Source organism: Staurois parvus, unplaced genomic scaffold, assembly GCF_062004578.1.
Source record: "Staurois parvus isolate SC_StPar_1 unplaced genomic scaffold, SC_StPar_1.0 ptg001565l, whole genome shotgun sequence".
Taxonomy (NCBI): domain Eukaryota; kingdom Metazoa; phylum Chordata; class Amphibia; order Anura; family Ranidae; genus Staurois; species Staurois parvus.
Genome location: NW_028319361.1, coordinates 1 through 72,089, shown reverse-complemented (window position 1 = coordinate 72,089; position 72,089 = coordinate 1). Strand labels below are relative to the sequence as shown.

The 72,089-nt window shown below is 41.7% G+C and overlaps 2 protein-coding genes across 2 annotated transcripts; both read right to left on the bottom strand.

The window, feature by feature from the left end:
* Positions 1-41,294: 41,294 nt before the first annotated feature.
* LOC149435279 (serine/threonine-protein kinase SBK1-like) lies at positions 41,295-43,205 on the bottom strand. Its single transcript, XM_089662829.1, has 3 exons — positions 43,031-43,205; positions 42,263-42,465; positions 41,295-41,876 (listed from the first exon to the last, which is right to left on the bottom strand). Exons 1-3 carry the CDS (start codon positions 43,203-43,205, stop codon positions 41,295-41,297), a joined length of 960 nt encoding a protein of 319 aa, XP_089518955.1.
* Positions 43,206-57,022: 13,817 nt separating this feature from the next.
* Positions 57,023-63,836, bottom strand: LOC149435278 (uncharacterized). The gene is made up of 2 exons (XM_089662828.1): positions 62,480-63,836; positions 57,023-57,040 (listed from the first exon to the last, which is right to left on the bottom strand). The coding sequence occupies exons 1-2, from the start codon at positions 63,824-63,826 to the stop codon at positions 57,023-57,025; spliced, it is 1,365 nt and encodes a 454-aa protein (XP_089518954.1). The 5' UTR covers positions 63,827-63,836.
* Positions 63,837-72,089: the final 8,253 nt, after the last annotated feature.

Below are 72,089 nucleotides of genomic sequence, written 5' to 3'. Positions count from 1 at the left end.
GCAGCTGACCTTGGCTATCCCTGTGACCATTCTTCTGTTCCTTGCTCTGTTCTGGCATCTGGTTAGAGTGCCTACCTGGCTGTTATCTGTATCAGCTCTGCTCACCAGTGCGTTCTTGTCTCACGTCTGCTGTAAACTGACAAGCCTCACACCTGGAACCAGCACCTATGTGGAGTTAGGTTAGAAAAGATCTAATATGTTCTTAATTTCCTTACTGTGAGTGGGGAGTCCCGTAACGCTCAAATACTATAAACTGGTGAGATTGATTTTAGGTATGTGACTCAGCTGTGAAGCAATGTTAAGGACAATAGTTCTAGATCTTGCACCATCAATGGTGACTGATATGTCTACTCTATATGATGGATAAGACAGGCGTATTTGATTACATGTTCCCATGTTGGTGTCTAGTGACTAATTGTGATTTTTTAGTTTGTTTGAAAGAGTGCACTATAAAGCGATGTGTTCCTCAGATAGTGAGTGTGTTGGAATATATGCACAGCAATGGGATGGTCCACCGTGACACCAAGCTGGACAATATTCTGCTAATGGACTTTGAATGTAATATGATCCTGTCAGGAGGAGCTTGTCATCTCATGTGTGCCATCATGCAAGATTTCCCAGGAACAGTTACTGCCAAGTGTAACTAGTACTTTTCTCTGTTTCCTTTAGACATCTTTTATATAGTTTCACTTTAAAAAAAGATGTTAAAAATGTGTATTAAAAGCTGTAAGTAGCAGGGAGGTTTTCTATGTCATACAAATACAATGTACATTCAGCCTGCCTATACATGGTTTGAATCTTGGCCGGTCCCTGCTGAACTGGCCAAGATTCAAACCATGTTTGTCTTTAGCCTCAGCATTGTGTACAGGAAGCATTTACAAGAAAGCTGCTTAAAAAGGAAGGTTAACGCTTTGTAAGTTGTAAGTAGTGTGATGATTATGGATCTTAATGGGTCACTGCTGTTGATTTAATCAAGCTTTCAGCACACTTCAATGGGCTTTTAGTAAGATTCTGCATCGGGTTTATGTTGCTAATTATCTGACAGGTCAGTTAGTGGCTGTGAAGTTGTTTAGCAAGGAAAAGGTTCCAATGCACAATTTCCTGGTTGAATATGGGATGTCCATCAGCCTCAGTAGCCACCCAAACATCAGGACTCATGAAGTTGCCTTTGATATAAGCAGAGAATGTTTGTCCAGGAGGTGGCAACAGCTGGAACTCTGCACTCTAATAAAGCAGAATGTAAATTGTATGAAAAGAATAATCTAAGCATTAATCTGTCCTTATAAGTATTTGCGAATCTTGCACAATGGCAGCTCTCACAAATTCTATATAAACAGGTTTAATCATACTTTTGAGCAAATATTCTATGTCTCAGGATGGTACGATTTATTGGATTACATTTTCCATGTTGCTATCCATACTTTGCCATGTTGGCATCTTGTGACTAATTGTCCTTTTTTATAGGTTGTTGAAATGAAGATACTGTAAAGTGATGCATTCCTCATAGCGAGTACATTGGAATACATGCACAGCAAAAGGGATGATCCGTGTCGAGCTGGACATTATTCTGCTAATGGACTTTGAATGTAATCAAAGAGGCATATTTTGGACTGGCACGGCTCCAAGGTACGGAAACACCATCTGTGTCCTGGTTCATACCATACACAGCTCTAGAATAATGTAGCAACTGTTCTTATTTCAGGCATCTACACCCAAGCATGGATGTATGGACCTTTGGTGTCATTTACACAGATATGACTGGGTCATTCCCTTGGAAAGGAGCAGAGGGCTGTGACCCAATGTATAGGGACTTTGCTTGGTGGCAACTCAAAGGACTTGACATTAGCACCAGAAAAGTGGAGGAAGTTCTCTTGAAGCCAGGCAAATGTTCTGGGACCTTTTGGCCCTCAATGCCTTCTGAAAGGTGCAGAGCCATGGACATTCTAATATATCTTCATCTGCCATGGAAAGCAGAATTGCTTTCAGAAAACCTTACAAGTACTGTTATACAGTACATATGGTGTCTAGTGACTAATTGTCCAGTTCTTTTTTATAGGTTGGTTTAAATGAAGATCTAGTGAAGTGATGTGTTCCTCAAATAATTTATGTCTCATGATGGTATGATTGATTTTACTACATTTTTCCATGTTCCAGTCCATATTTTGCCATGTTGGCATCTTGTGACTAATTTTGTCCTGTTTTTTTATGTTGTTTTAAATGAAGTTGCTGTGAAGTGATGTGTTCCTCAGATAGCGAGTGCGTTGGAATACATGCACAGCAATGGGATGATCAGTGTCATCAAGCTGGACAATATTCTGCTAATGGACTAGTTGAATATGGGATGTCTGTCAGCCTCAGCGGCCATCCGAACATCAGGACCTCTGAAGTTGCCTTTCATAGAAGCAGAGAATATGCACTTGTCCAGGAGGTGGCAACAGTTGGAACTCTGTACTCCAATAAAGCCAAATGCAAGTTTGAACAGAATAATTATCGTTAAGTTAAGAAGAGACTTCATTTTTAGTTTCTTTAAAGTCTTTAAGGATCTTGTACCAACAGCAGCTCTCATGTTTGTATATGAACAGGTTTCCTTTAAGCATCTTTGAGTGTAGTGAGCTAATATTCTATTAGCCTGTATGATGGACAAGATGGGCATTTATATGATTACATTTTTCCATGTCGGTGTCTAGTGACTAATTTTGTCCTGGTTTCTTTTTTATAGGTTGGTTTAAATGAAGATGTTTTAAAGTGATGTGTTCCTCAGATAGAGAGTGCGTTGGAATACATGCACAGCAGAGGGATGGTCCACCGTGACATCAAGCCGGACAATATTCTAATAATGGACATTGAATGTAATATGGTCAAAGTGGCAGACTTTGGACTGGCAAGGCTCCAGGGTACCGAAGCTCCATCTATGGCCTGGTTCATACCTTACACAGCTCCAGAACTGTGCAGCCTGAAAAGAGAAAAATTGATTCTACACCCAAGCATTGATGTGTGGGCCTTTGGTGTCATGATTTACACAGCCATGACTGAATCAGTCCCTTGAAAAGGAGCAGAGGGCCATGACCCAATGTATAGGGACTTTGCTTGGTGGCAAGTTAAAGGATCTGACTTCAGCACCAGAAAAGTGGAGGAAGTTCTAAGGCAAATGTTCTGGGACCTTTTGGCCCTCAATGCCTCTGAGAGGTGCTCAGCCATGTATATTCTAAAATATCTTCATTTGCCATGGAAAGCAGAAATGCTTTCAGAATACCTTACAAGACCTACTGTAATACATATGGCATATAGAGAAAGTGATGTCCATTCCAGAGCTACCGCTAGTGCTTCCGCATGTCTTATACCTGACCATGAGACAACCTCACTGACTATTGGAGCTGAGGTAGAAATTGGATAGGTCCTTTCAACCACCTAATAATCAAGAGACCAACTTGTTGAATCCACTCTGGGGAACTGTACAAGCCTCCTGTCCTAGTTGAACACTTAAATCTTAGAACATCTTTAAGATGGCTCTGGAAGTGATGCTTCAGGAATAAATAGTGGGGGCAAATCTTTATAAGTAGCGATGAGGATAACATTTGGTCCTAGCAATCTGTGCCTTGATACAATCCTGTCGGAGGTCTACAGACAATTCCTTGGTTTGTGCTCTGACATTCACTGTGGGACCTTCTATAGACAGGTTTATGCCTTTCCTAATTGAAAGGATTAAGTGGAATATAGCTGAATCCATTTTGTATACACTAATACAAGATGCTAGTTTAATATATATATATATATATATATATATATATATATATATATATATATATATGAGATATGTGCACACTAACAAAACTGTCTATGTCAGCTTCATGTAGAAATGAGTGTTTTTGCAAACCCTTACAAAAAAGCAGATAAGGTTTACTCTCACTTCTGAAAAGTTTTAACCACAAATTGGGTGTTAGGTCAGATTAAAGCCATGGTCTGGGCTTTAGAGGAGATATGGTATGATAGATAAAGCAGAAGAGTGAAAATGCAAACCTCATACAAATAATTGTTGAGTTAAGGTAAAACAATGTACATGTATCTGATTGGATGGTCTGAGGGTGTGTTTGCCTAAAGACTACAGTATAATAACCCTGATGTTATGCCAATAAAACTGAAGTGTTTGCAATCGCAACTGAGGTGATTTGAGTGCATTCACTTTCCGAGATCTCGTAGCTGTGTCCAGGTGTGACCGTTGGTATCTTGAGGGGGCCCCCAAGGAACAGGAAAAAGACCACCTACCTACTTTCACTAATCATGTCCAATCAACTGAATTTCCCACAGGTGGACTCCCAATCAAGTTGTGGAAACATAAAGGATGATCAGTGGGAACAGGATGTACCATGGCTCAATTTTGAGCGTCATGGCAAAGGCTGTAAATACTTTTTTTTAATCTTTGCAATTTAATAAAAAAAAGTACATAAGTCATTAAATTGAGGAAAATGTAATTTAATCCATTTTGGAAGAAGGCTAACGTAAAATGTGGCAAAAAGTTAAGCTCTGAATACTTTCTGGATGCACTGTATACACACATTTTCTAATAACTTCATATTTTTCTCTGGTCTTCAGTGCATTGAAGTTTAAAATTTTACATATTCCATATATTTACAAGAGTAATGGATATATGGGGTTGCTCTCCAGTTGGAGGTTCTACCACTCAATGCATTGTCTAAACAACTTTTTTACAGTCTAGTTATTTTTTATATTGCCTCCTTGATCCTCTAGATATGCTTCTATCTATACTTGGATGATAGAGCAGTGAGTCAGTTATGCAGACGCCGCTCACACAGCTGGGTCACCCCACACAAATACACTTCTGTTACCCTTCCTCCATACCCCTGAGGGTGTTGGTGATAATGAAATGTGCAAGGATGAGCAGTAAGAGGTTAAAGAGGGTATACTTGTTTGTGAGCCAGCGTAGATTGGGCAGGTTCAGCACCTCTGCACTTGCTGTTACATAGTACAACATTGTATGCAACTTGGGTGGTTTTCCAACATTCCCATGCAACATAAGTCAATCTGTAAATCAACTTTTATGAAGCAGGAGAGGGTCACACAGATCAAAATTCTGCTGGTCCCTCCTGAATCAGTCAACTTTCCATTACTCAATGTCCAGCAGGTGGGCCCCTTTGGAGAAAATCACACATGTGCGGGTGTGATGAAGGTCAGCCACCCTTAGTGCTTGTCTGAATAGGAATCAATTCCAGATATCAGCTTCAAATCCTTTGTGCAGATAAGCACTATCCTGGCACCAGATTGCCCTCAGCCTATTGTCATGCCATTCATGAAACAGTGCCACCCATAATGAATAGATTACCCTGCTTGGCAGCTTACAGCCAAATCAAACCATTTCCAACTATTCCGAGAACATGAACAGATAAGGAGACCATACACACCCACAAACTAAATATATTTCTAATTACAAGATATACATCTATTAATGGAGATATCACATAACCTCATGGTCTCAGTGAGACTAGGACACACAATTGTTTATAGGTCATCTCCTTTAATATTTGGGGCTTTTGGTAGTGTATTCCGACACGATGACTTTGAAGCCATGTATACACAAATGGTTTTCCCTTAGTTTGTGAATATAGAACTGGCAATAGATGAAGCAATTTTCTCCCTGTAACAATCATTTGATTTCCTTCCTGTGGATCCATTGAGTTCTCCCAGCAGGGGGGTGCTGTCCCCAGGAGCAGTTATTTCTAGAAGCTATAACCACCAGCAATAATAAAGTGTAAAATTAGACAGATTGGTTGTACCCAAGTTGAATGAATGATCGATCAACTTTGGTACATTCAACCTGCCTATACATGGTTTGAATCTTGGACAGTCCCTGCTGAACTGGCCAAGATTCAAACCATCTATGAACAGCTTTAGCCTCAGCATTGTGTACAGGAAGCATTTACAAAGCATTAACCTTCCTTTAAGCAGCATTCTTGTAAGTTCTTAAAGCACCCCCCTGCTTCCAGTTTTGGTGTGATGATTATGGGTCTTATTGGGTCATTGCCGTTGATTCAATCAAGCTTTCAGTACAATGCAATGGGCTTTTAGTAAGATTCTGCATCTGGTTTATGTTGCTAATTATCTTCTGACAGGTCAGTTAGTGGCTGTGAAGTTGTTTAGCAAGGAAAAGGTTCCAATGCACAACTTCCTGGTTTGAATATGGGATGTCAATCAGCCTCAGCGGCCACCCAAACATAATCAGGACTCATGAAGTTGCCTTTCATATAAGCAGAGAATATGTTTGTCCAGGAGGCCAAGCCAAATGTAAATTGTATGAAAAGAATTAATCTTCAAGAATTAAATCTGTCCTTAAAGTATTTGAGGATCTTGCACCATCAATGGTGGCTCTCACAATTGTATACAAACAGGTTTCCTTTAATCCTTTTGAGTGTATTGAGCAAATATTCTATGTCTCAGGATGGTACGATGGATTTATTGGATTACATTTTCCCTGTTCCTATCCATACTTTGCTGTGTTGGCATCTAGTGACTAATTTTGTCTTTTTAATAGGTTGTTGAAATGAAGATACTGTGAAGTGATGCATTCCTCCGATAGCGAGTGCATTGGAATACATGCACAGCAAAGGGATGATCCGCGTCGAGCTGGACATTATTCTGCTAATGGACTTTGAATGTAATATGATCAAAGAGGCAGATTTTGGACTGGCAAGGCTCCAAGGTACGGAAGCACCATCTATGTCCTGGTTCATACTGTACACAGCTCTAGAATAATGTATCCTGAAACAAGGAGAACAGTTGCATCTGCACCAAAGTAATCGATGCATGGGCCTTTGGTGTCATTTACACAGCTATGACTAGGTCATTCCCTTGGAAAGGAGCAGAGGGCTGTGACCCAATGTATAGGGAATTTGCTGGGTGGCAAGTCAAAGGATCTGACATTCGCACCAGAAAAGTGGAAGAAGTCTCTTGAAGTCAAGCAAGTGTTCTGGGACCTGGGGTCTCTGAAAGGTGTTCATCCAGGGACATTCTAATATCTTCATCTGCCTTGGAAAGCAGAATTGCTTTCAGAAGACCTTACAAGTACATATGGCATCTGGTTTGAGTGCCTACCTGGCTGTCATCTGTATCAGCTCTGCTCACCAGTGAGTTCTTGTCTCAATTTGCTGAAATCGGACAAGCCTCACACCTGGAACCAGCAGCCTATGTGGAGTGCCCCTTTAACTTCGGCTGGATCTTTAAACAGTTTGTCCAGGAAGTGGCACCAGCTGGAATTCTACTCCCTAATAAAGCCCAATGTAAGTTTGTAAGAAAGAAAAAAAAAAAAAAAAAGTTATGAAAGATTTAATGTCTGTGCTTAATCACTTCCCATCTGGCCCATGTACATAAATGGCCAGACGGGACAAGTGCAGGAGCAGGTTGCCATTCATAAATGGTGCCTGCATTCTCAGGTTCTGTGCTCCCTGGGCTCGCTGTACGGAACCTCTGTGTGAGGTCCCAGTCATGTGATCACATGAATAGTAGTAAGCAAGATATCACTTCTGACATCATTGCTTACTAGTGAAATCTGTGAATGATCACAGAGGTCACATGGTACAGGGCTATCAACAGCCTTGTACCATGTGAAGTTGTGACCAATCACAGCTCTCAGTATTTCTCAAATGGTTGCAAGAATGTAGCCACGGATGAATAGCTTTTTTTGCAGTAAAAATCACCCGTTAGTACAGTGTCACTATGGTTACACTGTACTGCTAGGGTGACTGTTAAAAAGGTATATGAAAATTTTAAAAAATTACAAAATTTCTGGTTATAAACTAATTTGGGAAGTATTTTTGAGCTTTAAGAGCTCCCCACTCATTACAGTAAGTTGGTGAGATGGTTTGATTTATAGGCATGTAACTTTCTCAGCCGTGAAGCAATGTTATGGACAATAGTCCTAGATCTTGCACCATCAATGGTGACTAATATGTTTATATGATGGATAAGAGGCTTCTTATTTGATGACATGTTTCCATGTCGGTGTCTATTTTGCCATATTGACGCATAGTGACCAATTGGTCAGATTTCTTTTTTTCAGTTTAAAATGTAGATACTGTGAAGCGATGAATTCCTCAGATAGTGAGTGCGTTGGAATATATGAACAGCAAAAGGGATGGTCCACCGTGACAGCAAACTGGACAAAACTCTGCTAATGAATGTTGAATGTAATATGATCAAAGTGGCAGATTTTGGACTGGCATGCATCAATGTAGCTGCAGCACCACCCATGTCCTGGTTCATACCGCTCCAGAACTGTAGCCTGAAACAAGAACAATTGCTTCTACACACAAACACTGATGCGTGGGCCTTTGGTGTCGTGATTTGCACAGCTATAACTGGAACATTCCCTTGGAAAGGAGAAGAGGGCCAAGACCCAATGTATAGGGACTCTGCTTGGTGGCAAGTCAAAGGATTTGACCTTAGCACCAGAAAAGTGGAGGAAGTTTGCTTGAAGCCAGCAAATGTTCTGGGACCTTTTGGCCCTCAATGCCTCTGAAAGGTTCTCAGCCATGGACATTCAAATATATCTTCATCTGCCATGGAAAGCAGAAATGCTTTCAGAAAACCTTACAAAAACGGAGTACTGGTATACAAATGGCATACAGAGCAAGTGACGTCCATTTTGGAGCTGCCGCATGTCTTCTACCTGACCAAGAGACAACCTCACTGACTGCTGGAGCTGAGGTAGAGATTGTATAAGTCATTCGACTGCCTAATAATCAAGAGATCAGCTTGTTGAATGCACTCTGGGGAACTGTACAAGCCTCCTGTCCTAGTTGAAAGAATGAATATTTAAAACCTAGAACACTTTTTTTGCTTATCTACAGTTTTGATAATTATGGATCAGCGTATCAAGTTTAAGATGGACCTGGAAGTGATATGCTTCAAAAATAAAAAAAGTGGCTAAATCTTCATATTGTAGGTAGAGTTGAGGCAAACTTGGTTCTAGCATAGGTTCACACTGAACCTTAGCAGTTTGGCTGTTCATAGAAGATGTGAACTTTAAGGATGTTTGGTTAGAATTCCCCCCACCAAATGTCCCCCAATGCATTGCTCAGGCTATCATTGGCCAAAGTCATACTTGACCTCTAGTTAGGTGCAAGACATTGGCCAGTGTTGGCCACTGTAAAACTTGTGCCCACACACTAAGTCTGCTTTCACAGCACCCATTTGTCACTGTGGGTGGATTTAGTGTGGGTGAAGGACGGATGACATTTGTTAAGGGAAAGTCTGGTTAGTGACTTGTGCTATAAACAGTCTTCATGTTAAATTATGTTATAAACAGTCAAATTCCACTAAGACCCGAAACCGGTCAAACATGTCCGCTGATCATCACCACCACCTGATTGTCAAACATCTGATGACCAGAGCCAGGATGCCTTGCATCTGTTTTATATATTTATGTCACATCTGTAATAAATGGAGAACACTCCAGCATACACTTGTCATTTTGTCTGATCTCCTATACTGCAGGATGTCTTCCAATTAGGCCTCACTGGCTGACTAGGGAAAATCCACAAAACTCCTCTATTCTTACTTCTAATCCTCCATTCTCCTCTCTCCATACTCAATTCTCCCACCTATATTCTTACTCCTTCTCAAGTCTCCTCCTCCAGTCTCAGTCCTCCTCCAGTCTCTAGTCAGGAGTGGAGGTCCTTTTCCTCTAAATATCACTCTGTACCTCCAAAAATCTCAGGTCCCAAATAAGCCACTACTAATGTTGAGCGCATGGAGTCATTCCTCTCATTTTGCTACCACTCCAGACTTCTTCACCCATCATGGGTGAAGCCCGTAATTATATAAATCATTTCACGCTTTTATAATTTCGTGAATATTTCATAATTAAATTTTTCTAATTCCAAATTGCCAGCAGGTCTCTGGAAGAGGCAGGTTTGTTATGGAAAAGGGAAAAAAAATAAAAAATTATGCAGAATCTGACATCCAAGATTCAATAGAATTGCTTACCTGTAGACAAACAGGGTGACTTTGAAGCCATGTGTACACAAATTGTTTACCCATAGTTTGTTACAAGGAGAAAGTTGCCAGCTTTATATTCACAATCATTTGATTTCCTTCCTGTGGAGCCATTGAGCTCCCCCAGCGGGGGTCAGGGGGTGCCGTCCCCAGGAGCACAGTTATTTCTAGAAGCTATAACCACCAGCAATAATCAAATGTAAAATTAGACAGGTTGGTTGTACCCAAGTTGAATGATTGATCAACTTGGGTACATTCAGCCTGCCTATACATGGTTTGAATCTTGGCTGGTCCCTGCTGAACTGGTCAAGAATCAAACCATCTATGAACAGCTTTAGCCTCAGCATTGTGTACAGGAAGCATTTACAAAGCATTAACCTTTCTTTAAGCAGCATTCTTGTAAGTTCTTATAGCACCCCCCCGCTTCCAGTTCAGTTTTGGTGTGATGATTATGGATCTTAATGGGTTACTGCTGTTGATTTAATCAAGCTTTCAGCACACTTCAATGGGCTTTTAGTAAGATTCTGCATTGGGTTTATGTTGCTAATTATCTTCTGACAGGTCAGTTAGTGGCTGTAAAGTTGTTTAGCAAGGAAAAGGTTCCAATGCACAACTTCCTGGTTGAATATGGGATGTCCATCAGCCTCAGAGGCCATCCAAACAATCAGGACTCATGAAGTTGCCTTTCATATAAGCAGAGAATGTTTGTCCAGGAGGTGGCAACAGCTGGAACTCTGAACTCTAATAAAGAGAAATGTAAATTGTATGAAAATAATCTTTAAGAATTAATCTGTTCTTAGTGTCCTTAAAGTATTTGAGAATCTTGCACCATCAATGGCGGCTCTCACAATTGTATATAAACAGGTTTCCTTTAATCATCCTTTTGAGTGTATTGAGCAAATATTTTATGTCTCAGGATGGTACGATGGATTTATTGGATTACATTTTCCCTGTTCCTATCCATACTTTGCCATGTTGGCATCTTGACTAATTTTGTTCTTTTTATATAGGCTCTTTAAACCACCTCCCACCCACCATATAGTCCAATGACGGGTGCAAGGTGGTTCTCTCATTCTGAGAAGACGTCGTATGACGTCCTCCCATTCTCGCCACGCATGCGCGGCGATGCGCTGTGTCCCTCGGACACAGCGGATCACCAATCACGGAAAGAGCCGAAGATGTTGGCTCGGTCATGTGAGCAGCTGTGTCCAATCACAGCTGATCACATGTAAACACGGAAATGACAGTTAGCATTTTTCTCCTTTCGAGCTGTCATGCTGACAGCTTGTCAGGGCAGGGCTGTGGAATGGACAGGTAGGCCTAGTGGCAGGGTAACGCACTGGCTGACGACAACCACCACCAACAGACCGAAGTCCCTCAGGGCACGGAGTCTAAGTCCCAGGCTGCCCTTCACCAGGGCCCCTGATGGTGGGGATGGACTTGACGCAGCCAGGAACCAGGTCGCGGCCCCCGAGACACCCCGGATGCGGTAATGGCCGCCGCCAATGGCGTGTAGCTGGTGAGAATGACAATAGCGTAGTCAGGCAAGCCGGGTCGACAACAACGGGACAAAAAACGGTACAGAACAGTAGACAGAATCACAGGTCACGGGCCGGGTTCAGCAACGGAAAGTCAGATCGAAGGAAAACACAGAGAATGGTCTTAATCACAAGCAGAGTCAGATACCAGAAGAGTCACGAGCGTATACACAGAGCTGTAGGAAGACAAAGACACAAGACACAAGTGCAAAGAGCATGTGCGGGTCACAGGCTTATTTCATCAGCCACACCCCTCTGGGGGAAGGAAGGCATAAAAAGATTCTCACCATGCACAGCAGAATCCAAGATGGACGCCAGCACATGGAGTAACAAAACCTCAGGGAAAAGGTAGGACCTCGACACAGCTTGAGAGGAGAGCCGGTAATCTGCTTTCTGTGGAGGGGACATGTACACTGATCATCAGGGCAATGATGATCAGTGTAGCCCCAGCAGTGCCACGTGCCAGTGCTCATCAGTGCATATCAATGCCACCTATCAGTGCCCATCTGAGCTGCCTTTCAGTGTCATCCATCAATGCCAATCAGTGCCACCTATCAGTGCCAATCACTGCAGCCTCATTAGCACACATCAGTGAAGGAGAAAAATCACTTTACAAAATGTTATAACCACTAAGAAAAACGTTTTTCTTCAAAATTCAGTGGTTTTTGGTTTAAGAAAAAATAAAAAACCCAGGAGGTGATTAAATACCACCAAAAGAAAGCTTAGTCACAAAAAAATGATAAAAATTTCATATGGTACAGTGTTGCATGACCGCACAATTGTCATTCAAAGTGTGACAGCGCTGAAAGCTGGAAATTGGCTTGGGCAGGAAAGGGGTACAAGTGCCCAGTAGGCTAGTGGTTAAATGAAGATACTGTGAAGCGATGCATTCCTCAGATAGTGAGTACATTGGAATACATGCACAGCAAAGGGATGATCCGTGTCGAGCTGGACATTATTCTGCTAATGGACTTTGAATGTAATATGATCAAAGAGGCAGATTTTGGACTGGCAAGGCTCCAAGGTACGGAAGCACCATCTATGTCCTGGATCATATTGTACACAGCTCTAGAATAATGTAGCAACTGTTCTTGTTTCAGGCATCTACACCCAAGCATCAATGCATGGGCCTTTGGTGTCATTTACACAGCTATGACATTCCCTTGGAAAGGAGCAGAGGGCTGTGACCCAATGTATAGGGACTTTGCTTGGTGGCAAGTCAAAGGGCTTGACGTTAGCACCAGAAAAGTGGAAGTTCTCTAAAAGCCAGGCAAATGTTCTGGGACCTTTTGGCCCTCTGCCTCTGAAAGGTGCAGAGCCATGGACATTCTAATATATCTTCATCTGCCATGGAAAGCAAAATTGGTTTCAGAAAACCTTACAAGTACTGTTATACAGTACATATGGTGTCTAGTGACTAATTGTCCTGTTTACTTTTCATAGGTTGGTTGAAATCGAGATCTAGTGAAGCGATGTGTTCCTCAAATATTCTATGTCTCATGATGGTATGATTGATTACTACATTTTTCCATGTTCCTGTCCATATTTTGTCATGTTGGCATCTTGTGACTAATTTTGTCCTGTTTTTTTACATGGTGCTTTAAATGAAGTTGCTGTGAAGCGATGTGTTCCTCAGATAGTGAGTGCATTGGAATACATGCACAGCAAAGGGATGATCCACCGTGTCAAGCTGGACAATATTCTGCTAATGGACTAGTTGAATATGGGATGCCTGTCAGCCTCAGTAGCCACCCAAACATAATCAGGACTCATGAAGTTGCCTTTCATATAAGCAAAGAATAGGTTTGTCTAGGAGGCCAAGCCAAATGTAAATTGTATGAAAAGAATAAAATCTGTCCTTAAAGTATTTGAGGATCTTGCACCATCAATGGCGGCTCACAATTGTATACAAACAGGTTTCCTTTAATCATCCTTTTGAGCAAATATTCTATGTCTCAGGATGGTATGATGGATTTATTGGATTACATTTTCCATGTTGCTATCCATACTTTGTCATGTTGGCATCTTGACTAATTGTCTTTTTTTAATAGGTTGTTTAAATGAAGATACTGTGAAGCGATGCATTCCTCAGATAGCGAGTACATTGGAATACATGCACAGCAAAGGGATGATCCGTGTCGAGCTGGACATTATTCTGCTAATGGACTTTGAATGTAATATGATCAAAGAGGCAGATTTTGGACTGGCAAGGCTCCAAGGTACGGAAGCATCAACTGTGTCCTGGTTCATACCGTACACAGCTCTAGAATAATGTAGCCTGAAACAAGGAAAACAGTTGCATCTACACCAAGTATTTAATGCATGGACCTTTGGTGTCATTTACACAGCTATGACTAGGTCATTCCCTTGGAAAGGAGTAGAGGGCTGTGACCCAATGTATAGGGACTTTTCTGGTGCTAATGTGAGATCCATTGACTTGCCACCAAGCAAAGTGGAAGAAGTCTTGAAGCTAAATAAATGTTCTGGGACCTGGGGTCTCTGAAAGGTGTTCATCCAGGGACATTAATATATCTTCATCTGCCTTGGAAAGCAGAAGACCTTAAAAGTACTGTTATACAGAACATATGGCATATAGAGCAAGTGATGTCCATTCCACAGCTACTGCCAGTGCTTCTGCATGTCTTATACCTGACCATGAGACAATCTGACTATTGGAGCCGAGGTAGAAATTGAATATGTCCTTTCAACCACCTAATCAAGAGACCAACTTGTTGAATCCACTCTGGGGAACTGTACAAGCATCCTGTCCTACCTGAACACTTAAAATTCTAGAACACTGTTGAACTTTTGCTTACATGGTTTACAGTCCTTATAATTATGGATCAGTGTATCATAATATGAAGATGGCCCTGGAAGTGATAGGCTTCAGGAATAGCAGACAAAACTTCATGAAGGAGATGAGGATAACATTTGGTCCTAGCATAGGTTCAAACTGAACATTTACAGTTTGGCTGTTCATAGAAAATTTGAACTTTGTTTGGCTAGAATCCCCTGACCAAATGTCCCACAATGCATTGGTTGGGCCATCATTGGCCAAGGTCATACTTGAACTCTAGTTAGGAGAGCAAGACATTTGCCAATGTTTGTCACTAAAGTTAGCACCCCCACACTAAGACTGCTTTCACAGCACCCATTTGTCAGTGTGGGTGGATTTAGTGCAGTGTTTCTCAACTCCAGTCCTCATGGACCCCCAACAGGTCATGTTTTCAGGATTTCCCTCAGATGAAACAGCTGTGGTAATTACTAAGGCAGTGAAACTGATCAAATCACCTGTGCAAAATAATGGAAATCCTGAAAACATGACCTGTTGGGGGTCCATGAGGACTGGAGTTGAGAAACATTGATTTAGTGTGAGTGACATTTGTTGAAGGGAAAGACCGGTTAGTGTCATGTGCTTCCAGTATTGTGCTATAAACTGCATTCATTGCTATATGTATTACTATATTGTGTGCTGTATATATTTTTCTATTGATACTTTTGCAGTGAATGGTCATCTATGGCTAGGAAGAGCTGAGTTTAAGCCCCCTTAACCTGATTGGTTTGGGGTGTTTAGCATTATGTCAATAGTAGGTAGTTTTTTTTATCCTTTACACCAAGCCAAAAAGGTTTTAATTTGGTTTAATGATTTGGGTAGGAGTTACATTTTTATTTCCACTTTCTTGTAGTTTTTAGCTTGATGGTTATGGTCATATATAATTGTAAGGGACCAGCAGTGTTGGGGAGGAGTCAAACTACCCTGGAATATGTTCAAGCAGGGTTTGGGGGAACTACAAGAAAAAAACCTGTGCTGAATCAAAATGGCCATTTTCTGGGAAAAAAAAGAAAGAAAAACCCACCAGCAATGGGGGGGGGGGGCAGTTCACTGTGCTAAGGACAATCACAGTCAAAACTATTTGATCAAGGACTTACCATACACATTCAGGGAAAATGGTATTTTTTTTATATGAAGCAAAAGGGTCCCCCAAAATATTATCCTCTTTCATAATCTTCATCCTCACTCCCATCCTATACCTGGATATATTTTTGCATGCCATTAAAATTACAAATGGTTTTATGTAATGATTTATAAGCTAGTTGCTGAAGCTAACCTCTGCTCTTATTTAAGATCTGAGAGTCACAACCCGGGTTTTGGGAACTACAAAGACCAGATGGTGAACTTAAACCCCATTGAAATCAATGGTAGCCAACTCAAAATGGCCATTTTCTGGGTTAATAGGTAAACGGTTATAAAAACAGCATGGGGGGGAGAGGGGGCACTGTCCTCATAGGACACACCTCCAAATGTCCCCCAAAACAGTATCCTCTTCCTCTATTTCCATTCTCAGCACTCCATTTTCCTTTCTTCTATATCTGAATATATTTTTGCATGTCTTTAATATAATTACTAATGATTTTATTTACTGAAGACTTTATAAGCCAGTTCCTTAACCCCTTGACGCCGACGTAACACAAATATGCGGCCTCACGGACCTGGGCTTTTTTCCGTGGGGCCGCATATTTGCGTACCTGTCTTTGTGTTGGGAGCGCGCCCCTCAGCGCGCTCCCAGCACCGAGACCGCGGTGTCACTGAGAGCACCGGGTCCCGTTCTAACGATCAGGACCCGGGACTCCCGGGTCACATGATCGCCTCTGATTGGCTATCACAGTGATCAGTCACTGTGCAGCCTGGCCCCCTTGTTTTTTTTCTCTCTATGAATGGAGAAGAGAGATACATTGTATCTCTCAAACTCCTGTCAGAGAAAAGAAAAAAAAAAAAAGTTTGTTAAAAAATAAATAAATAAATATTAAAAAAAATAAAAGAAAAAGTAAAAAAAATACCTAGATCAAGGTTTGATCTAGTTCAGTGCCAGGGTTAGTGTTTAGGTCAGGGTTTAAAAAAAAATTGGTATCAGTGTCAGTTAGTGTTAATGTGTTTTAGGTGTAAAAAAAAAAAAAAAAAAAAACACCACAAAAACAAAATGCGCACTATGGTTTCTGGGCTGTACTACGGGTACAAACAAATAACATACACATATATGGTATCACTGCGATCGTCAAGAGCTGGAGAATTTATTTTGGGTTTCTCTTTGGTGGTAGGTTATGGTCATAACAAGAAACACATAGCTAAATAAAAAAAAAGGATTTTTTTTTACTATTTTTGGCCAGTTTTCCTTTAATAAAAAAAAAAAAAAAAAAAAAAAGAAATCAGGAGATATCCATTACCATTTACCACCAAATGAAAGCCCAATTTGTCCTGAAAAAATCAAGGTATAATCCACCTGGATGTGCAGAGTAGTTGTGATGATATGTACGGTTTTGCTATCACATGTCAACGGTGCAGAATTGTGCTTAGGCCTTTAGATTTGGTTTACCCTTTAGGTGTGAAGGGGTTAAGCCAACCTCTGCTCTTACTTTCTTATTTTGAAGATACATTTGAGAGTCACAACCCAGGACCACAAACAGTGCCAAGTCTCAGGACATTACATCATGAATGTAGAAATGAAAAATTCCACTAAGACCCACAAGCTGTCAAACATTTCCACTGATAGTCACCACCACCCTATCAAAAGGGTCACAGACTACTGATTGATGACCAAAGACTGGATGCCTTGCATCTTCTGTTTTTATATACACGTCACATCTGTAATAAATGGAGACCATTCCAGCATACACTTGATGTTTTGTCAGATCTCCTATACTGTGGTATGTGTTTTCCAATTAGGCCTCATTAGCTGACTAGGGGAAATCCACAAAACTCCAATTCTATCCTCACTCCTAAACCTCAATTCTCATGTCTCAGTCCTCTTCCATTCTTAGTCCTCCAATCTCACTTTAGTCAGGAGTGGAGGTCCTTTTCCACTAAACATCACTCTGTACCTCCAACAATCTTGGGTCCCGAATAAGCCACTAACGGTGAGAGCACCGAGTCATTCATTACTAATCCAGACACCTTAACTTGCCACATTTTGATATTACAGTTCTATTTGAAAATGGATTATTCTTCCCCCCCCCCCCCCCAGCATTCTAAAAATACCCCATAATGACAAAAATGTGAAAGAAGTTTGTTTGAAATCTTGGCAAATTTAAAAAATGTACACAAGTATTCACAACCTTTGCGCAATACTTTGTTGAAGCACCTTTAGCACCAATTACAGCCTCAAGCCATTTTGAGTATGATGCTACAAGCTTATCACATTTTTTGGGCAATGTCTCCCATTCTTTCATGCAGTACCTCAAGCTTCATCAGGTTGCATGGGAATGTCAGGGCAGACATTTTTGGATCTCTCCAGAGATGTTCAATCGGGTTCAAGTCTTGGCTCTGGCTGGGCCACTCCAGGACATTCACAGAATTAGCATGTAGCCACTGCTTTGTTGTTATGTGGGCTGTGTGCGTAGGTTGTCCTGTTGAAAGATAAACTGTCACCCCAGTTTAAAGGTCCAGAGTGCTCTGGAACAGGTTATCAAGGATGTCTCTGTACATTACTGAATTCATCTTTCAGTTGATCCTGACTAGCCTCCCAGTTCCTGCCACTGAAAAACATCCCCACAGCATGATGCTGCCAACACCATGCTTCTCTGTAGGGATGGTATTGGCCAGGTGGCAGGTGATGTCTGGTTTCCTCCAGACATGACGCTTGGCATTCAGGCCAGAGTTCAATCTTTGTTTCATTTCAGACCAGAGTTGTTTCTCATGGCCCGAGTCCCTCAGGTGCCTTTTGGCAAACACCAAGTGGGCTGCCATTTACCTTCCGTCTGGCCACTCTACCATAAAGGCCTGATTGGTGGAGTGCTGCAGAGGGTTCTTCTGGAAGGTTCTGTTTTCTCGAGAAACACTGAAGCTCTTTCAGAGGGACCGCCAGGTGCTTTGTTACCTCCCTGGCTAAGGCCCTTTGATCGCTCATTTTGGCTGGGCAGCCAGCTCCAGGAAGCTTCCTGGAGGTTCCAAACTTCTTCCATTTACAGATGGAGGCCACTGTGCTCGTTGGGACCTTCAATGCTGCAGAAATGTTTCTGTACCCTTCCCCAGATCTGTGCCTTGATACAATCCTGTTTCAGAGATCTACGGACAATTCCTTGGATTTTATGGCTTGGTTTGAGCTCTGACATGCACTGTTAACGGTGGGACCTTCTATAGACAGGTTTATGCCTTTCCTAATCATGTCCAATCAACTGATTTCCCCACAGGTGGACTCCCAATCAAGTTGTGGAAACATCTCAAGGATGATCAGTGGGAACAGAATGCACCACAGCTGAGTTGGTAACACACCATCTTATCTAAAAGATAAGAAACAAGCTCTAAGAGACATTAAGAGCATCACACTCGGCAATCCTACATATCTTGTAACAGCGGATGTAGAAGCTTTATATAGCAACATTAAACATACTGATGGCCACGCAGCTGTTGAGTTCTATCTAGACACTGCTGATGACATCCCTTTAATACAAAAGCACTTTATCCTGGAGTTACTTGATTTTTCTATGAGTCACAACTACTTCTGGTTCAACAATAAGTACTATCTGCAAAGGACCGGAGTTGCTATGGGTGCGAAGTTCACACCCAGCCTTGCCAACTTATTTATGGCAAGATGGGAGGAAGACCTGATTTATTCTCGCGATTGGCCCAAACTAATTTTTTACCGCAGATACATAGATGACATCCTGCTTTTATGGGAGGGGGGACAAGTTTACATTAATGAATTTTTTTACCACTTTAAATTATAATGAATTAAATATCAAGTTATCTTTTCAGTATGATTATTTTACTATCAATTTTTTAGATCTTACACTTTAACACCGGTAACACCATCTCTACAAAGACTTATTTTAAACCAACGGATAGGAACAGTTTCATTCCCAAAGACAGCTGCCATTTGCCAAGATGGCTAGCTAATATACCTAGAGGACAAATTTTTATGTATACACAGGAACTGTACTAATCGTGAAGATTTTATCATACAATCCAACATTCTCAAAAATAGGTTTATAGAGAAAAGGATACAATGCCACTTCATTAGAGAGTGAAATTAACAAAATCATCAATATGGATAGGAATGACCTTTTAACCATCAAACCAAAAGGTCCAAGTTGAAAGAGTTTGTCCTTTCATCACCAACTTTAATACAAAGATATTGCCAAAATTATCAGGAAGAATTGGACCATCCTCAAAAATGACCCAGTGTTAGGCAACACGTTACCGGATTTACCAGAAATCACCTACCGTAGAGCACCAACACTCAGGAACAAACTGGCACCTAATATAATTAACCCTCCCAAACAACCTAGCTTTTTCTTTAACCGCAGTGGTTTCTACCCCTGTAACAGATGCATGTTGTGCGTTTATAACGGCATACACAAGAGTACTGTAAAATCATTCAGATCGAATACCACAGGTAAAACTTTCCACATCGAAAATACCATCACATGTAACACTACACATGTGGTCTACCTCTTTGAGTGTTCCTGCGGGAAGCAATACGTTGGGAGAACAACCCAAAGGCTGAGAGACAGGTTGCGTGAACACTTGAAGAACATCACAAAGGGGTTTAGGGAACACTCTGTATCCATGCATTTCAGACAACATCATCACAGAAACCCACATTGTCTGAAATTTACAGGAATAGATGTTATCAAAAAACAATGGTGAGGTACATATAGTAAAAGAGCTGTATCTAAGCTAGAAACAAAGTGGATTTACTTATTACAAACGCTGTCACCATCTGGCCTGAATATCGATCTTGATATTAACTGCTTCATTGATACCAGTTAACAACATCACACAATCCCATACCCCCTAATAGAGTACGCCCTTTCTTCTGATTTTTATGGTCATCATTATCCCTTTCACCCCTCGTAGGAGTGGTTTTTTTAGTTTATATTCTTATCATGTATATTATATTCTTATTATTCATCTATGTCACTATCTAATACATATTGGGCTCTAATGGCCCTTTTGTTGGTTTTTTTAAGCATTATGATATAGATTATTATCTTCTTACCTTTTTTATATATGTTTCACCATTATGGAATACGATTATCATAATTTTTATGTTTTTATCATACTTGTTTTTTGAATTGTTTTTAACTTATTAATCCAGCCATCACGAGGTATTTTATTTTTAATGTTGTCATTATCAGATCTCTTCGCTAAACCTTATTTATTGTGTCAGAGGTTTTGCTTTACATATGAATTATGGCTTTATAAGGAGAGATCCTTTTCCTATACCATCTATTCCACATTTGGTCACTAGGTGGGGATGTTGCTGCGGCCCTCATTAGATCTCTACATAGCAATTTAGATTGCAGTATAATATTAAAGATCATACTTTTAGCATTAGAGGCTCTATTGCACCACCCAGAAGTAATTGCTATATGTCCACATGCCCGGACAAACTTTTGACACTCAGGAATATTTTCTCTGCTTCAAGTGTGTATCCTGTATCACTGTGCTGTTCTAAGCCTTAGAAAAATGGCCGCCGGAGGTCTCTGGGCATGCGCAACTGCTATTTGTCCTCTAGACAATATAGCCAAAAACATGGCAGCCACTCGCGCTAGTGCGCATGCGCGGGAAGCCCGCAATGCCGCAGATTCATAGAATGAACTCATTTGGTCTGTTACTATTTAAGGATGCTCTTGGGACAGGGTTCTCTCCCTTTGAAAATGTGTTATTACACGAAACGCGTTAGGGAGATACCCTCTCATCGAATATTAACTACATTACCTGCCAACTACCTCAGATGTAAGTGCTGGCTCTGCTTATTTACATGTACCTTGATGTTATTCTCATATTACCATTAAACATACTACACTATTGGAGTGCTTTTCTCTGGGCTCATTTATCTGGCACTGAGAGTCCTCATCCTGAAGGATCCTTCCCTGGTTCCCACCTGCTTGTATGATCCCCCTGATGGTTGGAAATTGTACTGCTGGACACGGTTGACCTGAGATGTGGAATCCTGCATTGGAGAGATGACAGCTGGTGAATTACCTCCACCTGATGATCACATCTGCATGCTGAGTTCCCATCCCCAGAGTACCGAGGAGTAGGTCTTATATACTCCAACGCACATTAATCTGTGCTATCTGGTTAGTGCATAGTATGCTCATTGTTTCCAGCCACAGCAGTCACAAATGTTATCCGCTGTTCTGTGTCACCACAGTCACATTATTCCGCATGAACTATATCCTACAAGTTTGTTATTATGGGACACTAATTGGTGCATAGTATGCTTTTTGCTTCTAGCCACAGCAGTCACAAATATCAACCTTTATTTTTGGTGTACCTATAGTCCAATCACCGTGCATGAACTATATCCAATAAGCTTTGTTGCTGGTATTTAGTACCAGTCACAAAAAGTTTTATTATTGCTCACTGTATCACAACAGTCACATTAATTCATATGTATTATACCTAATAAGTTTGAATACTCTGTGATACCATCTGCATATTGTAAATATTATCAGAGAGCGCCGCATTTTGTACTTTTATTCTTGGCATCTCTTGGAGGATTTGAGGTTGTTTCCTCTCCTATACTGGCTGCTCCCGTCTGTATCTTGCTCATTGTCACCCAGCGCTCATATTTTTATTGTTTACATCATGTTGTCAAATTGTTGAGGAAAATGAATTTAATCCATTTTGGAATAAGGCTGTAACATAACAAAATGTGGCAAAAGTTAAGAGCTGCGAATACTTTCTGGATGCTCTGTATATACACATTTTTCTAATAATTTCATGAACATTTCATACGTTTTTTCTGGTCTTCAGAGCATTGAAATTTAAATGTTTTACATATTTCATATATTTACAAGAGTAATGGATATATGGAGTTCCCCAGTTGAGGAGGTTCTACCACTCAATGCTTTGTATAAACAACTTATACAGTCTAGTTATTTATATTGCCTCCGTGGTCCTCTAGATATGCTTCTATCTATACTTGGATGATAGAGCAGTGAGTCAGTTATGCAGACGTCGCTCATACAGCTGGGCCAACACACATAAATACACTTATGTTCCCCTTCCTCCATACCCCTGAGGATGTTGGTGATAATGAAATGTCCAAGGATGAGCAATTAAAGAGGGTATACTGGCTTGTGAGCCAGAGTAGATTGGGCAGGTTCAGCACCTCTGCACTTGCTGTTACATAGAACAACATTGCATGCAACTTGGGTGGTTTTCCAACATTCCCATTCAACAGAAGTCAATCTGTAAATCAACTTCTATGAAGCAGGAGAGGTTACATATCAAAATTCAGCTGGTCCCTGCCGAATCAGTCAAATTTCCATTACTATGTCCAGCAAGTGGGCCCCTTTGGAGAAAATCACACATGTGTGGGTGTGATAAAGGTCAGCCACCCTTAGTGCTTGTCTGAATAGGAATCAATTCCAGATATCAGCTTCAAATCCATTGTTCAGATAAACACTATCCTGGCACCAGATTGCCCTCAGCCTATTGTCATGCCATTCAAGAAACAGTACCACCCATAATGAATAGAATACCCTGCTTGGCAGTTTACAGCCAAATCAAACCATTTCCAACTATTCTCAGAACATGAAAAGATAACAGATATAATCCAGTAGATTGGTCAAAGTCAGAAAACAAGCAGACAGTGGCAAAGCCAGGATATGTACACAGATACCCAGCAACCACCCAGGAGCTCAAAGAAATGTGACATTGCTCAAGCAAAGCCAACTGCACTGAGCACATGTGTATATATAGGGAAGTAAACTGGGAGTGACCCAGGAAGTAATAGAAGGGAAAAGGATATAAATCCACAGTAGAGCAGGCGGCGCCCATAGGGAAAGAGACACCAGCAACACATGTGAATGAAATTACAGATCTAGCAGAATCACTGCAGCCAGGAGGTATCAATAGAATTGCTTACCTGTAGACAAACAGGACGACTTTGAAGCCATGTGTACGCAAATTGTTTACCCTTAGTTTGTGAATATAAAGCTAGCAAAAGGTGTTTATCCAGGGACATTCTAATATCTTCATCTGCCATAGAAAGATGAATTGCTTTCAGAAAACCTTACAAGTACGGTTATACAGAACATATGGCATATAGAGCAAGTGATGTCCATTCCACAGCTACAGCCAGTGCTTCTGCATGTCTTATACCGGACCATGAGACAACCTGACTATTGGAGCTGAGGTAGAAATTGCATATGTCCTTTCAACCACCTAATCATCAAGAGACCAACTTGTTGAATCCACTCTGGGGAACTGTACAAGCCTCCTGTCCTAGCTGAACACTTACATCTTAGAACACTGTTGATCTTTTGCTTACATGGTTTACAGTCTTTAGAATTATAGATCAGTGTATCATAATATGAAGATGGCCCTGGAAGGGATAGGCTTCAGGAATTAATAGTGTTGGCAAATCTTTATGAAAAGTAGAGATGAGGATAACATTTAGTCCTAGCATAGGTTCAAACTGAACATTTGCAGTTTGGCTGTTCATAGAAAACGTGAACTTTGTTTGGCGAGAATCCCCTGACCAAATGTCCCACAATGCATTGCTTGGGCCATCGTTTGCCAAGGTCATACTTGACCTCTAGTTAGGAGCAAGACATTGGCCAATGTTGGTCACTGTAAAGTTTGCACCCCACACAAAGGCTGCTTTCACAGCACCCATTTGCCAGTGTGGGTGGATTTAGTGTGAGTGACATTTGTTGAAGGGAAAGACCGGTTAGTGTCATGTGCTTCCAGTATTGTGCTATAAACCGTATTCATTGCTATATGTATTACTATATTGTGTGCTGTATATATTTTTCTATTGATACTTTTGCAGTGAATGGTCATCTATGGCTAGGAAGAGCTGAGTTTAAGTCCCCTTAACCCGATTGGTTTGGGGTGTTTAGCATTATGTCAATACTAGTTAGTTTTTTTAATCCTTTACACAAAGCCAAAAAAAAGGTGTTAGTTTGGTTTAATGTTTTGGGTAGGAGTTTTTTTTTTATTCTCACTTTCTTGTAGTTTTTAGCTTGATTGTTATGGTCATTTATTATATATTTTAAGGGAGCAACAGCATTAGGGATGAGTCAAACTACCCTGGAATATGTTCTAGCAGGGTTTGGGGAACTACAAAGAAAACCAGATGGTGAACTTGAACCCCACTGAAATCAATGGTAGCTGAATCAAAATAGCCATTTTCTGGGTTAATAGGTAAAGGATTATAAAAGAACAGCATGGGGGGAGGGGGGGGCTCACTGTCCTAAAAAGGACAATTCACACGGTCAAAACTATTTGATCAAGGACTATTTTTCATACACATTTAGAGAAAATGTTTTTAAATAAACCGAAAATGGCATTTGTTTTTATAGAAAACAAAAGACCCCTCCAAAAAGGTGCCCCAAAATATTATCCTCTTCCATAATCTTCATCCTCACTCCTCCCATACCTTGATATGTTTTTGTATGTCATTAAAATAACTAATGATTTTATGTACTGAAGACTTTAAGAGCTGAGATTAACTTGGGGACAACTTATAGTTTTATTGTTAATATGCATTTGAGAGTCACAACTGAGGACCACAAACATCAGTGCCAAGTCTCAAGACATTACATCATGAACGTGGAAATACAAAATTCCACTAAAACCCAAAAGCTGTCAAACATGACCACTGATAGTCACCACCACCTGATTGTCACCAGCATCTTAACATTGTCACTGACTGCTGACCAAAGACTGGATGCCTTGCATCTTCTGTTTTTATATACACGTCACATCTGTAATAAATGGAAACCATTCTAGCATACACTTGGTGTTTTGTCCGATCTCCTATATTGCAGTATGTCTTCCAATTAGGACTCACAGGCTGACTAGAGGAAATCCACAAAACTCCACTTCTATTCTTACTCCTAAACCACAATTCACCTTAACTTTTGCCACATTTTGCTATGTTACAGCTTTATTCCAAAATTGATTATTCTTTTCCCCCCCTCAATCTACAAATACCCCATAATGACAATGTCAAAGAAGTTAATTTTAAAATCTTTGCAATGTATTAATTAAAAATACATAGGTATTCCCAGTCTGTGCGCAATACTTTGTTGAAGCCCCTTTAGCACCAATTACAGCCTCAAGTCATTTGGAGTAAGATGCTACAAGCTTAGCACAACATTTTTGGCCAGTTTCTCCCATTCTTCTTTGCAGTACCTCAAGCTTCTTCAGGTTGGATGGGAATGTCAGGGGAGCCATTTTCAGATCTCTCCAGAGATGTTCAGTTGGGTTCAAGTCTTGCCTCTGGCTGGGTCTCTCCTGGATATTCACAGAATTGGCATGTATCCACTCTGTGGGCTGTGTGCTTAGGGTTGTTCTGTTGAAAGATAAACTGTTGCCCCAGTCTAAGGTCCAAAGCGCTCTGGAACAGGTTATGAGGGATGTCTCTGTACATTGCATTCACCTTTCCTTCGATCCTGACTAGCCTCCCAGTTCCTGCCACTGAAAAACGTCCCCACAGCATGTTGCTGCCACCACCATGCTTCACTGTAGGGATGGTATTGGCCAGGTGGTGAGTGGTGAGTGGTGCCTGGTTTCCTCAAGACATGACGCTTGGCATTTAGGCAAAAGAGTTCAATCTTTGTTTCATTTCAGACAGGAGAGTTGTTTCTCATGGCCCAAGTCCCTCAGGTGCCTTTTGGCAAACACCAGATGGACTGCCATTTACCTTCTGTCTGGCCACTCTACCATAAAGGCCTGATTGGTAGAGTGTTGCAGAGAGGGTTCTTCTGGAATGTTCTCTCCACAGAGAAACACTGAAGCTCTTTTTAGAGGGACCATCGGGTGCTTGGTTACCTCCCTGGCTTAGGCCCTTCTTCGATACCTCATTTTGGCCAGGCGGCCAGCTCTAGGAAGATTCCTGATGGTTCCAAATTTCTTCCATTTAATGATGGAGGCAACTATGCTCATTGGGACCTTCAATGCTGCAGAAAGGTTTCTGTACCCTTCCCCAGATCTGTGGATTGATACAATCCTGTCTTGGAGATCTACAGAATTCCTTGGACTTCATGGCTTGGTTTGTGGTCTGACATGCACTGTTAACTGTAGGACCTTCTATAGACATGTTTGTCTTTCCTAATCATGTCCAATCAACTGAATTTCCCACAGGTGGACTCCCAATCAAGTTGTGGAAACATCTCAAGGAAGATCAGTGGGAACAGGATGCACCACAGCTCAATTATGAGTGTCATGGCAAAGGCTGTAAATACTTATGTACATGGGGTTTTTTTATTTAATAAACTTCAAAGACTTCAAAACAAACCTTTCACATTGTCATTAAAAATTATCAAGGCAAAATGAATTGAATCAAATTTAGAATAAGGCTGTAACAAAAACGTGGAAAAAGTTAAACGCTGGGAATACTTTCTGGATGCTCTGTGTATATACACATTTTTCTAATAATTTCATAATTTTTTCTGGTCTAAATGTTTTACATATTTCATGTATTTACAAGACTAATGGAAATATGGAGTTGTTCTAGAGTTGGAGGTTCTACCACTTAATGCATTGTCTTAACTTTTACAGTCTAGTTATTTTGTTTATATTGCCTCCGTGGTCCTCTAGATATGAATCTATCTGCACTTGGATGATAGATCAGTGAATCAGTTATGCAGATGCTGCTCATACAGCTGGGTAAACCCACACAAAGACATTTATGTTACCCTTCCTCCATACCCCTGAAGATGTTGATAATGAAATGTGCAAGGATGAGCAATTGAAGAGGGTATACTGGATTGTGAGCCAGAGTAGATTGGGCAGGTTCAGCACCTCTGCACTTGCTGTCTCATAGTACCACGTTGCATGGAACTTGAATGGGAATTTTGGAAAACCACCCAACAGAAGTAAATCATTAAATAAACTTCTATGAAGCAGGAGGGGGTCACACAGATCAAAATTCAGCTGGTCTCTGCTGAATCAGTCAAATTTCCATTAATATGTCCAGCCAGTGGGCCCCTTTGGAGAAAATCACACATGTGCGGGTGTGATGAAGGTCAGCCACCCTTAGTGTTTGTCTGAATAGGAATCAATTCCAGATTTCAGCTTCAAATCCATTGTTCAGATAAACACTATCCTGGCACCAGATTGCCCTCAGCCTATTGTCATGCCATTCAAGAACCAGTACCACCCATAATGAATAGAATACCCTGCTTGGCAGCATACAGCCAAATCAAACCATTTCCAACTATTCTCAGAACATGAACAGATAAGGAGACATTACACACCCACAAACTAAATAAAATATATATTTCTAATTACAGGATAATTTACATCTGTTAATGGAGAGATCACATAACCTCATGGTCTCGGTGAGACTAGGACACACAATGGTTTATATGTCATCTCCTTTAATATTTGGGGCTTTTGGTAATGTATTCTGAAGAGACCCTTTAGGCACCTAATGATCTGCACAGTCCAGATTTGTGGATCTCAGTATCTGAAGTCCACATACATACATAAAAACAAACATGGATCCTAATTACAGTCCACTAATAAGTTCCGAAACACTGATCGGATCATGCTGCACCAACTTCTGGATCAACCTTCCATGGCAAATTTTAATTTGCTACAGCTGATTCAGTAAAGTCTCTTGGATCAGCTTTCTTCAATTACAGGTTTGGTCATTGTCTGGGGAAAAGGAGTTGGTAGGATTAAATGTCCCCGATAACATAGGAGAAGCACTGAACATATCTTCCCTTCTTATTTATATTTGTATAATGGAGCATGGTGGTCGCTACTACAGGGGTTCTGGGCTCCTATAGACCCCCCCCCCCCCCCAAGTATTGAGTATAGAATGTTTGGTGATGGAAAAGTAAGCTATCTTAATGGGATTCTAGGATATTGTGACGGAACAGCTATGCTGCAGAGATCCATGTCTTCCCCTTTCATCTCCTCCACTGTCCCCAGGTCAGACCTTTGGCAATTGCCAAGCTTTGGATATTTAGGTTTTCAATCCATTTTGGCTGATCTAGGGCAATCAATAGATTGAAGCAAAGTCTGACATATGTAAAGTATGATGTGAGGGGTTTAGGCACAGATTATAACATTGGGGGATATACTAAAGCAGGAGCACAATCTGGTGCAGCTCTGCATAGTAACCAATCAGCTTCCAGGTTTTATTGTCAAAGCTTCACTGAACAAGTTGGAGTAAGAAGCTGATTGGTTACTATGCACAGCTGCACCAGATTTAGGAAATCTTTCCCCTTGTTTTTTTTGTAAATTGTGACACTTTTTTGGGGAGAGCTATTTTTTTCCAAACGGCATTAACAAATTGCAGCTATCCTGTGACTTCAGTAATTGTGATCAACATGTAAACTGAACCACTTATACAACTTTAAAAGTCAGGCACAAAAATATTTAAGAGTAGGTGAGAAGAAAAAAATAATAAAATTAATACTTTAGAATGGACTTAGTCCTCACTGCAATAAATACAACATAGAGGCTTTTCCTTAGGGGCTCGTTTAGACAACTAAGTGCTGCTCCTCTGAAAGTCAATCCACACTCAGCTCACTTTTCAGAGGGATTTGATAGTGAGAAGACAATATGTGGCCTCCTCACTGCTTGTATAAATCCTCTAAATGCCACATCAGCTTGTCACAGTTGGGTACAACCAGCATGTCAGATTTGTACATGTGACTATGGCCAGCAGCTATACACTATGGCTCTGTGGGAAGGATTCCTCCAACACTGAACAATTCACTTTCCTGCACCCCATGGTTTCAGGGTCAGGTTTCCACCCTCAGCACAACAGAATACACAGACCCCATCCATATGGGCCTACCTGTTCCACCATTCTAGAGCTCATGCCAAAGTCTCCATCTCCTGCATTGGCCAATCAGAATTTCCCATCAATTAATAAATCCATTTTCTCCCCTCATTATACCAGACCTCCAGTCCTTACTTTCAGAGATCTTGTGTGAACCAAAAGGGAGTTGGGGGATCAACTGTCATATTGCAATTAATTCAAGAAATGACAAGTTGGGAAGTTAACAAAGATTCCATTAGTGAAGACAGAGCAAGAATCCATCTGTACCTTCTGTCAAGCATCAGTGGTAGTGAGCCCTTGTAGATCAGACTCAGGGTTCCCCAGGGTGTGGAATCTAAGCCCCAGCCTACTTCTTCACCAGGGCCCCTGATGGTGGGGATGGACTTGCAGCAAGCTGGAACCAGGTCACAGCCCCCCAGGTACACCCAGCTGAGGATGCAGAGACCACTCACATGAGTAGAGTACAACAACAGGAAATCCAGTAGATTGGCCAAAGTCAGAAAACAAGCAGACAAAGCCAGGATCTGTACACAGATGACCACCTACAGCCCCAGCAGCTCAAAGAACTATCCCATTGCTCCAGTAAAGCTACCTGCACTGAGCACATGTGTATATATAGGGAAGTAAACTGGGAGTGACCCAGGAAGTAATAGAAGGGAAAAGGATATAAATCCACAGTAGAGCAGGCGGCGCCCATAGGGAAAGAGACACCAGCAACACATGTGAATGAAATTACAAATCTAGCAGAACCTCTCCAGCCAGGAGGTAAGAAACAGAACTCTGCAGGCTGGACCAGGACACCTCCATTTTCTGAGGTTATGTAGTTAAAACATAATTTTCCTTTAAAATACTAGGATTGTATCTGCCCTTAGGACTTATATTTAGCTTGTGTTTTTTCTTTCTTGGCGTTTACAGCCAGAGTAGAGATCTATTTATTGAATATCCACATTGTCCTGCAACACTTTTTTTTAGTAAATAACGTCATGCATACATAGGGATGTCCATTCTTCATATATCTGTGAAGTAAATATAAACTGCACCATCTTGTGTTGTCTGGTAATCTCCATCATCCAACACTTGGATGTAACAGTACAAACCAATTCTTTTTTAATAGCTTGGCTTTCACATTCCACCATTCACATCCATTTTTAATTTACATGGAAGCATTATTCTAATTTCTCTTTTTCCATATTTTTACAATGACCAGAACACATTATCACCTCTATTTCTGGCTAGAATGTTGATTATTTTGACCATAAACTCTCTACAAGTGCTGAAGTTTAGAGACCAGCTCCAGCCAAGTCCATTTCTGGTTTGTGACCTTTGTCAGATACTAATTGTCATATGTGCTCCTGCTGGGGAAACTTCACTGGTGATAACACAGGACATGACCTCCCCAACTGGGACAAGTATGCTTCTAAAAGCCTGACCCTAGATACTGAGGAATGTTCATGTTTAACATAACTAAAAATGTCACTAGAAACTAATCCATATTCTTTGTCATGATTCCAGAATGCCTTCTAACCTCCAGAAAGTGGCCAAAAACACCACAAGGTATGTCCTTCAACTCCTCTCAGAACAATGTGACCCCATCCAAGAACTTGGGACAGGTTCAAATGGAAAGGTGCTTCTAGCCAAACACTGGGGTTCAGGTACACTTTTGTAGTACTAACATCTTGAGGGCTGCTTGATTTGTTTGGATTGCCCTAAGCTCTGCACAGCCAGGCAACATGCATTTTCAACAGTCCTTGAGCTGGGTTTTTAATTGTCTTAAGGGTTAACAACCTGGCCGGGGTCTAGGGGTATATGGGATTCCCAATGAACTGAAAACTTGAGGACAAGCTTTTTAGCAGCCTGTACACTGTACAAAAATGTGAAATCCAGATAAGCAGCATGTAGCACTGTCTCTTTTGGAGCGCTAAAGTCCCCTTGATGTACCTCCTCATACCCCAGATGAAGCGTTCCTCTTCACCCAGCTGCACTGATGCTATCCCTGGGCAAGGAATTCCAAGATGTAACAATGAAGTAGTCCTGGATGAGAACTAGTTGGGTCTTGCACTTAACTGCTCCCTCCCTCCATCTGGCCTAGGGGGTGTAGAAGTACTCACTGTCCTGTCAGTATGGAGGGTTTGTAGCTGCTTTCAGGCCTTTTGCTGGGCTGGCTCCTTCTCTGTTGCACAGGATGTCCTTCCTAAGACCTTGGGCAGTGAAGATCCTTCTTTCCAGCATCCTGCCTGTAGGTAGGCTCCCCTCCCTGGGGCCTCCTCTCAGGCTCCACACTCCAGTATTCTCAGTCCATCTTCCACCCGAGTCCCTGGCTTTGTCATATTTAAGGGTTGTTGCTTGGTCACCTTCCCTCATACATGCAGATATGGGCATCCTCCCCTCCTCCTCCCCTCTTCCAGAACCATTTCTGGGTTTCTGGAAGGGTGGAAGGGCTCCAAAACCCCTGACCTGTAGAGCTTCCCAGCCTTTCCTGAGGCAAAATCACTACCTCAGTCCCAGGCTGAACCAGCCTCTGTCTAAACAAAACCACAAACCTAGCTACCTAGAGGGTGCTACATCTTCTTAAAACATTCTAAAACCTCTGCCATGGAAAGCACAAATGTTTTCAGAAACCCTTACAAGGAGTACTGTTCTACATATAGCATACAGAGCAAATGATTTCCATTTCGGAGCTACTGTAAGTGCTGCTGTGTCTTCTACATGATCATTGGACCATCTCATTTCACTCCTCTTTTTTTGTGCTCACATGATTGATCCATAGTTCTCAAGAAAATACTTTAGATAAGCAAAGAAACAGTTAAAATGAAATGTTTCCGGCGCAAAAAAAATCAGTGTTGGCAAAATTTCAGCTTCTCAACCTTTTCAACACAGAGGAACCTTTGAAATAATTTTCTGGTCTCAGGGAACCCCTGATAAAATAACTATCTACAACTCATGATACGTTAGTAGGTAGGGTAGAGAAAAACTTCCAGACCAAGCAGAATTATAAACTGAACATTCTCTGTTTTGACTGTTTATAAAAGATCTGAACTTTAAGGATGTTTGGCTGGAATTTCCCCACCAAATGTCCCCCAATGCATTGCTTGAGCCATCGTTGGCTAAGGTCATATACTTGTCCTCTGTTCAGGTGCAAGACATTGGCCAATGTTGGGTCACAGTAAAGTGTCAGCCCACACACCATAAAAGGCCGACTTCACAGCACCCTTTGTCAGTGTTGGTGAATTTAGTGTGAGTGAAGGACAGCTGACATTTGTTAAAGGGAAAGAGACCGTTTACAGTGGTGTGCTGTCAGTACCGTGCTATAAATTGTATTCAGTGCTGTATGTATTACTATATTGTGTGCTGTATATATTTATCTATTGATGATTTTGCAGTATCTGCGGCTAGAGAGCGTGGAGTGTAAGCCTCCTTGTACTCCAATTTAATTTGTAATTAGTCCCATTAGTTTTCTAGGACTGCTTCTTTAATGGTGGGAGTTCCTTATTTTGTTAATAGGTTGTTTGTGTTTATTTTTTTAAGCCAAAAAAGGTTGTAGTTTGGTTTAGTGTTTTGGGGTGATGTCAGAGATGAGAGGTCAGCAGGGAATTGTACAAGAGTCAGTAGGGTAGTATACAGGGGTTCAGTAGGGCAAAAGATAGGGGTCATCAGGGCAAAGGACAGGGGTCAATAGACAAAACAGGGGTCAGCAGGGCGGAGGGGGTTATCAGGGCAAAGACAGGGCAGTAGGGCAGAAAAAAGGGGATCAGCATGACTGAGGACAGTGGTGAGAAAGGCAGTGCGTGGGGATCAGCAGGATGGGGGACAGGGGTCAGCAGGGCGGAGGGGGTTATCAGGGCAAAGACAGGGCAGTAGGGCAGAAAAAAGGGGGTCAGCATGACTGAGGACAGTGGTGAGAAAGGCAGTGCGTGGGGATCAGCATGATGGAGGACAGGGGTCAGCAGGGCGGAGGGGGTTATCAGGGCAAAGACAGGGCAGTAGGGCAGAAAAAAGGGGGTCAGCATGACTGAGGACAGTGATCAGAAAGGCAGTGCGTGGGGATCAGCATGATGGAGGACAGGGGTCAGCAGGGCAGGGTACAGAGGGTCAGCAGTGTAGAGGACAGGGGTCAGAAGAGAAGAGGATTGGGTCAAAACTGCAACATAGCAGCCAGCTATACTCTGCAGATTGTGTCTGAAAGGGAATACGATCTTATGTGCTGTGTGGGGAGGAGGACATCTATTGACTGCCCTGTGTGTGGTGCCAGGACAAGGTCATCTAGCTCCCAGGGCGAAGATGAAAAACTAAGTCCTCTATGTGTGAGCTTCCTGTCTCAACATAAATCCTTCTCCCCCCTAAAAAAAAAAAAAAAAAAAAGCACCAGTCAGCACGCTCCCCTCCCCCCCAATCAAGCATAACTTCTGTCTGCAAGCCAAAATTATCTGCAAAAAAAAAATGCAAAAGTTCCTCCTCCTCCCAGTATAAACCCCCGTCCCAGCACAATCTTTGTCCCCAATCCCACCTCCAATGCCCCCAATTCCCCCTCCTCCCAAATCTCCCCAAAGTTCTCCTTAGCATAAATCCCCCCCATCTCCCCTCCTAGCATAAATCCCCCCCCCAGTCCCCGCTCTTAACCCAAATTCCTTCACCCCTTAGCACAAATACCCCCATCCCCTTTCTGGCACTAATCCCCCCTCCTAGCACAAACCTCTCCAACCCCCCTTTCTAGCACAAATCTCCCCCAATTACCCCATCTAGCACAAATCCCCCTGCTAATCCCCCCTCCTAGGACAAATATCCCCTGAAAAATTCCCCTAAATTCCTACTTCTAGCAAAACCCCCCGTCAAGGTACCCTTCCCAGCACAGATCCTCTCCCTTTCTAAATCCGTTGCCCCTTCAAATCCTGTTTTTTTTTTTTTTCTATAAAATGACTTAGAACCCCAAAACATTATATATTTTTTCTAAGCAGAGGCCCTAGAGAATAAAATGGTGGGTGTTGCAATTTTTATGTCACACAGTATTTGTGCTGAAGTTTTTCAAACACATTTTTTTAAGGGGGAAAAAATGCACTTTAATTTTAATTCACAAAACCCGATATAATAGTCAATTGTGTGGTGAAGGATGGTGTTACACCGAGTAACTAGATATCTGTCACGCTTTACAATTGTGCGCACTCATGGAATGGAGACAAACCGCAGTACTTAATAATCTCCATAGGAAACATTATAAAAGCCTTTTCAGGTCACCAGTTTAGAGTCACACAGGAGGCTTTATGCTGGAATTATTGCTTTCTCTCTGACGATCACTGCGATACCTCTCATGTGCGGTGTGAACACTGTTTATATATGTGGGCGGGGCTTCTGTATGCGTTCACCTTTGTACACAAGCACAGGGGGGCTTTAACCCCTTCCCAACTGTGCTATAGCCAAAAGATGGTCCGGAATCATCCAGTTCTGGGAGGGTGTCTATAGATCTGATCACAAATCATGGTAAAGGGCCAATCACAGTGGCCTTTACCATGTGATCAGCTGTGTCCAATCACAGCTGATCACATTGTAAACTTATTTTACTGGTTATCGGCAATCCTTTCCTCACGCTCTGTCACAGTGTGAGGAGAACCAGTTACCAGCGATTTTGACAGGGGATATTTACACTGATCGTCAGTGCCTGATTATTAGTGCAGCCCAATCAGTGCACATCAGTACCTCCTCATCAGTGCCACCTATCAGTACCCATCAGTACCTCCTCATCAGTGCCTCCTATCAGTACCCATCAGTACCTCCTCATTAGTGCCGCCTATCAGTACCCATCAGTACCTCCTCATCAGTGCCGCCTATCAGTACCCATCAGTACCTCCTCATCAGTGCCGCCTATCAGTACCCATCAGTACCTCCTCATCAGTGCCGCCTATCAGTACCCATCAGTACCTCCTCATCAGTGCCGCCTATCAGTACCCATCAGTACCTCCTCATCAGTTCCGCCTATCAGTACGTCCTCAACAGTGCCGCCTATCAGTGCTGCCTATCAGTACCCATCAGTACCTCCTCATTAGTGCCGCCTATCAGTACCCATCAGTACCTCCTCATTAGTGCCGCCTATCAGTACCCATCAGTACCTCCTCATCAGTGCCACCTATCAGTACCCATCAGTACCTCCTCATCAGTGCCGCCTATCAGTACCCATCAGTACCTCCTCATCAGTTCCGCCTATCAGTACGTCCTCAACAGTGCCGCCTATCAATGCTGCCTATCAGTACCCATCAGTACCTCCTCAGCAGTGCCGCCTATCAATACCCATCAGTGCAGCCTCATCAGCAAACATCAGTGTAGGAGGAAAATCATTTATTTGAAAAATGTTATAACAGAAACTAAGATTTTTTTTTAAAAAGTGTTCGGTCTTTTTTCATTTGTTTAGAAAAAAGTAAAAATGTTGGTGATTAAATACTACCAAAAGAAAGCTGTATCTGTCTAAAAAAAAAAGTTTCTTATGACTACATCGTTGCAGTGAAATTGTCATTCAAAGTGCAACAAAACTAAGAGCTGAAAATTGGCCTGGGCAGGAAGGAGAGAGGGGGAGATTCTGGTATTGAAGTGTTTTTTTTATTTTTGTATTTATTTATTTTTTACTACTTATTTGTTTTCATTTGTTTAAATCACTTTTATTGCTATCACGAGGGAGGAACAACATCCCTTGTGATAGCATGGGCAGTGACAGGCCCTCTCTACTGAGACATCTGGGGTCCATTAGACCCCAGATTTCTTCTCTGCCCTTACAAACATCTGATCAGACTGAGATTGGTGTGATCAGATGCTTTCACAGGCTGGTAATGGATTGTTTACATTAGACCAAAACCAGAAGTGACGAAATACTTGTTGCTTCCAGTTTCTTTGATCATAGAAATGATTGAGGATGTTCTGGTCTTTAGTTATCTCTATGGTTGGCAGGCAGGACCAGTGACTTCAGTGTGGGGCTCCCTGGTGGGATGGGAGAGCCCAAGAAAGCATTAGGGGAACCCCATTCAGTTGCATGCAAAAGCAATCCAGTGATTCATTAGCCACTTGGTTCACTTTTACTTTGTTGCATTGCTGTCTGAAAAAAAAAAAAAAAGTATTGGTGTTATGACTGGAGCTCCAGCCATGACCCTGTTATACCAAATTCAACCAGAGGATGTACAGGTACAGTTCTTTTGAGGGAAGTAGATATGGAAGCCAAATGTAACCCACGTTCACTACAGTGAATTGATTTTTTTGGGGTTAGCAAAGTTTGTGTATAGCAATGGTTCCCAACCTTAGCTGTCAAGTACCCCAAGTAGGTCATGTTTTGGGAATTCACCTTTAGATATAATAGAACAAGAGATATGCCGGAAGCACATGAAGGATCTCCAAAAAGCATCCAAACATTTTATTAAATGGTCACATTACACCATAACAACATCGTTGTCTCTGAGCCCCTCAAGGCCCCTTCTTCAGGCATGTGACTATTTTTTGCATAATATTTTATTGATCAGAATTTAAGAGATTACAAAATACAGTACAAAGAATACAAGATACAAAAATAACTGCAGATAAAAAACAAATCAACAAGAAATTAAAAAAGGAAAAAAAAAAAATCAGATAACTGGGTGTCACGTACCTGATGGGAGACTGAATTGATGAGGTCGGCCTCACTTGTGTCACTAATCCTGAGCCCGCTGAAGTTGGAACAGAAGGCATCTGAGGACCAGGGAGACAAGAGCGCCAGGGTTTTTCTTGCGGCTCTTGCAGATGATGACCTTGATAAGCAGGATATCCTCTGATTTGGGTACTGTGGAGATAGACCAGGCAGGTACAGTGGATTGCCAGATGCACAGCAGAGCCAGGTATGTAGCCAGGACACAGGACTGGAACGGAGTATAGGATAGCCAGAGTCATAACAGTCGGGCAGTGCGGTACAGGATCAGGAGGAAATGCCAGAATCAGGAACAGAGCCGAATTCAGGAACCGGGGGAGCAGGAGAGTACTCAGAGTCGGGTCAGGAACAAGCCGGGTCAGAACCAAAGGAAATCGCACAGGAAACAAGCAGGACACGGGGAAGCTGAAGACCAGTCAGCACTGAATGAGCACCGAGGTGCTCTTTAAATAGCCCACCCAGCGCCGACAGACGTGCCTGGGTCCTAGTGCCCGCCTGCCTGTATGCCTTGTCGGGATCCTGCACATGCGCAGATTCATGTGCTGCGGCGATCTTCTTGTTCCCTGACACTGGGTTTACAATAAACAATGCAAATTAGAAATACAAAAGAGGGGGGAGGGGTACATAACCAGGCCTCGGCCCACAAAGGTGGCTCCAAGCAGTAATAAGAGAAGGGGATGTTCCCCTGAGGTTTTGCCAAACCTTCTGCAATCAGAATAACTAATACCAAAATACATATACAGTACTGGAGTGGGAGACGCCCTACCAAATAGACTATGCTGAGAAGGATGGACCCAACAGTAGGCGACACCCTCCCACAACAATATGGGGCCCAATCACATAACATTGCTATTCTTATGCTGTCCATCTATATTATAAGAACTAGTAATTGTGTTCTTAGAAATAATTACATTAATTAACTTAAGAATGTTTTATAAAACAGGACATCAATGGGCCAGCACAGGGAACCAGAAAGAAGTCAACCACCAATGACCTCCATTTTGAAAATGCCCAAACCCATTGATTCAGTGGGGCTCAACATCCAAAATTATCTCCCTAAATCACATTCAGTAGGCAGTACTGTCACTGAACGTGACTTATTCAAGTGAATAGAGCTGTGCTGCAACTGCCTGTCCAACATTAGGCTTGCAGCTGAAAATACCATTGCAAAAACTTCAACTGTCCATGACAACTAAAAACATTCAGGAAGAAGCAGTATGGCCTCACGATGCCTGTCAGCTGCCCCTGTGCTTCTCTGTGAAAAGCGATCTAAGGCCTTAAAGTCTTGCCCACCCACACATTTCTTTTTTTAGTTTTCTGCTAACAAGAACAATTGAGTACTGTCCTGGATACTTTTTTTATTTGCACTAACATTCAATTTTCAGGACAAGTTTTCAGGGTATATCCCCATCTTCAAGGTCCAACCAGAGACAAATAGTTCTACTCAACAGGAAATACAAGACAGCATACAATATCCCACCCCTCCAGTTCTGATTGTGTATACTGCCAACAGGAATAAAGTGTGATGTAGGTTTTTTTTTTTTTTTACCGGATGGCTGTTGGGCCAGTGGTCATTGGGATCACAGATATGTGCACTTCCCTCTTGTCTCTTTCCCCAGGCTACCCTTCATTGGTAGGTTCTTGTCTCCCCCATATGGTTGTGGGAATGGCATTCCTAATGCTTACCTCATTACCTCTTTATTGAAGACTTCATGGATACAATATTGCTTTGGGTGTACCTTATGGGCTCGCTCACACCATGTGCATTGACATATTTTTATGCACCTCTCAGGTCTCTGCATGGGTATAAAGAAAACCATTGCGTTCTATGTGTCCTGTTCACACCACGATGCTAATGTCATGTGCAGATGGTGTGGTGTGAACAGGGCACACAGAAAACAATATTTTTCATTGAGCTTTTGCAAAGACCTGCATGATTGCTAGACCAAAAAGGGGAGGGTCTTTCATATGAATCAATCCTTGAAGGACCTCAATCAGAGGAAGGAATAAGAAAAAAAATCTCAGCCTCAGGCCACATGCCCTCAACATTCAGGGGTGGCTTGCCAGGGGGAACCCTTAGCAAAGCACTTTGTCCCTATAATACATGAGGACAAGGGTCTCTTCCCCACAACCCTGATTGGTGGTTGTTCGGTTCTGCAGATACTTATTGGAACCTGGAAACCCCCTATAAAATAAGTGGTCCCCATATGCAGCCCCCCCCCCCCCACATGGCTGGGGATTCCCAGTGACAGCAGCGGTTCCTAAAATCCTGTGACAGTGGGAAGCTGTCATATGTAGGACTGTTAGAAATACAGCTCCTACATATGATGCTTGGGGAAAGGTTTGGGCGTTAAAGGAAAATCCAGACTAAACCTTCATCTTAACCCTAATGGATGGGAAGATAGAGGACCTCCTTAGGATAATCTAGGATGCAAGTTCTCCATCTGTGGCACCAGCCTTGGCAGCTGCATGTGTGGCTCACAACCTGGATGTTTGGACTGGTAACTTGGGTCAGCATATTGGGGGGAAAAAAATTCCCTTGCAGGAGATTGTGGATACCCCTCAGCTTGTAACCAAGTCTTATAAAATGGACACAACCATGAAGTCAGTAAGAGCCTCCACCAGATCAGATCCTTTTCCTAATTTGGCCAGAAGGGCCATCTGGCAGGGCATGCAATACACTGGTATTTGTGACTTGGTAAAGGGCGAGATCAGTGGGCACAGCTGCTTCTGGGAATGTGGGCAAACAAGGAACAGGACTAGAAGCCAACATTGATGCTGTTACTGCTGAAACCATCAGACCCTCATGCTGTGATCCCAGGACACAGCCCAGACACAATCGTCATGGGACAATAAACTAAAAAATGGGAATGCCCTGCCAAATCGGGAACGGTTGGAAAGTATCAATCAGTGGAGCCATCATTTCTTCTGCTAGGTAATAGTGTAAAGTTTTCAAAATAATGTTAAAAGGAAAAAAAGAACTGAAAAATCAAACTCTGAACACTGGAACATCAAAGAAATAGAGGTTTTCCATACATGTGGGAGTAATAGCAGCAGAAGTAGTAAAGTAGTATAAAGTGATAGTAGTATTAGTAATAGTCATATTGCTGTATAAACATAATAATACAATATTGAATAAACCAGAGGTGAAGAAGCACAAGAGCACCACCCAGTGCACAGGAGGAGTAACCACAGATTAGCAAAAGTTACTACACTATGCAGCTGGGGGGGGGCTTGCTGATCTCAGGCTCGGTAATGTAACATCATTCCATCAATGTATCCAAGGATTCCTCAGTCCATACTGCAATAGAGTCATTAAAGTCTTCATTTATTATGACAATATTATACTTACCATATATGCCTTGTACAGAAGGATTGCAGAACACATTCCAATACACTTGACAATGAACAAAAAAAAGGGAAAAGAAAACCAACAAAATGTAAAAAAATGTCAATTTGTTCTAATATAGTACACATGTTTAGGAGCTTTATTTAAATCTGTCTTTTTTTCTTGCTGGCCGGGCTGGACATATGATTGACATGTGTTTCCCATCCTCATCTATCCTCCAGCAGGGAACAGGTCCTGAATGCTGCTGCAGAGAACTGGGCTCATGTGATGCGGTGAGCTTGGCTCCCTGAATCATTTCCCTGTCAGCTCACAGAAGATGTTGCATAACATTGGGTGTCAAATCCTGGAAAAGACTGAATCTGGAGCAAAGACAATATGGGGCAGCACTAGAGCTTGGGGAGGGTGAACATTGCTTGTTTTTGTAAACAGGCCCCCCTCCTACCACATGAAAGAATAAAACTGGATAAATGGGTTTTAAGGCCATTTAAGGAGAACAATAAAATCAATGGTGAGAAGAAGTGCAATGTAATTTCTATGTAGTATAACCATGCCATTTAGCTGCTCTGTGGCCCTGGAGCAGAGGGTCCCGTAATTTGACCATATAATATTTTCTTAGGCAGCGGAAGCATTGGGAGACTAAAGCCAAACAGAATGAATGTGTAATTAGTGTAGGTACCATGTAAGCATACATCGGTGTTATAGCTTTAGAATGGTATATGTTTGAATAGTGAAATTGCTTTTGAGAACTGTGGTGGAAAGAAGTGGACATGTGGTCCAATTAGATCTGTGCTTCTGTGGCTCATTATATACGGTTTTCCTACGCTATGAGTTAGTATTTCTGAAATCAGCAATTACAGTAGATAAGCAAACATGTGACCAGCTACAGAAAAATCCAGCAGTCCTAAGATTTAGACTTACCTTCCCCTAGGACATGAGACTTGTATGAGGCAGCACTTGATGAGGCTCCACAATGGACATCACGCACTTTGTTATATCACATGTATGACCGTTTTCCTGGTTAGATTCTCTGGAGGCATTTTTGTTTTCCATGGCAGGTGGACATATTTTAAAATGTCCATAACAGAACACCTCTCAGAGGCATTGAGTGCCAACAAGTCGCAGAACATCTGCCTGGCTTCAATGGAGAATTGTTGCCACTTTCCTGGTGCCAAGGTTAGGTCCTTCTTCATTTGCCACCAAGCAAACTCCCGATACATGGGGTCATGACCCCCTGCTTCTTCCCAAGGATATGAGCCGGTCATAGCTGTGTACAACAGGACTCCAAACGCCCACACGTCAATGCTCGGGTGCAGCAGCAATTGATCCCCTTCTTTTAAGCTGCACAATTCCGGAGCAGTATATGGGATGGACCAGGACATACATGGTGCTTGAGTGCTCCGGAGCCTCGTCAGTCCAAAATCTGCTAATTTGACTTCCTTACATTCAATGTCCATGAGCAAAATGTTGTCCAGTTTAATGTCCCGATGGACCATTCCTCTGCTGTGCATAAAGTCTAAGGCACTCGCTACCTGTGGAACAAAACACTTTACAAGATCTTCATTTAAACCAACCTGTAGAAAAAAAAGAGAAAATTAGTCACTAGACACAAATATAACACAATGTTACCCAACATATTGAACCCACCTTACCTCTTGTACAGGGAAACAAACATACATTAGCTGAATACACAAGGAGTATGATTAAAGGAAACCTGTCAGCATACAAAATGGGGCCATTAATGGTGCAAGATCCATCTTAACCCATCTTACTCCATTTTAAACCTTGCTTCATAACTTGAGTGATACACATACCTTAAACAACAAGCGTATGCCAACTATACATCCTACCAACTCACTGCCCTGGGAAAGGAATCTTTAAAACTCAGAATGCTTCAAAAGCAACTAAAACTAGAAATCGTGACTTTATAAAGATCAATACATTTTTGATACAAACTTACATTTAGCTTTACTATTGAATGAAGGTTTCCAGCTGGTGCCACCTTCTGGACAAAGACATAGTCGTTGCTGGTTTGGAAAGCGATTTCATGGGTTTCAATGATATTTGGATGACCGCTGAGACTAAGAGACATTCCGTATTCCACTAGGAAGTTGTCCATTGGAGTTGTCTCTTTACTCATCAGTTTCATAGCCACCAACTCATCTGTTAAAAAGAAAGACATAAAAAGACAATGAGTATCATAAACCCAACATTAGAGAAATGATGAAGCTTGCTAAAGTTAGTTAAAAGTTTCTGTAAATCTAAAAGCTCTGACTTATTAAGATCCATAATCATCACTCAAAAACTGGAAGCAAGGGGGGCTTGGAAAACTTAGAAACTTAAAAAATGCTGCTCAAAGGTTTGGAAATGTTCTGCAGCCGAAGCATTCTGTTGATTCTTAGATCTTGGATGTCACACTCATATCTCAGTTTAGAAGTAAAGATCCTTTAGACATCTGAGCTGTAAATAGAACTAAATCTGCAGAGGGCACCCAGAGCATTAACTAGAATATGTAAATATCAGACTTGTATATTATGGCAGACTTGCTCATTATAGTCTCCCCTCCTCTGGTGATGCAATATCTACAGTATGATCCCCCTTGTTGCACCATGCAACCGAAGAACCTTTACCTGCTAGTTACTCTTTCCCTTAGTTTATTTCCACTCATTCAGAAGCACAACTGATTCTGTAAATCATTCTCTTTACATGAATTAGGCTACAAATTTACCTGAACCCCGATGTTTGGCCAAGAGGACCTTTCCATACGATCCTGTCCCGAGCTCTTTGATGGGGTGGAAGTGGTCTGTGACGTCCATCATCGTCAGGTTTTCTGAGGTTTCGGCGATGAGCTCAAGAAGTTTCCTTGCAGTGTTCTTGGTTACTTCTACAATGCTAGAAGCCATTCTGGAATCACAACATCAAAACATACAAATTAGTTTCATTTGGCACTAATCATTAGTAAGCGGCATTAATCATCTCTCTGGATATCACCCAGTTACTGTTATTAATTGTCACCTTCATTAGAGGTGGGGGGAGGGGTAGTATTGTAACTAAAGACAGTTATTTTACATTTTAAAGCTGATATATGCTTTCAATTCTTATTAAATACATGCTGGGCTTATCTTGATGAGCTTTTATTCACAGCAAGTGGATATTGTTTTCCTATATAAGTCTATGGTAATGCAAAACCCACTTGAAGCCGATCAAATTCACCTGTCTATATAGAGTATTATAAATTATTTTAGAAGGGTCTCAAATGGACATCAAACTGATTCTATCGACACAAACCCTTACTCTGATACATACAAGTTATATGTAAGAAGTCCAATTATTTTATAGATTCCATTCAGAGAAAGGAGTGATGTAGAATGGCACTGGGCAAAGGACCGAGAGTGCCATCATTCCAAACCAACAAATGTCTACAACAAGGTAACAACCGGGGACTTCCTAGGATGGCAGCCAGGGATATCAATGTATTAGTCACAGCATACAAATGTTTTTGTATTGAACATCATGTGTGAATCTTTTAAACTTTTGCATGATATGACTAACATTTATGAAAATATCTTTTATAGCTGGGTGTTGACTTTCTGTCCTTAGGTGCCATCCTAGGAAGTCCCTGGTTTTACTTTGCTGTAATACAGTAAAATTATTTACTAAAGATATGTGACTTCCTGAGACTTCAAGCACAAATCCAACCAAAGAATTTGGACAAAAACCGAAAAGGGTTAGAACATCTTTTAACTTTTTATTGCCATTTCTGACGTCCGATCTTCCCTCACTTCATGTGTGTGGTCAGCAAAACCACTTTAAGAGGGCACAAGTGGGGGAAGAATGAAAACCTTTATTAGGTTTTGTAATTTTTTTTGTCCCATGATATTTTTATTAAAGATTAATAACACTGTTCAACAAATTTTTATTTTTTGCCAGTTTTGGAAACAAAAGGATCCATTTCTTAATGAATTTCACATTCTGAGTTCAAATATAACAATGAAATTTGTCAATTGGCTCTAGTTTTTCTGTAAACAGAAAGTTTTCTACTATAGGCGTAATGACTACATAATGCACAATAATTATATAGATAGATGTCTTTCCACAAATATAAAGCAAGTGATATTGACTACATAACAAAGCCTAAATGGCATAATATATTGCATAGGATTACCAAGACAAATTATAGCCATAAGCCAAGTTGAATCATTTTAATACTTAGGATTCTCACTAGTTTTGTCGGTTTTGCTTCTCTTGGCTTTTCTCTTGTATTCGAGGAAAGGGCTATCTCTTACAACTGTCCAGCAATAGTCAGCAAGCATTGATGGGCTCCATTTACCTTGATATCATCTTTCCATAGCTGCAATGTCTTGATGGAAGCACTCTCTGTGTTCATCACTCACTGCTCCACAGTTTGGTGGGAAAAAATCCAGATGCGAATGTAGAAAATGAATTTTTAGAGACATGTTGCAACCCAGATTTCTGTAAGTCTGGATGAGTTTTTCTACCACTTTCTTGTAGTCTGGTGTTTTATTGTTTCCAAGAAAATTTGATGTCACTGATACAAATGCTGTCCAGGCAGCCTTTTCCTTTCCACGCAACAGAGAAAGAAACTCATCATCATGAATAAGTATACGAATCTGTGGCCCAACAAAGACTCCTTCATTTATTTTTGCAGCACTAAGTGCTGGAAATTTGCTAATCAGGTACTTGAGACCTGCTTTATTCTTGTCCATTGCCTTAACAAAGTTTTTCATTAATCCCACCTTGATGTGTAATGGAGGTAATAAGATCTTATTGCTGTCTACAAGTGCTGGATAGTTAACATTTTTTTCTCCAGGCTGCAATGACTGGCGTATTGGCCAGTCTCTTTTGGCATAGTGCATTTCTCTCGCACGACTGTCCCACTCACAGAGGAAGCAGCAGTACTTAGTATATCCACCTTGAAGTCCAAGTAGGATAGAAATCACCTTCAGGTCACCACAAATCGACCATTGATGTTCATCATAGTTGATGCACCGTAAAAGCTATTACAAGTTGTAGACTTTCTTAATCATTCCTGTTATCCTCCTTTTTTGTGAGATAAAAGTTATTTCACCGCAGATATAGCAGAAATTATCTGCTTTATTCACACAAGTTCGAGGCATTACTGAGTAGCCTATATAAGCATAAAACGAAATGTAAAGACGCTGTCCAACTACAATCAGCTACAGATACTGCAGCTTTTATGCAGTGAAGTGATGCAATTAAAGGCTAATATTGCATCATCTCAGTATACATGCAATTTTCTATTGGTCACCAGTATCAATTGCGCAATATGCAGCTGAAGTTGCATCATAATTTTGAATGGCTTACGTCATTAGATGGGTGAATATATCATGGAAACTAGAGCCAATCAACATTTTTTAGGGTCATTTTCGTTTTCAGCACCCCAAAATTATGTAAGATTAGCTAATTTTATGCCCAAAACTTTTTACCTGTTGAACAGTGTAACAGGTACATAAACAGAAGATTTGGTGGCTATTTCCAAAGGTGACCAACATCAATTCACAATAGGAAATATTCCAGAGTCAGGTATAACTGGACAATGAAAAACTGCATTCTAGCATTATATAGTGACAGAAAAATACAAGGGGTCCCTCATCATGGACCTATACTGGTCTTGCTATGCATACACCATAGATGAGTGTTTCTCAACCTTTTCTTAGTCAACGTGCCCTTTAAAATTCCACACAATCTTGAGGCACCCCATGCTAAAATGTAAGAACGAAACAAATAGTTTTACGTAACGCAGCAACATCCACACAAGTAGGACCCCCAACATTAGAAGTGGTTTGTATTTCATAGCTATTGCACCTTTGCACATTGCTACCAACATGTACCCCAACATTCTCCCTCACTCAGCTAAAGTGACCCCAGTGCTGATGGAGAGAGGCAAACAAAGGATTCAGGTGACTGATGTCCTCCTTTTCAACCAATTACATCATCCGTTGTTAGGATGTCAGCGGCTGGACCCCACAGAACCCAAGGTTGTAATGCTGCACAATACAAACATTTGGTTTGTGTAACAAAAAGGCAGGACTGATCCACTTACTGTCTTGTTTACAGTTTTTGGGGCAATTCTACCAAGGCATCGCTGAAGAACTCAAGAAGGCACCCCAGGGCACCTGGGCACCCTGGTTGAAAAAGATTGCCATAGAATACTCTAGCCAGACTAGCAAGGCATGAAGATAAACAGAAAAAATAAATAAATATATATATACACACACACAGTATATTTAAATATGAAGCGCAAACTACAACAAATGATCTGAGCATGTCATAGCACAAGATAGTTGGAGCCCTCAGACTCATATCTTTGTCAGGTGTTTATTGCCATGTGTGTCCCAGTATTGGGTCACTAGTGGATCTTCCCAATAAGGACCCAGGTGGTAATAAAAACCTGACAGAAGTTATAACTCATTCATAAATCAGGCAAATAAATGGGATTGGCTGGAGTTGGCCTCTAGCTACAGCCATTGTATTGAGTTGCTGGTCAGAGTTGCCAACATTCTAGTCAATGTTATGTAAGCATGTCATTGTAACAATATAGTGGAAGAGAAAATAGAACCCCACATCTACTAAATATGACAAATGGGAATAGTGGAATTTGGAACCTGATTATTATAAAAAAAATGTTTTTGCTGGATTGTGATTTCAAACCAAACTGAAAATTACCTAACAGACAATCTAGGATGACCTAAGAAGACCTGTATAATTTTACTTCTAGGATACATGAAGAAAGAAAATCTCAATGTATGTATGAGGTTGGTTATATTCTAAAAAAATATTCAATGAATACACAGACCTCTAAACAAAAGAAAATAATTTATTCATACTTGTAGGGCAATAACAGGTAAATTAAATAAAAGAGAAAAAAATCTAATTGAGGGAACATAAAAACGTTTGTCTATTTAACTTACTGCTAAAACAGGTTCTTATTGGAAAATTTGGAAAAACAAAGAAAATTAGGGGGGAAACAAAGTTGCATGTACAAAAAGACAGACAGGAATGGTGAAAAAAAACTTTTGATGGTGAATTGTTGTTTAACACACAACTACTAATCTACAACCTATCAGACAACCTCGGATGGAAGGGTTTCATTTTATTTCAAGGATACATGAAGAAAGAACATCTGAATGTAATGCATGAGGTTGGGTAGATTGTAGAAATTACATATTGCAGGATAATGTGGATATTCCATCAATCTATGGATCTCTAACCAAAGACAATCATTGAATCCCTTTTGTAGGGCAATTTAACCTTCTGCTAAGAAATCGGTATTGTTAGGCTGTCATTGTAAAATATGATGACAAAGAAAATTAGGAAAACACTTGCATGTATGAAAAAGTCAGACAGGAATGGAAAAATTACAGGAATGGCAAAATTTTGAACTCAGTAAGAAAACTTGATTTTGAATTGTGTTTAACAAGCAACTGCTAATCTACCATCTAACAGACAACCTGAGGCGTAATTGTTTTTTTTACTATTTCAAGTGTACATGAAGAATGAATATCTGATTGTAAAGCTTAATGATGAATATATTTTAAAAATAAATGATCACAATATCATGTGGATATTTAATCAATATATCAATCTCTAAAATAAAAGGCCTATTTGTCTGACAATAAATAACAGGTAAGTGAAAAAAATAGAGAACATTCTACATTTTTACTATTTAAATTTCTGCTAAGTACATCTCTTAATAGTAGAGAAAAATGCTAGCTAAGGATAAAACTGAGGATTATAAAACTATGAAGTTCTATGACTTACTTTGGAAAATGAAGGTATAGATGGTCTCCAAGTCGGTCTTCACGGAGGAAATCTATGTGGTCTTCTGAAAAGCAATTCTGGCGGGAAGCAATGTAGAATATAAATCACTTTTTGCTACAAGCAAAATGAGAGTCACTGAAAGTAAGGAGTGGAGGTCTGGTATATATGTGAGGAGAAAATGGAATTTGTTAATTGATGGGAGATTCTGATTGGCCAACAGAGAGGAGCTGCTCATTAACATATGATTGGTGACTTTGGAATGGGCTCCTGAAGGGTGGAGCAGGTAGGTCCATATGAATGGGGATTGTTTATGCTGTGCCAGTGTGATGAGGGCGGGAAAATTACTAATTTTGATTGATTTAATTACCAAGGAAACCGTTTCTAGATCCTAAGATTTAAAGAGCTAATGTATAAAATGTCTTAATTTTCTTTTAATAATATATTTTTATTAAATCGCTCAACATAAAATTACAAGAATGCAAAATATCACATTGACCCAATTTAACCATGGAAAGTTTATGTATAAAATATCTGTCTAAATAAATGAAATATAAACATGCATCCATATATAAATCATAAATATACAATCTAAAATCAACATAGAACTCCGCCCACCTGAGACTATAAAGTGGGCAATATATATGAACTGACAAAGGCTGGAATGCTGAGCTGTGATTGGACCCTGAAAGTAAAGTTATTCTTTAAAGGTTTTAACAAAGATGTTCCATCACTAAAAGCTTCAAAAATCTTCTGCAGATTCTTACGATATATACTAATCTTTTACAAGCAGAGTATTTACATAAAAAGTTTGAGGGGCCAAAATACATTTTTCTGCTATGGGGCTTCATCACTAGTCATTTTTAGTAATGTGGAACTGCTCAGACTCCGCACTGCGCTCATACACATATATGTTCATTGGGGAGATGAAGGAACTTTCCCTGAGATGGTGAAATGTATGTCTTTATTGTCATGTTTGGTTTGTATTTGTTGTATTTTGTCTCCACAATCTACTTTACTTTAAATGTTCACTTTGAGGTCACAAAACCGAAAGTAGAGAGTACTCCATTGTGACAAGTCCAGATCACATTGGGAGCTATATTATTTTAACTGAAAAGGTTAATAAACCCCCTGATGTTGGTAAAATCCAGATTTTCTTCTCTCCTAAGGGTAATGAAGTGTTTTTGGGGTGCCATAGTAAAGGTAAGGAGGTGGCCTCACCAGTGTGTCCCATACTTCCAGTACTTTATTGAGCAAGGCATAGGGAATCATAGACCAAATGTGGAGGAAATGCAGGAAATAAGCAGCTACTCTGCATTAGGTTGGATAGTAGAACATGCTTGATAATTACCTTCTATATTACTAGATTGCAGGATTGCCATATTCAGGAAAAGGATATTGGAAGAACCAACTGAAGCCGGTCAATTTAATAGGGATAATAGTAAACTGGAGAGGAAATATTATTTTGTTTGATTTTGTTTTTTTTGGTTTATTTTATTAAGATAAAAAAATCATGAATTGAAAGATTTTTATTTTTTTAAAACTTGTTTTAGTTTATTGTGATTTGTTTTATTGAAATGCATTGTATTTGTATGAAATTAAAGCTAAATGTAGCAGGGAGGATGTTTGGTAATGTTCACATTTTAGCATCCTCATTTTTGGAAAAGTGGAACTTTGAAGAAAATGAATAAAGTGAATACAGATGTTGCAGATAAATTAGTTTTATTTTTTTTTCTGTGCATTGTAAAAACGTTCTAGTGTATAAAGCTGTGTGTGGTCAGTGGACCAGAGTATGGAGTATTTTAGGTTCTTTTGATATACACTACAAAACATTGTTGTTGGTGGAAATGGTAGCCATTGTCATTGTCAATTGTTTCTGCTGAGTGTCTGGGTGTTCACCTCTATTATTGTTTGTTTACTGTAATTACCAAATCCCATCCCCATTGCCTTCAGTTCCTCCTCTGTGTATTGTCTGTTGGGTGTAGGCTGAAACCATTCAGGGTAGATCTTATTGTTCTGGTAAATTTCTGTGCTCCAACACCTTGGGTGTACTGAATATTGTAGTCTCAGACTAATGGCTTAAAAAAATAAAAAAAATTTAGTTTTCTTTGTGTCATTTATTTTTCTATCACTTATTTTCTCAACTTGTTAGCAGAACTCTGAAAAGTTTTAAGGTAATTACTTGGAAACTGTTGGCACCATCTGCTAGAAATGGCTGCCATATCTAGTATGGAAAGCTTTATAACTAAAGAAGGTTCAAATCTTGGACGGTTCAGCAGGGACCTGCCAAGATTTAACCTATGTATACGCAGGGTGAATGTACCTAAGTTGATTGATCGATTAAATTGAGTACAACCAACCTGTTGGGTTTTCTATGTGATTATTGCTAGCAGCTAATATAGACTCCCCATGCCACCTATCTCCACCAGGGGAACACAATAGCTTCATGGGAAGGATTCCCCCGTCAACACTGACTGCTGTTGGTGGGTGAATCAAGCAATTTTTGTTTCCTGCATCTCGTGACTATAAGAAAATGAACTCTCTGAGATCTATTATCTCTAGTGGTATAATTTAGTAAAGTATATTGATTGGGTAACTTAATTTGTGACCACTTGTCAGAACCCTCAACTGAGGTTTTCAGTGCAACATAGTGGGTATTAGAAGACCTCCAAAACAAACAGGGAGGATACACCACAGAATTGTATTTCAATATTTAGATCTCCCATAAATATATTGGAAGAACCATTAAACACAGTTCAATTTAATGGGCAGGATACCAGTAGAGGAAATTTTTGGGTTTAATTTGATTTGTTTAAAATGTGCTCAACTTACTTCAGTTTCTTGGGTTTGTGTTTTTGTTGGTGACATATTTTTATTAAGAAGGAACAGAAAGATTGTTTTTTTTGTTAAAGCTTTTACTTATTTTTTCTCACTATGATATTTTTATTTTATAAGGCAAAAAAGCTGGACTTTTTTTTTTTTAAAATAAAAGCCTTAACAGTTTTTCATTTAAATTTTGTGTCACCTAAATGCATTGGGGTCAGTTTATCAGATACGTATTTGTTGGATTGTGTTTTTAATATCTGTTACATCTAGAATACATTACTATAAGTTGAGGTTGACTTTTGAGGTGTACTGCCCCCCTAACATTGGCTGTTGAATTGGTTATGGTAGTTATTAGCATAACACTGCCAATGTTTACTGTTCCTATTGTCTTCCTGGGGGGTCCACCTGTACTATTGTTCATTCCATGCTTACTGTACATACAGGATCCCATCACCATTGTTCATCATGTCCCCTCTGTCTATTGACTATCAGGTGTTGGCTATTCAAAGTAGACACCATTGTTATTCTAAATTTTGTGCCTCAATCCTGTGTATGGAATATTCCAGTCTTAGAACATTGTGGGATACGTTTTTTTTTATTTGGTGGTGGTGTACCGTTGAATAGCTACTAAAAATTTTGCACTTTATGGAGAAGTTGATGGACAAGATTGGTAAAGTTGAAGAAAGGACTGAAATGATAAAAGTAATGAAGGAAGCCCATGGCACCAGACACAGGAGGATGTGAAATTAAGGCTTATCGATAAAATTCAGTAAATGTGATGGAAAGACAAGGCTAACATTTGCTGCTGTTGGATGGTTGAGCAATGTGAACATTTAAAGGTTCAAAAAGAGGAACTTTGAAGGAGTATATTTTGGATACCCAGGCCTCCTATCCCTCTTGTATTGAACTGTATTGTTGCTGTATTTTCTCCCGTTATATTGTAAAGCGCTGAGCAAACTGTTGGCGCCATAAATCCTGTATAATAATAATAATAATTTGTGCTCACACTAATAAAGTATAATTTCAGGAAGTCAAGAAAGCTGATCCAAAGGACTTTACTAAGTCAGCTTTACCAAATTAAAATCATTATGGAAGGATGTTCCAGAAAAAAGTGCAACATGATCAGATCGGCATTTCAGACATATTTATTATTGGACTACCGAGAACTGTGATCTGTGATTTTTTTTTTCTTTTGTGATTATGAACTTATTACATCCAGAGCAAATGATGGACTACAGATATTGAGATCCAGATCTATGGAAGAGAGATCACAGAGCTGTACTGGAGTCTACCTCCATGCTGCCTGCCAATGGGGTCCAATCTGCCTCCATTCTGCCTGACTATGGGGTCTAGTCCCCCTCCCTGCTGCCTGCCTATGGGGTCTAGTCCCCCCAAAGCTAGAGTTTGATCAATGTGGTTGTGTAATATGTCTTATATTGTATGTCTGGGTTCTGAATATAGAAGGGAATTGTTTGATTTAAATGTAAGCTGCCAAGGGGCGATATTCTATTAATTACAGGTGATACTGTATGACATAACAATAGACCGGGGTGCAGGAAGGTAGTCATATTGGCTCATTATAAGGAGAATCTGATTCCATCTTATCATATTTGTTGTAATTCACCTCTTCTCATTATTGTTCTACCTGTCTGAACAGACTGAATACAATCAATACACTTGCTGTGTAGCTTCCCCCTCATGTCAGCTGTTGTTCATCAAGGAGGCCTACTGCATGGAGATGGTCACTAAAAGAAGCACCTAAAATCTGAAATGTAGTGAAAAATATAAAACAAATAATGTAACAATTTAGGTAAATGTAACAATACAACAGAGATTGTGATATTCACTAAAATACACTTTGGTTTTGCTTCATAGCAAAATGTAGTTGCAAAATATAGAGAGAACTTTTACCCCCAGGACAGAACTGACCATAATAATGGTGATGGACTTGTGAATTGATATGGTAAAGAGGAGGTAGAACACCTGGCTGAGGCGTGACTGATGATACTGTTCCCATCACAATGGACATGTTTATGGAAGCCACCCTCCATTGTTGGGACTAGGGGTGTCCAACTGTGGCCCTCAGGAATGCCAAATTTGCATGATAATCTTAGTATTGGAAGGGACACAACTGCTTACATTAGCAACCATTGCAAGAGTTGCCATAAACATCAACAACCCAACTATTATCAGATCAAATGTGTTGTGTTATCCATTTAGAATTTCAGTGAATCCAGTGACACATATAATCAGTTCATGAAAATGACAAATACATTTGTTATAAATCATATAAATGATACTTATACATGAATCATGACAAATCCCTGTGGTGGGAACTCTAATACCAGCTGAGTTATCACAGTCTTTATTGGTTGGATTTCTGGAAGTGGATCCTTGCACTAATTTACCTTTTTTTTGCACTGAGCACCGTTTTATTTCATTGATCACAAAGATATGTAATGGTTTCCTATAAGTATGATTTATAGGATTTGATGAGAATGTATTTCCAACTTTCATGAATTGATTATATGTTTCACTGCTGATGAGTGAATCTTGATGAAATATGATGGTTGAATCCGCTTTAAATTTAAATGCAATGGACAAATCTTTTTTTTTTGTGAAATCTATTATGTTGTACAGTATGTAGATCAGGAGAGCTCAACCTTTTGAAGAGCAAGGGCAACGTAAGTGATTTAATAACCAATCAAGGGCCACAATTAGATGAAATGGATCAGAATTTATTTATTTTTTTATTTTGCACAGCATAATGAACATTTTCCTCCTGCAGTCTCTGAATGAGAGCGAGAGGGAAAAGAAGAGAAGCCTGATTTCAGCAGTTGCAAGAGGGAAATGGAGATGATTGGTTCCTGTAAAGCATTGAGATGTGGAAATCAATTCCCAGCACAGGGTGGTTACTGTGGGGACATAAACATCGCTCCAAAGTGCCATGTCCTATTAAAATAGTATTGGAAGAAAAAGACCCTTAAGGACTTTATAGGCACTACAACAATGGTCCATAAAAGAATATCTCTTTATTAAGCATACATAGACATACAATGATACATACAATTATAAAATGATTACAGAGTGTGAACCACCCCTGTAACATACAGCTATGTGTAATCAATGCAGATACATGTACTGCTAGTAGGTCCCACAGTAAGAAACACTGTAACTCGGCAAACGTTAAGGGAAGACACTCTGATAGTAGTAAGTGCGATAGCTCAACATGTGTTGTGATAATATCACTTCTTCAGGAGCTGTAAGGAGACTTCTATATGAAGAGATATAAGGTGATGAGCACACATTATAATCATTACCAATTGTATACATATCAGACCAGTTGGAAGACTAAAATACCATAAGATACATGCATCTGCACAAAGGCAATGGGAGGGAGCATCCGGGCACACCATGAGAGGCCAGTCAATGAGGGGATCCCCACAAAGTTGGGGGGGGGGGGGGGAAAGCCGCTTGCCCTGTGTAAATACCTGATGTATAGAAAGTATGTAATATTTGAAAACAGTATAATTGGACCCTCTTAATGGTTAATACCACTATGATTATAAAAATCTGAGGAGAGGAGAGGAGAGAAGGGTAGAGATTGGAAAAGAGAGAGAGAGAACAGGGGAGGAGGATGAGAGAGAGAAGGAGTAGAAATGAGGAAGAAAGAATGGAAAAGAGAGGAAGCGAGAATGGTGGGTAGGGAAGGCAAAGAGAGAAAGGAAAGGGGACAGGATGGGTGAAAGAAAGGAGGAGAAAGATTGGAAGGGATGGAAAGAGAGAGAGAGAGAGAGGGTGGAGGAAAGTGAGAGAGTGAAGGGGGGTAAAGAGAGGGGAAGAGAAAGAGAAAATGGAAAGAGAGAGAGAGCAGGAAATTGGAGTGGAAGGAGGATGGCGAGGACAATAGAAATTTGAGAGGAAAAAGGGTAAAAAGAAAGAAGGAAAAACAAGGGAGTGAGAGAGAGAACCTCTAATGAGATCATTACAGAGTCACTGCTGACCTTTCATTCTAAAGATTCTATGTACCTGACTGTCCTAAACAAGTCTGACTGGTTTGCTGAGGATTAAAGATGAAGAGATGATGAACCCAATTCATGCAAGAAATATGGCTAAGTGGTTGACTTACTAATGTATGCATATAGGCATGTATTTCTAAACCTGGCTGAAAGATTTGCTTGAAATTTCAGTGCAACAGAAAAAGTGTTGTTAGCTCAAAGAGGAATTTAGGAGCTCACTGGACTTCTTTTTCTGTACAGAGACACATCAAGAGCACCACCCGGTGCAAAGGAGGAGTAACTACTTATATATGTACAAGTTACATCTCCCATGTACCAGGCAGGGGTCTTGTTCATCCATTGGGGATAGTCAAGACTTGTCAGCTAAAAAAATTAAAGAAATATTGTTAGAAGAAAATATAGAAATTATCTGTGAAATGCAAACAAGAAAATTAAATTTATAATGACAAACTGCATGTGGTCAGTTCAACAGTGGTAATATGGTGGGACAAAGAATAATGACTACACACTTAGATCAGAAATGCTAGTGTGGCTTGTCCCTAAAAGTTTGAATTGTGGAGCTGACTACTACAAAATACATATAGGATCTTTTGATGCTTTAATTTTCTCAAGAAAGCCACATACCTGAGAAAGTTGACCATATGTGATGTTCTTTCAGATGCGCCATCACTCACCAATTCTTCTTTACTCAATGTGTATTTCTGCTCCAATGTGTAAAGAGAATTCATCGTCAAAAATCACTAGTGCCTCTTCCATGTCATCTTTGGGTGGATCTGGAGTCATCTCCGACTGGGATTCAGAAGTGTCTATGATCAACTGGCCAGATGTGGAGCTGAAACTTGACACAATGGATTTGCTGCTCTGGTGGGAGGCCTCACACAAGGGTTCATCAGATTCCAAAGACGAATAGATTTCTATGGCATCTTCATCCTTTTGCCTTGTGGCTAAACCTGGGCTTTCTGCTTTCCAGCTTTCCTTTGTGTATTTCAGCACTTCCGTAGTCCGACTTCTTTTAGTATGGTCAATGGCCAAAAGATCACTAATCATCCTTTGTATCCCAGAGGCGACCTTGGTCAATGCTTCCGGAGGATTCTCACTCTTGACATTGTTTTGCCAGTCAACAAAACCTTGATATTTTTCATCGTCCGGAATGGCATCCTCCCATGGAAGCTCTCCTGTAAGTAGACAACAGATGACTACTCCAAACGCCCACACATCAAGGCTGCCACCTACAACCAGGCCATCTGAAGTGTCAATTTGGAACATTTCTGGAGCCATGTAGGACGCGGTGCCACACTTGCCTCGAATCACTGTTCCTTTGACCTTAGCAAGGCCAAAGTCTGTGAGCTTGATGGAATGGCAGTCCCGGTCAAAGACTAAAACATTCTCTGGCTTCACATCCATGTGCACCAGTCCTTTTTCTGACATGAATTCAAGGGCACTTGAAATTTGCACAGAACACCTCTTTACTGCATCTTCTGGAATTCCCACCTAAAAAAATAAAGGGGAACTTCAGATTAATTATCCAGAGATTGGAAATATAGAGTATTTATCCAGAAACAATTAAATGATATGTATAGCTACAACATATTTAGTTTTAGACTAGGGATGGATTCTTTTGTCATAAGTATGTCTGTATGTGCTCAGAACAAGTACGAGTAGTCAGAACAAAAGGCAAGTGAAAATCTTTCAACATGGACACCTCTACTAATGTCAACTAAGAGAGATTCCTCTCACTTCCTGTTGCATCTCTAGGCAAGGAAGTGAAAGGAAATCTTTCCAAAAGGATACAGACAACATAAAATAACTTGACAGGAGTTGTAACTCTCCTTAAATCTATGCAAACCAAAGAAAAAATAATTCTCTATACTTCAATCTTAATGTACTTACATTTGGTATAATCATGGAGAGCAGATCACCAAAAGGTGCCAATTCTTGGATAAATCCAAAGTGGTCAGTGGTGGTGAAGGCGTTGCCATAGCATCTGATGATGTTGGGATGGATTGAAAGTATACACGAAATACTGACTTCCCAGAGGAAAGACCGCTGAGTGGTTCGGTTTTTTTCTGTGACCTTCAATGCCATTCTTCCACCTGTGCAAAAAAAAAATTTACCTTAGATCAATAACTGGACATTTTAAGCCGGTAATTTCTGAATATTTTACTTGAAAATCATTCTAATAAGATCTCTTGCACCCTGAAGTATTCCTTTCATAAAGATGTCATAAATTCTATCATTGGGCCATATAGGTTCACTCCATATTCCTGATATTCTTCCTTTAAAGTGTTACATGGGAATTCTACTTTACTTCTGCTTTTAGAGTACATCTACAAATCAGTGAGCTCTTGAAAAAAAAGTCTATGTGTTGCAGATCGTATTTACATGCATATACATAAATATTTATAGAGGATATTGAAATGGTGGATAGAATTATTCACTGACCTGTTTTCCTGTCGTTTGCCAAGAATACTTTCCCAAATCCACCTTCTCCAAGTTTCTTCACAATGTGGACGTGCTTCTCTAAGTCTATCTTCTTTAATCCTCGGGAATAGAAGGAGACCTTTCTATCCAGAAGACGTTCCACATAATAAGCACTGGAGGCCATAGTGTCCTGGAGAGAATAAAAAGAAAAGGATGAAAGTGACCTTACCTTAATGTGGTGAAGATTCCGCTGTGATGAAGTCAAATCAGTTTTCTTTGAGTATTGGGTTCCTCTGCAGATCAGCTCCGGACAACGTCACCAAATCTCCAGCTGGGCTGTAGTAGATGAGTATACCGGAATCTCTGGAAGTAGAGTCACTGATGAGAGGAGGGAGAGGCCCGCTTTATACAAGGGAGATGGGCGGGAAAGGCAGAGAAGAGAGGTTTTTGATTGGCTGACTTCTAATAGAAATGTTGTGTAAATAAACCCGGACTGTTGTTGCTGATTTGCATATTAAAAGGTTTTCTAGAGAATAGGTGATACAATTAAACATGATGAAACCCAAGAATGTTGAAACTTTACTGAATTTTAAAATGAAACTTTCCACCATATTAACAATGAAATGGAAAATTAGTTTTATTTTATAAGATTTATATTTTTAGAAGAACTTAGAATTTTAAAATAACTAATGCAAGAGTGAGTATTAACCAGATAATGAAATATGAAAAAAATGAAACAAATCTCATTGTCACAATGGCTGTAGGTTCTTACTGTTCTTTTATACCATTAGGTCTTATTTCTGGCAGCATTGTACACCAATGGGGTTAGTTTAAAAATGACTTGATTAAAAATAAAAAATAAATGACTATAAACTGTAATCAATAGAAATCTAGTTTGCAGGATTAAAAGGACCTGTCAGGATAGAAATATTGGAGCTTCCATATCTGAGTTTATTTCTAGAGATTCATCTCCAAACATCCTCATCATTTCTTCACTACTTGGTGGGTCAGTGACCTAGAACAAGCCATGTGTAGATCAAGTAATGGAAAATATCATACTGACATGATGATCTGGGTGAATGACAAACCAAGTGTTGAGGCAAGGAACCCAGATCTGTAGATATTTAGATATCCCATAAATATGTTGGAAGAACCATCAAAAACAATTCAATTGAATGGGGAGGATATCAGAAGGAATTTTTGGGTTTAATTTGATATGTTTAAAAATGTGCTCAACTTACTTTAGTTTCTTAGGTTTGTGTTTTTGTTGGTGACATAATTTTATGAGAAAGAAGCAATTTCTTCCACCTAACACCAATGATCTTTTCAAGCTATCTGTAGGGGGCATTTTCTTCCATTGACCACAAATGTAAGGAACATTCTTCCCACTGACCATCACACTGATGTACACGGAGCTGAAGCTCTATCTATTATTAGCAGAGGTTCTCTGAGACTTGGAAGTTATGTCAAAGGTTCCTCCTTGTTGAAAAATTTGAGAATGGATGGCATAGACACTCTTTCTACAAAATGTAAATCATTTAGATTTGTATATGACAATTTTCAGCTTAAAGTGGAATTACACATAATGGTGCCCATGAGTTACAATCTACGTTTATGTGACATCTCCATTGACAGATGTAAATAATCTTATAACAAGAAATATATTTTATTTAGAGTTTGATGGATGTGGTTGTGTAATATGTTTTCTTATCTGTCCAAGTTCTGAAGAAAGATGGGAATTGTTTGATATTCTATTATTAATTACAGGTGATACTGTATGCCTGAAAGTGTGACAATAGGTGGAGACTATCCAGTGCCTGGGTAGTTATCTAGACAATGGGATCCAAATCTTTGTTTTCCAGATATCCATTTCAAAGGATCCTCTTGGTTAGATATGCAATAAGGGTGTCCAGCCTTCCAGGAATGCATAACTTGACCATTGGAGACCCTGTAATTCTTTCTCCAAAAAAATGTGCTGAAAGGTTGCTGAGACAATGAACTCTCTGGGATCTATTATCTCTAGTGGTATAATTTAGTAAAGTATATTGATTGGGTAACTTAATTTGTGACCACTTGTCAGAACACTCAACTGAGGGTTTCAGTGCAACATAGTGGGTATTAGAAGACCTCCAAAACAAACAGGGAGGATACACCACAGAATTGTTTTTCAATATTTAGATCTCCCATAAATATATTGGAATAACCATTAAACACAGTTCAATTTAATGGGGAGGATACCAGTAGAGGGAATTTTTGTGTTTAATTTGATTTGGTTAAAATGTGCTCAACTTACTTCAGTTTCTTGGGTTTGTGTTTTTGTTGGTGACATATTTTTATTAAGAAGGAAAAGAAAGATTGTTTTTTTTTGTTAAAGTTTTTACTTATTTTTTTCTCAGTATGGTTTTTTTTTTATAAGGCAAAAAAGCTTGACTTTTTTTTAATAAAAGCATTAACAGTTTTTTCATTATTTAAATTTTGTGTCACCTAAATGCATTGGGGTTGATTTATTAAAACTGGAAAGTGAAAAATCTGGTGCAACTTTGCATGGCAGCCAATCAGCTTCTAACTTCAGCTCGTTCAGTTAAGCTTTGACAAAAAAACCTGGAAGCTGATTGGTTTCTATGCAGGGATGCACCAGATTTTGCACTCTCCAGTTTTACTAAATCAACCCCATTGCATTTTGCAGGAAAGTGAAACTAAAAGAAACTTATGGAGATGATTTTAATGTTTTAAGCATTCTCATTGCTGGGAAAGTGGAAATGAATTCATTACTTCCAATTATTTTAAATAGATGAGTTTTGGTCTTTCTGTGCAAGGCTAAAAAACGTTCTAGGGTATGGAGCTGTGTATGTGTGGTCAGTTTAGCAGATACGTATTTGTTGGATTGTGTTTTTAATATCTGTTACATCTAGAATACATTACTATAAGTTGAGGATGACTTTTGAGGTGTACTGCCCCCCTAACATTGGCTGTTGAATGGGTTGTGGTAGTTATTAGCATAACACTGCCAATGTTTACTGTTCCTATTGTCTTCCTGGGGGGGTCCACCTGTACTATTGTTCATTCCATGCTTACTGTACATACAGGATCCCATCACCATTGTTCATCATGTCCCCTCTGTCTATTGACTATCAGGTGTTGGCTATTCAAAGTAGACACCATTGTTATTCTAAATTTTGTGCCTCAATCCTTTCTATGGAATATTCCAGTCTTAGAACATTGTGGGATACGTTTTTTTTTATTTGGTGGTGGTGTACTGTTGAATAGCTACTAAAAATTTTGAGCTTTATGGAGAAGTTGATGGACAAGATTGGTAAAGTTGAAGAAAGGACTGAAATGATAAAAGTAATGAAGGAAGCCCATGGCACCAGACACAGGAGGATGTGAAATTAAGGCTTATCGATAAAATTCAGTAAATGTGATGGAAAGACAAGGCTAACATTTGCTGCTGTTGGATGGTTGAGCAGTGTGAATATTTAAAGGTTCAAAAAGAAGAACTTTGACTGAGTATCTTTGGATACCAGGGCCTCCTATCCCTCTTGCATTGAACTGTATTGTTGCTGTATTGTCTCCCGTTATATTGTAAAGCGCTGAGCAAACTGCTGGCGCTATATAAATCCTGTATAATAATAATAATTTGTGCTCACACTAAAAAAGTATAATTTCAGGAAGTCAAGAAAGCTGATCCAAAGGACTTAACTAAGACAGCTATACCAAATTAAAATCTTTATGGAAGGATGTTCAAGAAAAAAATGCAACATGATCAGATCGCATTTCAGACTTATTTATTATTGGACTGCTGAGAACTGTGATCTGTGATTTTTTTTTTCTTTTGTGATTATGAATTTAGTACATCCAGAGCAAATGATGGACTACAGATATTGAGATCCAGATCTATGGAAAAGAGATCACAGAGCTGTACTGGAGTCTACCTCCATGCTGGCTGCCAATGGGGTCCAATCTGCCTCCATTCTGCCTGGCTATGGGGTCTAGTCCCCCTCCCTGCTGCCTTCCAAAGGGGTCCAATGGGTCAGTAGACTTCATTTTGTGCTTAAAGAGTCTTCAGAATACAAAGGCAAAACTATAAATCGTAAAGGAGATTGCATATAAACCATTATTACATGTGTGGTCTGGTTTTACTGGCTACAAGGGGGTGACTGTTACAATAGGAGTTTATGTGAAATCTCCATTGGTAGATATCAATAGTTCTTGTCCTGGACTAGGTCACTTACAGACCATTTACCGTGATCTACCAGTGAGCCAAATTAATATGAGAATACGTGCACGTGGAAGTAAGACACTGACACTTCGCAGTAATGCCAAGTTCCTAAAATTCTGTTTTATTGAGGAACTAACAGTATCATTTATAGGGCATATGATGCAGGCAAAGCATATACATTGATTGGGTGAAAAGTCCACTGGGTTTCTGCGTGTTCGTCCATCCGTGTTGATACCTTCCAATCATTGTCCCCAAAGAGACTCATTCCCTTTTATGGGGGTTGTTTACATTAAAAGATACTTTTCTCCTAATGAGTCACCAAGGGTGAGACTCCGGATGAAGGCGCCATCTTAATTATCATCATTGTTCTGTCAACCTATATCTGATTGTTTACTTAAGAGAGTAAGGAATTTAAAGAGCAAGATACAGACAGTAGCAAGACTATAAAATTGTCATTTTACTGATCATCTAATAAAACGTGGGCTGTCAATCACAATCCACTACAATCCCCCCTTAAAATGGCTATTTTATTCCTGACTGTCCCTATATCTTCTGATGTCCTAACTGCCTGGTGGCCCTCCCTCTGGAACTCTTTTAAGATGCATATAGAGCCCCTGAGTGTCTAATCCATCCCTAGAGTCTCGATACGTCCTGAGAAGGCCACAGTCAGGCACTGTCTTTCCCTGCTTATAGTTGCCTGTTAGGGGGGGGGAAATTTGTAGCATTCCCTTTTTTTTTATAAGTCTGAAATATGATGATCAGGGGCCATAGTCTGTAAGGGAGTATAGGATTCCCTTTCTTCACGGGGGAGTTCAACATTGTTATAGTTCAGGAATGTAGGGGAGATCTCGTTCACAGCTTTTCCTATTAGCCTCTTAATGCAAGTGATTACACAGCAGTCGACTATTGCCATTAGAATGATAATACCCAGGATAACCACCCCTGCTTGGGCGAGGGCTTTCTGCCAGCCACTCAGCCATCCAAACCACTGATCCCAGGGATGTGTAATACCAGAGTTTTCCTTAAGCTCATTTGACAGGTCCTCCAACCTCTTGATGGCCAGTGTCACCTTCCCATTTGGGCCTGTGTTATCTGGGATATACGTACAGCAGGTCATGGTCTTTGGTATCATTTTACAGACCCCCCCTTTTTCAGCTAATAACATATCGAGTGTCATACGATTTTGAAAGACCATGTTAGAAGTAGCCTCCAACTGCTCTGCTATCCCCTTTAGGGCATCTCGTGTGTAGTTTACAAACCATTGTTGATTATAGTAGATGTAGTTTATCCAATCTACATTCTTGTTCTCAGTGATGAAGAGGAATAGGGATTCAAATCCCGCGGCCACCTGGTCTCTGGCCTTGAATTCATCGGGTACCCCCCTTGGGACTCCTATCGCATCTATATAGACATGGGGGTCAAAACTCCCTTGTGGGGCACTTCGTTTGTGCTTGGTTGCATGGGGGGGGTTAGGCGGCCCCTTAAGTAATGGATCTGAGAGGATGTGCAATGGCATTATGGCATTGGCAAGGGTACATTCCCCTCTCCATTTCCCTATCAGTCGGGTCCTAATCTTCTGATCACCACAGATCCAGAATATATCCCCCAATGACATGACCTGGTTCTGGGTGAGATCTGACTGGGCTGTACTATAAGCAGCACAGAATCCCTTTGTGAAGTTTCCCAGAAACCTTCCTCCTCCCTCATAGTTGGCATAGCAGGTATAATTACCGGGATATATAGTTAAACCATTTGGGGCCTTTTTGTCTCCTTGGATTAAGGGGTAACGCTTCTTCCAGTCCTCACATAAAGACTGGTTCGTAGAGACGTTAGTATACAGGCTTAAGACACACTCCTCTATGGAATCTGGTAGGGTTAGTGGCACCGTCCCCAGATGTGGTCTGGCATGCCCACACACATAGCAGTTGGACTTATTATGCGAGTTTGCATTGTATCTCATCCATTCTAACCACAGATTAGTGTCTGAGAGGCCGGTTTCTACTGCTATAGTATCTTCGTATGTAGGGTTTGCTATGGCCACCATCTCTGCCAACGTTTTGATCTTTGGCTTAAGTGGGTTATAGGTGGGAGCAGTATCTCTGGAAGATTTCCATCGGTTTGATCTATACATATCCCTTATCCGGAATTGTCCCATCACTCCCCCATGTCCCCAGTATCCCAACCAGTAAAGCCCCTCATCTCCTGGGCTGGGGTTCTCTATGGTGAGGGTGAGTGGCATAGTTCTCCCTGTTGGGTTTTCATATGAACATGTGCCTTTTTTAAATATAGTCAATCTATCAATTAGGCTCTTCCCATTTTTATCTTTGCGGTTTAAGGCACTTAGCGGTTTATACCCCCAGTCAGGCCCCGCATTCCATCCTACTGAGCCCCAGTATCTGCATTTGTCTCCCCAATAGTCATCCGTCACACATATATATATATACTACTGGAGTGATCCTGATACGTAGTACACTGCCAAGGTTGTTTCGGACAAGGTGCTATGAAGCAGAAGTCAAAGGCAAAAGTGGCCACACGGGTGTTGGAAGAATTGTACCAAAATGTTATCAGGCCACTCTGTTTGGGTGTCCCACCTTCCCTTGTGATTGCCACTCTTTGTCCCCTACCCATTCCCGAAAGCACATACAAAAGGATATATGTGTATAGTCTCATGTTTCTAGTTGTCTTCTGGGGGTGCAACTTTCTTGCAGTGAGAGGCGTGGATCCAGGTACTCTTTCCTTCTAGCTTCACTGAGGTGGCCGTCACCAGAAGCACCTGGAAAGGACCGTCATATCTGGGTTCCAATGTGTGTTTCCGCAGAAACTTCTTGACCAAGACCCAGTCTCCAGGTTGCAAAGTGTGCGTTCCAGTGTCCGCCTCAGGATCTGGAATGGAGGAGAAAACTTGCGCATGGATATTAGTCAACACACGTGCCAAAGATATCACATACTTTGTCAACGAGTCAGACTGCAACTGTAATTGTTGAGGATAGTAGGTACCCAGTCTAGGGGTGGACCCAAACAAAATCTCATAGGGAGACAACCCATGACTTCCCCTTGGTGTGTATCTAACGCTGAAAAGAGCAATAGGCAAGCTGTCCGGCCATCCCATGCCTACCTCTTGGGCCATTTTTAACATTCTTGACTTCAGGACCCCATTTAGGCGCTCTACCTTCCCACTACTCTGGGGATGATAGGGTGTGTGAAACGCAAGTGTGACCCCCAGAGCCCCCCAGATCTCTTTCGTGACATTGGCAGTAAAAGCCGGTCCCTGATCGCTTCCAACCACCTCGGGCACTCCATATCTGCAGACTATCTCCGTGAGCAGCTTCTTGGCAGTGGTTCTTGCCGTCTGGTTGGTTACTGCGAATGCCTCTGGCCATCCTGAGAACATATCCACCACCACTAGGGCATATTCAAATCGTCCACTTTTTGGCATCTGGATATGATCTATCTGGATCCTCTGAAATGGATATAGTGCCCTAGCCAGATGCTTGCTTGGAGGTTTCTCAGGTCTTCCAGGATTGCACTTGGCACATACAACACAAGACTTACAGAATCTGTCTGTGTAAGCCGTAATTCCGGGTGCCACATAGTATTTACTGATCAAAGAGTTCATTAGCATCTTGGACAGGTGTGACGCTCCATGTGCCCACTGCACTGTTGCCGGATATAAGGATCGGGGGAGCAAAACCTTCTTCCCCACCACCCAAAATCCTTTGTCCTCAACTGCTCCTTTCTGCATCCATTCCTTCCTTTCTTCTTCTGAAGCATTATCCTGGGCTTCCTGGAGTTGGTTGTCCTTGGGCTGATGAATTAACACAGACATCACCTCACTGCACATCTCTTCACCCTCTTCCTGCTCCCTGACCGCAGCTTGCTTAGCAGCCATGTCTGCCAGATGATTTCCTTTTGCTTCCATAGTGGTCAATTTACCGTGGGCCTTCACCTTCAGTATGGCCACTTGGGCTGGTAGTAAAAGTGCTTCCATAAGGTGGTTGATCGCCTTTCCATGCTTTACAGGAGTCCCAGCTGCCGTGAGAAAGCCCCTCATTTTCCAGATTAGGCCAAAATCCAGTGCAACCCCCAGTGCATATCTGGAGTCCGTGTAAATGTTAGCTGTCTGTCCTTTTGTTAATTCACAGGCTTTGGTGAGGGCCCTTAGTTCAGCCTCTTGCGCAGACATGAAAGGTGGAAGAGGTCTAGCTTGCAGTACCATTGTGTCGGTAGTCACAGCATATCCAGTGTGGTAGGTGCCAGCATTATCTGCAAAACGGGATCCATCCACAAAAAGTATTAGGTCAGGATTTGATAGGGGCGTATCATGGACTGTTGGTAGGTGTGTAGTTTCTGCCTGCATAAGTTCCAAACAGTCATGTACCACATCCTCTGCTGCCATGTCTTTGGTGTCTTCTTCTACTTCGTCTACCCCCCCCCCCCTGGAAGAGGGAGAAGAGTTGCAGGGTTTACCTGGGTGCATCTGACCAGGGTGACATGATCAGGTAAAAGAAGGGAGCCTTGCAGTCGCAGATGCCTGACGGCAGATAGATGTTTTGGTTGGGTTTGGTTCAGTATTGCGGTAATGTCATGGGGGGCCAGAAGTGTGAGTGGATGTCCTAAGACCAAATCTGCCATTTTATCCAGAAGAAGATGAGCAGCAAAAACGGCCCTCAGATAGGAGGGACCACCTCGTGCAAGCGGGTCTAGCCTGCAGGAGTAATAACCCAGAGGCCGGAGGCGACCCCCATGGCGTTGTGCCAGAACTCCTGTTGCATGACCCTGTCTCTCAGCCACAAAAAGCTTGAAGGGCTCATCATAATCTGGTAGACCTAATGCAGGTGCAGTGGAGATGGCTTTTTTCAGGCGATGGAAATCAAGTACAGCTTCTTCTGTCAGGGAAAAGGGTTCAGATTTCAGGGCATCATAAAGGGACTGCATCAAGACGGAAGCTTCTGGGATCCAGGAACGACAATAGGAAACCAACCCTAGAAAAGCATGCAGGGTTTTTGGTCCCTGAGGTATTGGGACATTCTGGATAGCCCGTACTCTATCCGGTGTGAGGTGATGAGTGGCTTGGGAAATGCAATGTCCCAAGAAAATGACAGAAGTTTGGCACCACTGTAACTTGTCCTTAGAAACCTTGCAGCCCTGTTCAGCCAGGTGGTGGAGGAGGCTCAGAGAGGCGATTTTTCCTTCAGAATGGTTGGTGGCACATAGGAGCAAGTCATCCACATATTGGAGCACTATGACTTCCGGGTGTGACTGTTGCCAGGTGCTGAGGATAGTTGTCATGGCCTTTGTAAATTGGCTTGGCGAATTTTGGGCCCCTTGGGGCATAACTCTCCAGGTATACTGTCGGCCAGCATGGGTAAAGGCGAAGAGATACATGCAAGAGGGGTCCAGCGGAACACTGAAGAAGGCATTTGCCAAGTCAATAACTGTGAACACTTGGGCTGTGGGAGGTACCCCTGCAAGCAGGGTGTGGGGGTTTGGTACAATGGGGGTTTCCAAAATAGTTGCCTCATTGACTGCCCTCAGATCTTGAACCATGCGATATTTGGTGGGCTCACCTTTTGGAGTTCTTTTCTTCACTGGGAAAAGGGGTGTATTGCATGGGGACACACAGGGAATTAATGCCCCATTTTCCAGAAGTATATTGACTTGTTTGGAGATGGCGTCCATCTGGGCTTGCTTCAGAGGGTATTGAGGCTTCCGTGGCAATGGTGCTCCAGGCTTAAGCTGGACTAACACTGGAGCAACTTTCAGATGGCCAATATCCTCAGGGCCGGTGGACCAAAGAGTGAGTGGCAGCTCCTGTAAGGCCTGTTCTACATGGTCTGGCAAGGGGTGGCCTGAAACTTCTTGTAGAGACATCATCAGTGGTAATGAACATAGAGCCGAGGTGTCTTCCTCTCCCAAGGGGGTGGAGAGCTGAATGGTGCCATCTGGTTGGTAGGATATAGTTGCTTGCAACCTGGACAAGACATCAGCTCCCAGCAGATTCAACGGGCAAGTATTTGACACCACAAAACGAGACATAAGATTGGGTAAGGTGCCGATATGTAGAGGTTTTGTAAGCCAACTGCGTTGTGGGCAGCCGTCTACTCCAACGCAGGAAACATCAATGTTTGAGAGGTATGTTTCATTGGGTAAATCTTCTCTCCGCAAAACGCTTCTGGCTGCACCTGTGTCCACTAAGAATTGTGTAGGATGTCCCTCGATGGGGACATTGACCTGTGCTAGGGGCCCACTAGCACAATATCCATGAGAAGAAACTGTCATAAGGGGAGTGGACACAGGTTTGCCCCTGTCCTATTGGAGAAGGTTTAGATGTTCTTGGGTAGGACCTGTGCGTGGGGGTCCTGGAAGCGGTGGAGGTGGTGGCATTGCAGACTCTTCCCACCCTGAGTTGTAGTCATTGGGTCGTCGTGAACGTCTGGGAGCTCTGCATTCCCTTCTGAAATGTCCCGGTTTTCCACAGTTGAAGCAGATAAGTGGGTTTCTTCTGGAGACCTGCTCTCCAGCCGACAGCATGAGTGGTGTCGGCTTCCGGGCCACCTGGGCGGTCTCTAGACCTTTTGCCACCAATAGCAGTATATCCAGGTGGAGGGTACGGTACTCTGGACGGGCAGTGATCAAACCCTTGCAAACAGACTCCTTTAGTCCTGATACAAATGCAGAGGCCAGCATTTGAGTATGTACCTTGTTATGGACACTGAATCCCAGGTCTGTAAACACCTGTGTTAGTCTGGTATGGAACTTTTCCACCGACTCAGTCTTGTCTTGGGTAATGTCCTGCAATGTGGTTGCCTGGTCCGCCAGTCTCTCTCTGGCCCACTGCTGCAACTGGTCACAGAAAGAAATTCCCGAGGCATAAGTGGTGTCCTCATTTGGCTTTACTCTGGTGAGATCCTTTTCCATTATAGGCCAATATGCATCCCCAGCCTTGATCTCACACAGACTGACCAAATCCCTCCAGGCTGTGGAATAGGTCTTGTGGATCTTGGCTATGCGCCGGTAAAAAGGCATCGGGTGTTTCTCCGGGTCCGGGAGAGTTGTGACTAGTGCGGAGGCTTGGGACGGAGTGAAGGCCACATACATGATAGGAGCATCAGGTAGGTTGGGCACCGGGCGGGGATGGTCTTCTTCAGATCCTTGGGGGCGATAGACAGGATTGTGGTAAGTGGAAGAAAAGGGATGAGGTGCTGAGTCTGCTCCCATTCCAGACTCATACATAGATAATTTTTGACGATGGGGTTGTGTGGTTGGGGGAAGTTGAACGAGTGGTTTGCTTTCTGGACCATGGCCTTCTGAGAACGGATCATTCTGTTGGGAACAAATGGAAACAGCATCATCCTCTCGGGTACCCTGGCGGACTGCCGCAGCCACTGTCTTTTCTTGAGCCCATCCTCTTCTGTCTGGCAGAGAGGTAGGGGTTACCACTAGAGATGAGCGAAGTATTCAAAAATTCGATTCGACTGATTCGGCGAATTCGTGGAAAAATTTTGATTCGAGTCGAATATATTCGCTGTGAATTTAACTTAAAAAAGGGTGTTTCTAGGCTTCAGAGAGACTTAATATTAGTGCTGAACACTGTACCTTTAATTTAAATGCCCTTGGAGTCTGCTGGGGAAGAGAAATAATACTGTCAGGCAGTATGACATGCAGATGAGTGCCGTCGATCTTAGAATCACCGCACACTTCACTCATTTGGCCAGTCACGGGGCCAAAACCAGAGTGTGGAGCCACAGTGTGGCGGTGGAGGCAGCAGCAATGGGAGGCCATACAGCACCCTATGACAAAAATGGAAACCACCAGCAGTGTGAGGAGACCTGAAAGTGGCACATGGCAGAGTGTGGCGATAGAGACAGCAGCAATGGGAGGCCGTACAGGGACCCATGACACACTCTGGACCTGGCAGCAGCATGAGGAGGCGGTACAGGGGCCCATGGCAGATTACGGGCCTGGCAGCAGCATGAGGAGTCGGTACGGGGGCCCATGGCAGATTACAGGCCTGGCAGCAGCAATGGGAGGCCGTACAGGGACCCATGACACAATCTGGACCTGGCAGCAGCATGGGGAGGCGGTACAGGGGCCCATGACAGATTACGGGCCTGGCAGCAGCATTTGGAGTCGGTACGGGGGCCCATGACACACTCTGGACCTGGCAGCAGCATGAGGAGGCGGTACAGGGGCGCATGACAGATTATGAGCCTGGCAGCAGCAACTTGGACAGGAGGATGTTCAGTTTCTGCACCGTCTGGTGCGTGCTCGCAAACTGTTGTCTCTTGGAAACGGATTCCAAGAAAGACTGCTGACGGAATCCGTGAAGAGGAGTAGCAGGAGAAGGAGCATCTGAACGAGCGGAATATGCCAACAAGCGACAACAGGGGCCCATGACAGATTACGGGCCTGGCAGCAGCATGAGGAGTCGGTACGGGGGCCCATGGCAGATTAGGGGCCTGGCAGCAGCTATGGGAGGCCCGTAATCTGCCAGCACCCTATGACAAAAAATGGAACCCACCAGCAGTGTGAGGAGACCTGAAAGTGGCACATGGCAGAGTGTGGCGATGGAGACAGCAGCAATGGGAGGCCGTACAGGGACCCATGAGAGACTCTGGACTTGGCAGCAGCATGAGGAGGCGGTATAGGGGCCCATGGCAGATTAGGGGCCTGGCAGCAGCTATGGGAGGCCCGTAATCTGCCAGCACCCTATGACAAAAAATGGAACACACCAGCAGTGTGAGGAGACCTGAAAGTGGCACATGTTTGGGGCATGATTCATGGCGGATTTAGTCAGTTGTGTCAGGAACTGGTGGTTTGAAATCCAGACTAATCCACGCCTGATTCATTTTCACAAACGTCAGTCTCTCCACACTTTGGGTGGACAGTCGTGTCCTCCGCGGAGTTGCAATACCTCCTGTCGCACTAAACACGCGCTCCGATGCCACGCTACTGGCCGGGCATGACAGCCTTTCAAGGGCAAATTCAGCTAGTTGGGGCCAAAGGTCAAGTTTCGTTGCCCAGTAGTCAAGGGGATTGTCTACCTCGGTTGGCAGGGTGCTGTCCAAGTAGGCCCAAGCCTGTTGTTTGAGGTCCTGCTCCAGGTCCACCTGATGCTGCTGCTGCTGCTGCTGCTGCGGCTGGTTAGTAGTTTCCTCACTGCGCTGGTGAAGAAAGCTACTCATCATCGACTGCAGACTGAGGCAGCCGCTGCTGGTGGAGCTGCCACTGCTCCTACCACCCCACCCCTCCCCTGCTGCCATGGCAGCGGAACGCGAGCGCACAGGGCCCACAGTGTCTGAGGATGGACGTTGGCGCAGACAGGCAGAGACCAGCTGACTACATAGGTGGTTTTTATAGTACGTTATTTTGGCCTCCCTCTCAGCAGGTGTGAAAAAGGCCACCATTTTTGAACGGTAGCGAGGGTCCAACAAGGTGGACAGCCAAAAGTCATCCCTCTGTCTGATGGTTATTATTCGGCTGTCGCTACGCAAGCAACCGAGCATGCTATGGGCCATTTGTGCCAAGGAATGCGAGGGACTCCCTGCCTCCATCTCCACAGAATACTGCCACGGTGCGTCTGGGTCCTCTGTCTCCTCCTCCTCCTCCTCCTCTACCAGATGCTCCTGCTCCTCCACTCCTGTCCGCTGAGTGGAAAAACCACCCATTTCACTCAATAATTCCTGAGCACCAATGTCCTCCTCTACCTCCTCCTCTTCTTCCTGTCCTGCCCCCACAGGGGTCATGTGGCGTTGAGATCTGTGCGCCACGTCTACCGCACCCTGACCAGCCATTGTTAACAGCATTTGTTCCAGGACGTGCAACAGAGGAATGACGTCGTTCATCCCATAGTCCTGGCGACTCACGAATAGCGTGGCCTCCTCAAAGGGCCTGAGCAAGCGCAGGTGTCACGCATGAGCTGCCAATGGCTGACATCTAAGTTACACAGGGAGTACCTTTATCCGCTTTTAACATCAGGAAATCGGTGATGGCCTTTCGCTGTTCGTAAAGGCGGTCTAACATATGTAGGGTTGAATTCCACCTTGTTGCAACGTCACAGCATGAGGAGTCGGTACGGGGGCCCATGGCAGATTACGTGCCTGGCAGCAGCAATGGGAGTCCCGTAATCTGCCAGCACCCTATGTCAAAAAATTCAACACACCAGCAGTGTGAGGAGACCTGAAAGTGGCACATGGCAGAGTGTGGCTATGGAGACAGCAGCAATGGGAGGCCGTACAGGGACCCATGACACACTCTGGACTTGGCAGCAGCATGAGGAGGCGGTATAGGGGCCCATGGCAGATTAGGGGCCTGGCAGCAGCAATGGGAGGCCCGTAATCTGCCAGCACCCTATGTCAAAAAATTCTACACACCAGCAGTGTGAGGAGACCTGAAAGTGGCACATGGCAGAGTGTGGCGATGGAGACAGCAGCAATGGGAGGCCGTAAAGGGACCCATAAGAGACTCTGGACCTGGCAGCAGCATGAGGAGGCGGTATATAG

Bases quoted from the DNA above. Each gene is read 5' to 3' on its own strand.
- LOC149435279 (XM_089662829.1), bottom strand. From the start codon at position 43,205: ATGGCTTCTAGCATTGTAGAAGTAACCAAGAACACTGCAAGGAAACTT. The intron at 42,466-43,030 runs GTAAATTTGTAG...TCTTTTTAACAG, and splicing joins GGCCAAACATCGGGGTTCAG to ATGAGTTGGTGGCTATGAAA. The intron at 41,877-42,262 runs GTAAGTTTGTAT...TTTTTTCTACAG, and splicing joins ATTCAATAGTAAAGCTAAAT to GTTGGTTTAAATGAAGATCT.
- LOC149435278 (XM_089662828.1), bottom strand. From the start codon at position 63,826: ATGCCACTCACCCTCACCATAGAGAACCCCAGCCCAGGAGATGAGGGG.